The sequence below is a fragment of the Rhyacophila brunnea genome, unplaced genomic scaffold (genome assembly GCF_057557595.1).
Source record: "Rhyacophila brunnea isolate RB1 unplaced genomic scaffold, BYU_Rbru_1.0 scaffold_17, whole genome shotgun sequence".
NCBI classification, from domain to species: Eukaryota; Metazoa; Arthropoda; class Insecta; order Trichoptera; family Rhyacophilidae; genus Rhyacophila; species Rhyacophila brunnea.
Window position 1 is genome coordinate 76,733 of NW_028232827.1, and position 72,089 is coordinate 148,821.

At 35.3% G+C, this 72,089-nt stretch overlaps 3 protein-coding genes across 8 annotated transcripts in view; all 3 read left to right on the forward strand.

The window, feature by feature from the left end:
• The first annotated feature begins 517 nt into the window (after positions 1–517).
• LOC147073511 (uncharacterized) lies at positions 518–1,979 on the forward strand. 6 transcript variants are annotated; one of them, XM_085944991.1, is made up of 4 exons: positions 518–667; positions 1,127–1,238; positions 1,333–1,476; positions 1,712–1,979. In XM_085944991.1, the coding sequence occupies exons 1-4, from the start codon at positions 657–659 to the stop codon at positions 1,757–1,759; spliced, it is 315 nt and encodes a 104-aa protein (XP_085801117.1). In that variant the 5' UTR covers positions 518–656; the 3' UTR covers positions 1,760–1,979. The 6 variants fall into 6 exon arrangements, 1 of the variants encoding a protein (XP_085801117.1); XR_015070410.1 differs by having other exon boundaries at positions 524–746; positions 1,333–1,979; XR_015070409.1 differs by lacking the exon at positions 1,127–1,238 and having other exon boundaries at positions 524–667; positions 1,333–1,587.
• Positions 1,980–5,321: 3,342 nt separating this feature from the next.
• Positions 5,322–38,254, forward strand: LOC147073512 (uncharacterized). Its single transcript, XM_085944993.1, has 10 exons — positions 5,322–5,500; positions 9,119–9,556; positions 13,355–13,552; positions 13,710–13,933; positions 15,386–16,099; positions 18,147–18,416; positions 19,344–19,466; positions 32,057–32,140; positions 34,166–34,375; positions 35,621–38,254. Exons 2-10 carry the CDS (start codon positions 9,220–9,222, stop codon positions 35,660–35,662), a joined length of 2,202 nt encoding a protein of 733 aa, XP_085801119.1. The 5' UTR covers positions 5,322–5,500; positions 9,119–9,219; the 3' UTR covers positions 35,663–38,254.
• Positions 38,255–47,996: 9,742 nt separating this feature from the next.
• The window catches only part of Cdk12 (Cyclin-dependent kinase 12), a 26,845-nt gene continuing 2,752 nt past the window's right edge, over positions 47,997–72,089 (forward strand). The window contains exons 1-12 of the mRNA XM_085944349.1: positions 47,997–48,282; positions 48,810–49,296; positions 58,175–58,495; positions 59,799–59,962; positions 60,525–60,660; positions 61,114–61,257; positions 61,480–61,588; positions 63,128–63,502; positions 63,966–64,224; positions 69,561–69,766; positions 70,822–71,049; positions 71,397–71,593. Coding sequence (XP_085800475.1) covers positions 48,878–49,296; positions 58,175–58,495; positions 59,799–59,962; positions 60,525–60,660; positions 61,114–61,257; positions 61,480–61,588; positions 63,128–63,502; positions 63,966–64,224; positions 69,561–69,766; positions 70,822–71,049; positions 71,397–71,593 — 2,558 coding nt within the window. The 5' untranslated portion in view covers positions 47,997–48,282; positions 48,810–48,877. The remainder of the gene's footprint in view (positions 48,283–48,809; positions 49,297–58,174; positions 58,496–59,798; positions 59,963–60,524; positions 60,661–61,113; positions 61,258–61,479; positions 61,589–63,127; positions 63,503–63,965; positions 64,225–69,560; positions 69,767–70,821; positions 71,050–71,396; positions 71,594–72,089) is intronic.

A 72,089-nucleotide genomic window follows, 5' to 3' on the forward strand; every position in this document is an offset into this window, starting at 1 on the left:
TTAATGTGCGTGCACAAATGAAATAAACGCGTGCACAAACGTGCACTAACGATGCACAAACGAATGCACTCAAAAAAAGTTGAAATTTCAACATTGGGTGACCCAACGTTTAGCTGGAACACCCAATTTGAAATTGGAATTTTTCGGTTATTATAGGTGCACAAACGAAAAAAAATCGTGCACAAACGTGCACTAACGATGCACAAACAAATGCACACAAAAAAAGTTGGAGTTTTAACATTGGGTGATCCAGGTAAATGGACCTCCCACAAGCGTCAGCGACGCAGCCATAGACTAAATAATTTTATCTACGCGCCAGATTTAAAATTGTAAATATTATTAATATTTTACGCCAATTATTCTATAATTTTTATGAATTAAATATAAAAAATACACGTACACTATAGCGCTTTCAGAATTGCTACAACTTTTACCCACTTTGCGTAAAGTGTATTTTAATTATCTGAAACAAGGTGGCAGCATTGGATGCAGCCATAGACTAAATACATATACGAATGTCAAAGTGACAGTTGTGTGTTGACAAAATGTACACGTCTTCTGTATGCTTATTACACGCTGAAGATATAATGAGATGGCGTGCGACAAATTACATCGACATTTAATATAACCTTACTTTATGACAGGGCAAGATTGCCATGGCTCATAGGTAAGATAGATTTACTCAGTTTCATAACTGCACATATTATAAATAAGCATTTACCATGAAGAGTTAACAGGATTTGAAGGTAATATGCTATTGAAATAACATGTCTCCGTTATTTGAATTGTAGGTTTTGACTATTTTGCGTTTCTACGCAGAGGGAGCGTACCAAAAACGGGTAGGCCAAGTCTTCTGCGCAATGAGCCAGGCATCAGTAAGCAGATGCATAGGAAACGTGTCCGATGCTATAATAGCAGTGCTTAGTAATACTTACATACAGTCGCCATACAGCGCTGACAGTCTTTAGTGTTGTGTTGATACCCTCTGATCAATTTATACAATATTACAATGTACATGTCATGTAACTAGAGTAACTGCGCATAGACACAACAAGTAAATTACCTACTCAATAAGAATTTAACGGGAATATTATTTTGTGTCGGTGAAAATATTTTTTAATTTCAGACTTCAAGAAAGGGCAGGTTTCCCGAAAATCATTGGGTGCATTAACTGCACCCATGTGCGAATATACCCGTCATACTTGGAGACTTTCAAAAATGAGCGCAGAAAATTTTCTGTAAATGTGAAATTCGTAATAAAATCTATGTTGTTTCTGATACATTCATATTCATTACGTATAATATCATAACATGACATTTATTTTTATGCAGGTATCTGACATGGACATTCTGGCAGTGAGTGCCAGATTTCCTTTGAGTGTTTATGACCAATTCATATTTAGTGGATCGTTGGTAAAAACTGAAATGAAACATCTACAGAACGACAAGAATTGGGAATTTTGTTTTATTAGGGAAGTATGTTAAACTTTACTTTACTATGGCAGTACCAGTAACAAATATTTTTGTTTGGTTTATATTCATCCGTATTTTGTATAGGTACTTCAAAGGAATCAAAATTTTGCATAGGTATGAATATGATATTTAATGAAACAGTTTTTTAATTATTTAAATCCTGATTTCTAATATTTTTACAACTTTCAGTCGAAAACATATTCAAATTAACAGACTGTGTATATTGAAATCATTCTAGTGCCACCATAGGCCAGCCAGACTCACTACACGGCTGCCCGCTGTTTGACCAGGGATGTGATTGAGTGTTTTTGGATAATGGACCACACCAGATCGCATAGCTACAGCAACAAGTGCAAGACCAACCGTGGCTATACATACAGTATACATGTATATATTAAATATAATTTATGTATATTTATTTATGGCTTATACACCGAAACAAAATATGTCACTTAACTGTACTTGAATATTTTTGCAGGATCATTCAATAAAAAATACTTGGTTTAGGTTAAGAAAGTTTTAATAATCATTTTTGCACAGAATACAAGAAAAATATTTATATAATTATTAGAATTACAATGAGCTTTAAAAGTAACACGATATTGTAATAAAATGGACAAATATGAAAAAAAATAACAATAAATTGTATATAGATAGGTAGACAGGGTTCAGATGATTCTGGCAGTGCAGGCGACTCATTTAGGTGTCAGTATTGTTACTTTCAAATGACAATAACACCGTTCCAATGTGATTCGGTCGTGCCAGAAGACTCTGTCCTTCCTCTATTTAGTAACCGGGCGTTTTACAACTTTAAATGAAAATTAAGTGGGTATATAGATAGTATATTTTTTCTAGTATAATATTATTTAATTAGGTGACTTTTTATTTCTTTATTACTTGAAATGGTGTTTACATGGTAGATGGATTATAATGGTTTTGAAATATAGTTATTTTTGTTAATTCTACTTTAACTGAGTCATTTACCTTAACAGCTGTTTCGGCACATAAACTCATTTTCGGAACATTCAACAATAATTTGTGATTATAAAAGAGCTACAGGTCACGTAGCAAATTAAATACGCTTAGTTAAATAATAAATACGTACCAAATATTTTACAAAATACACCACATACATCCATCGAATATGGTATATAAAATACACATTCAAGTATCAAATAATTCTTGGATAAATAGATGTTTATGTAAGTATATGTTTTTTTATATACTTACATGATACTGTGTTGTATAACATTTAAATTTATATTTTTGATTTTGATTTACATACTTAAATGTACCTACATAAATTTGTAATGTACAGTAGGTACTTAATTACATTTTTAACATTAGGAAATTACCATTATTCGATTCTATCCACCCGCCATGTCTATAATCACCCCAACGCTGGATAGAAAGAGACATCACACAAAATTGGCTGTTTGATAATAAATGGTAGTTGAAAAATATTTTAGAGTATGATTATGTCCATAGAAACAGGTTTTAAGTCATTCATATTTGTCCGAATAATGTGTAGCAGAAAAATAGAAATTTTAAAAAGGGTCTATTCAGTATTCACCCCATTCTACGGCAAACATTTTTCTTAATAAAAATAGGTACATCAATAGAGGAATCATAAAATGGACCTTGGCCCTCGCCCACGCCTTATTAATCCTTGTATATTATATTATCACACTTAATGTTTTGGAAAATTCATTAACATTGTGCACAAATGCCACTTTTGTTGATTGACACTTCACTTAGTTGATCTCTTTGTTCACGTGAAGTACAATAAAAGTATGTAGCAGCGAAGAACTAGAGACCGAAAATAGTAGAAGGAGCTAGAAGAGGCTTTCATCTAGCAGTGGAATGACCCCGACTGATGTTTATGATGAAATATTATTTTATTCCTGTTAATGCCGGGGGTTTCATTTTTAATTTCTTCTGGTGCTTTGTACCTACATTGAAAGGTTGAAGATTTTTGCTAAAATTAAATTCATCACAAAGCATTAGTATATCTCCAACATCATTCAGGTAGGTATCCATGATGATAATATAATATTATGTACTTAGAGGAGGTACCTGACCTTTATATTTACATGCACATAAAATTATTAATCTTATTGCCTAATGCAGACCAAGATATACCTACCTACATAATATTACATGAACAGAAGTTTAAGAACATCTCAATTAAGTTTAAAATGTTTGTAGGTATACAAATTAATGTGAAACAGAAAACATTGGTTATGTTAGGTAGGTACATGGAACATGTAGATATTATCTTGGTTCGCGGTCGGCACTGGGCAAAACCAGTTTATTAGCTCAATATACCTATACATAATGAAGGAAATATATACCTAGTAGGTATATAGGTACATAATATCGTTTTTGTGATTGAGGTCTCTTGAGATCAAAAAACAAACACAACCTAGGTATGTCCTACTGTAAATAACCCGATAGTAAGTAGTATGTAAGGTTTTTGGTCTAAAACCTTACAAAATACCACAATGACGACATGGAGTACCTACTTATCTACCTGCCTATGTATATTATATCTTTAGCTACAATAGAAATGCTATGCTGCATAATGTTAGATGCAAAAAAATAATCTTAAAGACTACCTATCTAACCTAAAAAAATATTATCAACGAATATAAAATGGGTATTTACGTGACCGATACCGAATATGATTGAAGTAGATATTGTAAATGATACCTAATTATAACATTCGAAAGTCGAAACCAAAACGTCAAACGATCGCAATAAGTTAGAACTGTCAGTGCACTAACAATCAAAGTTATAAAGTTTCTGTTATTAAAGGCTGTGCATGACGCAAATTAATAATATGTATTTTTTAAATATCGGGACCTTAGATTAAAGTTATTTATTTATAATAGCGTATTCATCCTGTCAAAAAACTTTACATAGGTACTTTGGTTAGACAAAGATACCTACATAATATTATTATGACGACCTTCATACCATTTTCAACAATTTCATCCCATATCTTATCTTTCTTTCTTATGTTTTGTAGTCACTGTCAGAGAAATCATAAAGGATTGGATATTTCCGGACCAACTCGATCAGCTGCTCAATGTCTTCGCCATTTTGATTTTACTAATTCCCTTGGCGAAATCTGTCCGCCGCGAATAAATTCGCTGTCGACAGAGTTCCCGAAAATCGCAGCGAATATTCGCTGCAAATTCGCACTCAAGACGCAAGGCGGTCGCGCAAGCGTGCTCTGTCCCGTAAGCCAATACGAGCTTGATTGGCGAATAATTCGCTGCGAATATTCGCTTTGGTTTGGGGAGGCTTTAAAAGTGAAAGTAGGTACCTAATAATAATTATTTGGGGACGTTTTTTATGAAGGTGGTCCACGGACGAATCAGAAGTTGTGATGACATTTTCACGAGCCAAACGACCAAGGCATTTTTTATTGGTTTATTAATTAATAATCAAAGCAATGTCCAAGCTTTTTGAATCAAACGTATTTTCAAATCAACAACACTAGCTAGTGAAATTTTGAAGCTACTGTATCTTGACGTGGAAAATATTATGCAAGTTTATAGGTACCCTGCTTTTTCACTGGAAAAAATAGCATAGAGGCGAAAACCTCTTGGCAATCTGTAGAAAATATCTGGAGAATGACATGGGGGAGCTACTGTCGAAAATTACCCAATCACAACTCGTACCTGGCAAAATCCAATTTTTGAATGACGTTTTTCGATATGGCGTCTTATAGTATTTCGTAGTTCCATTTTTGTTCATTCTCCAGATAAGTTTGTAGGTCTGTAATTTTTTAATTAGGGAAGTCAATTTTTTAGTCACCAGTGTTGTCGTTTAAAAACAATATTGCGATTCCGTAAACTAAACAAACGCACGCGCAGCAAATATTGCGGTAAGCGGTTGCATGACCTAAAAAATGACAATTCGGGACGAGTGAACGAAGATCGGCCTATGTGCAAAATGTTTAATTTAAGAAGTTTCGATCTGAAAGAAGTTTTATTCGCAATCAACAAGTGGAGACAGGGTAAGTATCCGTACAGTCTTCCTGGTGCTGTTTTAAGCCGCATTTCCTGATGCCCCGCGGGAGATGTCGACCGTACATACTTTTTACGTCGCTACAATTTTACCGAATTACGGCAATAACAATAACAATCCGTCACCGTTCGGATTGAATACTGGTACGCGACAGTTTCGTAGATGGCAAATGAATAAATTTGATTTCATATTTTGTGCCAGTCCTTCGTCTGCGGACACCTTTGACAGATGAAAATTGTCCAAATGTAGCTTATTTTGTGACACGGAAATGACATTTGTACAAGTATTGCCGGCCAATTTATAGCCCTGCAGTAGCGTTGGAATCCGTCTTAAGGGCAGACTATATCTGTCATGTAATATCTGTCCTATTGTTACATTTGATTGAACTTTTTTTTATTAATCGTTCGCCTATGTATGAAAATATAACCCGCATGAGTCATGAAAGCCCCACGGACACTATTGAATGGAATGCCTGGTATACATAGACTATAAGATTTTCAATCCTTCAATTGGTATATTTTGAATAAGATTTTGCCTGTGTATCATCTCCACAAGACTAGATAGACTCCACAATATTATGAATATACACATTGAATAGGATCAGTGGTGGTTTTAGATACATTGAGACATGAGGTGCTGACAGATTTATAGGGACCCTTGTTTGATGTGTGTCAACGATACAGAAAGAGTATTGACTGTTTTTTACACTTTTACACAAAAATCCGTTTTTTTTTAAAAAATTTTGTGGAGTAACATGTAGTTCTGGCTTCCAGGAATTTTGGGGCGCATAAGCGAGAGGTGTTGGACTTAAACAAATCAGTTTGTCTCACCTGCCCGCACTTTAAAATTTATCTTAACACAATAATGATTTTGATGATAAATTCAACAGTGGCTTAAAACTCCCCTCTTGTTTCAATCACCTGAACATGACTAATCGGACAAACTCTACTTTCCGACACAACTACCACCTCTTTTGCTTCATAGAATAGATCAGAAAACATCTGACTAAAATCTGCAAAATACCGCTTACTTATTGCAATATCAAGGCCGACTATAGACAGGCCGGGGCACTGAATTGTGAGTTATGATGGTAGTGCTAGGTATTAATTATTTTCAAATGCAATGTGGTGACCTGCTTGCAGTAAATGAAAATATTCTTTTCTTATCAATTAAAGTTTTACCATGTCAATATGAAATTTTTTGTAAATAGTTAACCATATTGTACAAGCAATCACCAGTACTTTTACAACAAAATTTACAGTTTCGTGTCACGGCCTAACTATAGTAGGCCTTGTTGCAAATTAGGTAGTAAAAAGGTACTTAATTAATAACCATGTTCGATCCTAAACGGAGCATATGGGCCACCACAAAGTGGAGGTTGTATTAATTTGAATTCTTTACCGAGAAGTAGTTGTTAATTAATTTATTATTAATTTAACTGCCGTTTACAAATTGTTCTTAGCCATTCGTCCAACCCATTGCGTAAGTGAAGTTCATTTTAACCACATACCACATATCGTCACCTTACTATTTAAACCTCGTAATTCTGTTTGAGAAGAATATTGAGGGGAATGAAAAAACGTAATAAAACAATATTTTAAACACCTCTCTAATCGATGAATCTGCTAACACCGGTAGTGAAATACGAGGTTTTAATTCCATGTTTGAAACCGTGAGACTTACGAGTTTTTACAATTTGTCGATAGATGGACAGCATACTAGTTTAGAGAACCGAGGTTTTGATATGATTTAAAATGTTTTTTTGTTTAAATTCTGTCGAACAAACTTCATTTTTCCATAATATCGGACTTACGAGGTCTTAGCAGTAAGGTGACGATATATATTTTTACAAAAAACATTTGGTGGTCAGTCATAAATGGCGCTTAGTAGAATCGTAGTAGCAGATTAAATTGGAATAATGACATTACAATATAGGTAGAGTAAAATTTTTCCACTACGTGTTTTGCAAGCCCTTACTAGCTCGGTGGATAAGAAGGCTGCCAAAGAAGCCGTGACAGCAGCTTAGGTTCGAACCCGTCGTAGTTTGCTTTTTTGTTGTAAAATATCTATTTTAAATTAATAAAATATACTTTCATATTCAGTAAATAATTATTATACTACGTCCCTTAAGTATGACTGTCTGAGCACTATTTTTCGGCTACCTATAGCCTACCTTGCTCCAACAGGCACTCTTGACCACTCCCAATTACAAACTGACACAGAGTTGCATCAAAACAAAACAAGTGAACAACTTTCAAATATGAAATTTCAATCAATATAGATCAGCGCTGTGTGCGTGACATCAGTTATTGATCACTCTGTGATTTTAATGACAATATTATGGTCATCAGACTCGGCGTGACCATGTCCCTCTGAAGTGGACGAATATTAATTAAACAAGTGAAATTAGTACTAAATATTGTTTAATTAATAAATTAAAATAAATTTTAGTTTATTGATATTATATTGAATGAATTTGGGTTTTTTTTTTCGATTATCATTGTTCTTTAAAATCATTTAATAAAGGCAATTAAGTCAAAATAGCCGAAAATGCAATTCAGACCTTTTACGTAGGAGGTGTCGATATCATCTCCTTGGGAAGGCCTTCTGATATCAATAAATAGATGTAATGTATAGGACTTGTCAAAGAAAGCAATTTTTTTTCTTTACCAAAGATCATTATCATATTGGAGATATTGTAAAATCTCTCTTCATATCCTTTGGCTGATTACTAACAATGGTGATGACTGAAAACAAGTTTTTTGAATGGTTTTGGTAATTTGGCGATTTTTCCATATCTTGGTGAGAGGACTCATAGCGTTCTTGGACACTGTAATTCATTTCCTAATTTCATTCTCGCAGCTACGGGAGTCGGTTACATGTCAATTATACGTATAACATTTCGCCGTAGCACATATCTCTGTGAGCTGTCTTATAGGAAAAAGATGGTCAAGATAAAAAAATTACACATTTTTTGTGGAGCATTGCCGACAGTAATATTCCAATTTTATTAGATTCAATAAGAACTTAAATATTGATTAGTATCATGCACCTGATAAATAACGCTGTCATTATCAGATATTTCATATCAATCCATCGACTTGTGATTCTTTTATACAAATTATATGATAATATGATTGTGTTTCCCTTATATTCTGATGGTTTTTATTACATTTTACACATGAATTTGATTTCAATACCATACGGTCATCTATTTCCGATACTACATCTCACGGTGAAATGTGATATACCCAATTGCGTATAATATCCGGACACGGCTCGAGTCAGAGAGGCTTGAGTCGAGGTATATGAAATTGCTTATTCATTCCAAATGCTTTAGTCTACTGACGAGGACAAGCTCGTCAGATCGATTGACAATCGTTAACTTCGTTTTGGATTCGGTAATGCTAAGCCCAATACAGCGCTTACTTTTTTTAAACCGCCCAAGGAGATCACACTTGTTCTTTTCGCTAGTTGCGATTAAAGTTGTATCAGTATATCGGAGGTTACAGATTTTATTGCCTACAATCGAGAAGCCTTCTTCCCAGCCGTCTAGGGCTTAAGGGATGTTATATTCTTTATAAAATATTAATGATTAAATTTTCAGTGTCGACGTTATGTGTTGAGAACCATTGAGGCACGAACCACTCGACTGTGACCTACCGTGCCAGCGAATAAACCGCAGACGGTCAAGAAGAAACCTTCAAAATGACAGACGTGGAGGCGAAGGCGGGCCTCCGAGAGCCAGACCCCGGGCGGACGGAGCGTCTTCGCTTTGACCTGGACGAAAACGGTGACAGCCAGAACGGGACAGGGGATGTCGACCCCCTCGCTCTAGACAGTGAGAAAATACCAGTCACTCAACTTTCAATTGGCATTGACAGTGATGTCCAGCTAGTAACGGCGCCTACCCGTGCGGACGGACCCGATTCGAAGATTGAAACAAAAGATAAAGCGGAGAGTCCCCACGCTTTTCTGTTCGTCGATCATGTGTTGAATGAAAAAAGAGAACCGAGCGGAGAAGTCGTGGTCGCCGTTCGTATGGGTAAACTTTTCATTCTTCCCAAAAAAATATATTATATAGACGTAGCTATACAAAAATGGGCTCTATATTACGACCGCTCACCCTGAATAAACGTCAGATTTCTTATGTCAATACTTGAAAGCATCTAAGCGACATTTTTTGAGCATAGACAATCATGGAAAAACCGCTATTATATGGCAAAACCGCTATTATAAGCGTAGACAATAAGTACAAATATAAAATCATTTACAATGTATAAAATTCAAACATTTTAAATTAATAAAATTCGCCGTTTTCAAAAATCTGTATAGCATAATAGAGTTCGCCAATGCATTTCATAAAATTTAAATAATTATAAAGTAACCTTTGACACAAAGACATTCGTGCTTCATGCGATCCACACACCAAAGCGAATTATTCGCAGCGAATATTCGCCAATCAAGCTCGTATTGGCTTACGGGAAAGAGCACGCGACGCACAGATTTCGGAAGGGAATTAAGTTATTATCTTACAAAGTTCAATATGGAGCGCTGAGATTGTTTGACGTTTCGGTATCGAGCATTCAAATATATCAATAATCTTATATTATCATTGATACAATTTGTCTCCGACACTGCCATCCATTCTCATTTACCCCGTCAAAATATCCCGAAAAAAGCACCCGCATCGATATGGAAAGTCCGGTCAAAAGAGTCTCAAAAAATAGCCAAATATATGACAAATTGATGGCTTTCATTGTATCTTTAGATCTCCTGCGTGAATAAATGTTACGTTTGTTCATTAACAACAGGTAAGTAGGGAGCATTACAGCGGCGTTGGCTTTTTTTTGAGAATCTTTTGACCGGACCTTCCATACCGATGGCGGGTGCTTTTTTCGGGATATTTTGACGGGGTACTTGGTGAATATTCGCGTTGGTTTGTGCGAGCCTTAAACCTTCATATAAAAACGCTCTAAATAGTTATGCGAAAATAAGGAACATTTTTCAAAATAACGTTATAGATAACAATATTTTATATATAAAATTGAGCCGTGTTAACTAAACGACATTGTTATAATATCAGATAATTCCGACTCAAATTTGATCAATAAAATAAGAAATACGAGTGAAAATGGCTTGGATGGCTTTTATTTACTCTTTGATTAGTGATTGTTCTTATAAGATTATAATATATATCCATAGTCAGTATTCCGTATCCGTATTCATTTAATTAAACGTATAATAAATAAAACAGGCTCCAGTTTATGAGTCCCACGAAAACATTTCGCTTCCACAAACAAATGGCCCGGTTAATAAAACCTCGATAAAACGGCGCACACTTATTGAAATTAAACGTCACCGATTTTCATTAAAATGCCACTTTTCCTACTTAAAATTTACGTTTCGGCATAATATACCTATCATAAATATTCATGAAGCGTGTTATCTTTCATATTAAATATACCAAACCAAAAAAAAAACCCAAAATATAACCAACGCTCGAAAGAAATAGGAACTTGCATATTTTATTACATAGGTATTGTCGTCAACGTAATAATTGTATTGTTAATTATTAAGTTTATTAAAATATTTCACTGTTCTCTGTGACCATACTTATATTGTCTACGCTTATAATAGCGGTTTTGCCATGGTTGTATATGCTCAAAAAGTGGCGTTTAGATACTTTGAAGTATTGATTTTTAAAAATGTGACGTTTCTCTGCGGTGAGCTCTCGGTGAATTGAGCCCAAAAATGCTCTAACTCACACTAGACATACTACTGAATTCATAGTGACTTCCTCAAGGGGCCCTGGCACCCCCCAAACATAAAAATTATCAGAATGATTTTAAACATTGAAATTGAAAGCCAATAAACTATACCCTGGGATTAGACAAATAAAAACACGGCAAAAAAAATGATTTGTAATTCTCCAGTACCCTTTTTAGAAAAATTTCTAACAAAAATTTTGAAACACTAATCCCTAATGGAACTGTCAAAAAAAATCTCAGTGTCCACCTGAATTACGGAGTGGTATAGGTCATGGTTGGGGAGGGCTGACAGGGCTCTAGCCTGGGGGCCCGGGCTGTGGGGGGCCCGGTTTGTCGGTTTGACCAGATAAGTGAGATAAACACATCATCAATTAGCTTTAATAGTAAAACAAAGTTGCCTGCGGCGCTATTATACTTCATCACCATGAACATTTTAAATTATATAATTAGGCAATATATTTTCTGATTATTATGTGTCGATACTCGACAGCTCCATTATTAAAGTAGATAGATGTATTAAAAATCGCTAATAATTCACTGTATAAGTACCCTTAATTTGAACTAAAACACAATTTGAAAAACGTTAATGTAGTGTTTCACACTGCCTTTAATCTTAGCGGTAGGTAGGGGGCCCGCCAAATATCCTAGCCTGAGGGCCCGTTTCAGGAGTGGGGGCCATTGTGTAGGTACACTGAGTGCAATAGACAAAAGACCGATAAACGAGAAATTAGGCTGTGTTGTGTTGAGTAGGTTTGTGTAGGTATAAGTTAAATTCAATAATACTTTTTTTGTCCATTTTCAATTAATATTTTGGAACCTCAATATTAAAAAATCAAAAATCGACGATAAACATTCGGCGACAAGAACGACTAAATCCACTAGTCGGTGGTGGTGTAAATCAAACATTTTTTTTCAGTGGAATTCGGCATAACTCTTGTAGCTCTGTAGACCATGGTTTCCAAACTATTTTCTAATATAGGAAATTTTTGTTAGATGGGTCGGAGCCCAGTCAACTTTGGGAACCACTGCTCTAGACCAAGAGGGTAGCACAGCCGATATTATTTGAGTAATGTTTTAGCATACTAGGCGCTCATGTCCAGCATGGTCACTGTTAGTCACTTCCAATCCGCCAGTCGTTGATGACACGCTCAACGGTTACCGCCACTATGCCTCCAATTTGGAGAAACAAGGAGAAACTGTACAAATATGCCGCCGTGTATTGTGAGAATATGTAAAAATAATTATATGAAGAAGAAAAAGAGCCTAGGGACTAATTTACATTCTCCTCCTCGGGCTCCCCCCCAATATTAAATCCTGAGTGTGCCACTGGTCAGTCATACGTATTTGTTTTCATTGAACTAAGACCACAATTTACAGATGGTGTTGGTTAGTTTTTAAAATTCAATTAAAGTCTGCGAAACCAAACCATAATAGATAATAGTCAAAAAATACTCGTCTATCTGTAAAATATCTAAAATTATGCCATTAAATCATACATAATTTTGAATATTATATAGATAGAATAATATTTTTTATCTATTATAGTTATAGCTTAGGCAGGGCGTAAAGAATTTAAAAAAATTAACCAACAACATGTGTAGTATGTATTTCTAATTCAACGAAAACAAATAAGTAAGAATGAAAAAGTGTACACAATTTTGTCGGATCACCCAAAATATACTAAAACTATTATGGTTTGGTTTAGGCAGGGTTTGATTGATTTTCAAAAACTAACCAACACCATCTGTGAATTGTAGACTTAGTTCAATAAAAACAAATACGTATGACTGACAGAGTTTAGTGTGCACTATTTATGTCGGATCTTAACAGCCTACCTCCACCCTTCGCTACTGATTGACAGTATGTTCATTGTATAGATTTTTTTGAAGACACCCCATTCTGCTAGACAGAATGCACAGTATATAAAAATTAATTGCAAGAGCCGTGATTTTAATCTGAGACAACTTTATAAGCGACACATTAATGCTTGGCCATCACAGAGTGACACGGTTTTATGAGATAACGTTATTATACTACTATATGTACTGATTGAGCTTTATTGTTTCTTGTAGGAAAAGCGAGGAATGACAATTCAGAAAAATCGGTTGACCCCGCATTGCCAGGTCGACAAATCCATTTGGATGCTTCGCCACTAATCAATGAATCAGCAAAGGATGCCAATATTTCAAAATGTTCGCCAAAAATACAGACACCATTTTCACAACTATGTCAAAATCAAAAGACTGAAACAGAGACTGCTGTCGATGAGGGTGAGAAATAATCTCATAAATACATTATTGATATTTTTGACTTGTGTTTTTGAATACAGTTGATTTCGCTTAACACAATCTCTACTACAGGTCATGTCTCTACTACGCCTCGGGTCAAACAACTGAGGTCATGTTGTATTGAAGTTTTGTTTTGCAGTTTCAGAGAGAGAAAATGCGGTTATTAAAACAGAGGAAGGGAGACCGGGAGAGGAACGAAGTGAAGGGGCGGCGTCGGAGGTCAGCCATCGCAGACACGCCGACGCTCGAGAGGAGGACTATTTGCCGTCGGCAGAAGATCTGCAATTATACGAGCGCGGAGACGCTAGTTCGCCAGAGTCAGAGGAAGAAGAATCAAATATGGGTGATAGTGATACAGTCAAGGTATGTAGTATTTAATTTTGAAATGTGGTGAATCGTTGGGCTGGCAAGCGAGATTCGAGATAGACATTCTATTAATTACTCCCTTCTGTTTGTATCTTGCCCGATTCTTGCATAAGTTTCTCGACTAATGGAGTTTTTCCTGGAAGTGTTCTTTGTTGCGGGCCGTGTGGTATAGATCCTTTAACTCATTTCAGTCTAGTTACTGTGAAATGAAAATGACACACAAAAATAAATAAAATCATTTGAAAGACTTTATAATGAATATGTAATAGTTTTAAAATTTTTCGATCATCCAAGTTAAATCAATGAATTGACAAAAAAAAAACTCAGTTACAAACAGGTGTGTAAAGTTGAAAGACGAAAGGCTGTCGAGTGGATGAGTTTGAGCGTTTATTTGCTGGTTAAATAAGTACAATGATAGTTGAAACAGAACAAGGGAATACGCGGTGAGATATGCTCAGTCTGAGGCGTTGTGATAGACAATACATTTCCATCAATCGTGATTCGCTATTTATTGAAATGAATATTCAATAAATTGCAGTAAGATATTATCAATGTATGTCACAATTGAAGAATATGCTGACTGACGCATTGCTGCAATCCCGCAGCGTTTGTTGCCAAGGCTTGGGTTTTTGACCCTCACAGACGTATGTCACACTTACAGAATGTGGTGACTGTAGATGAAGTGCAATTGGATAACGTGCTGACTATTGTGTTGCCGCAATCTTGCAATGTTTGCTGGCAAGGCTTGGGGCTGTTGACCCCCACAGATATTTTGTCGATGTGCTAATTTGTCAGACCGCAAGAGCAAATGAAATGATGGTGTGGCACAAAAATTGAAAATCACTTTTGCTGTTTTGCTTTTCAACAGTTTATTTTATTTTTCATAAAATTGACAGAGCTAGCTAAAAGGTCATGAGAGACAATTTGCAACTTGACAGGGGAGCAATTTGAATGAAATAATTTTATGACTTTTGTCATTTGTTTATTTACTACATAACACCCTGTCAAAATAGTTGCAACTTCATCATGAAATAATTTCCTGATGCGCGCTTTTGAGATGGTAAAGATGACTTTCCACATAATCTAACCCCGTAAATAATTCATATATCGCTCATGAGAAAACAATACCTCGTATACCACAAAATACGAGATGAAAAGAATAATTCTCTATAGTCACTATTAATGCATAAAAATTCATTTTTTGTATATCACTATTAAGATGAATAGTCGAATACGAAAAATATGTGATAAATTTGATGGAATCATAGAGATCATATAGATTTTTTTCATCTCATGTATACTAATTATTAGTGTCATGTGGTATCTGAGGTATTGTTTTCTCATGAGCGATATGCTATAATGCCCTGATCCGTTGTTGGCTTATTACCTATATTAATGTGTTATTCTAAAATTATAACAATGTAATTATCATCGGAATTGTGGTTTCAGGGTAACGGGACTGGTAAGCGTCAGAGCGACAGTCCGAAAGGCGAGACGGGTCCATCGAAAAAGCTGCGCCGTGAATTGCATGAGTCATTCCAGCGGCACAATGCGATGCTAAGTGAATACGTGGCTGGCTGCGGAGTGGGAGACATCGGCGAGATGGACCGGCATGCCGCCAAACTGACATCGGAAATAGACACCCTACGAGATCTCGCCCGTGCTGCTGAACTCGAGTGGAATGGTCTACTACGCCTCAAGAAAGTTAAAGAAGAATTACTCCTGCGACTTCTCAGAAAGAAGGCTGTAGCGCTTATCGAGGGATCGGGAGAAAACCCTTCTTCGCCGCCGGAAGATCATTTTCCTGCCGAACTCCGAAACGCTATCCGCGGACTGCCCGCCGACTGTAAAAATAGCAATGCGATAACGGTCAACGGCGATTCCATGCGTCCTGAATTAATGCAATCAACTTTTCCGATGGGGAGGCCTATTTACCCCGGTCCTCCGCGGCCTCCGGGGAGGCAGGGCCCTACGAAAGACGTGCGCTCCATCATAGCCGACTACCGGCAGCGGCATCCCGGGGAGGTTCCGCGCAGAGGGAGGCGCGCCAGGTCTGTGCTGGCCCCTCGTATCCCGCAGGGGGGCGGGCCCAGATACCCCGGGCCCACTGGACCCTTGCTGCCCAATATCCGCCCGGGTATATTTACAGCCGGCCCACTTACAGTGAGTATTGTCTTCTGTCTCATGTCATCATAAAAAGCTATCCGTGTGATAAAACTAATAAATAATCGTAAAATTAATGTTCCCACAAATGTATACAATAGTCTTTTACAAGGTTTTATTACAAAGTAAACAGAATGTTAAATATTTAGTTAAATTATTTTATGTACAAAAAAGATTGATTAGGTACTGTATTTGGCAGTCGGTTGACCCAGATAAGTCACTGAGTGGATTCTAGGAATTTCCTTTCTACATACATAATACATATGTATGTAGGTGTCCTATTACCATAGTGATTCCCAACCGGGTTCCGCGAGATCTGTCAGGGGCTCCACGAGAATTCGGAAAAGTTCGCCCAGAATGTAGGTATATACTTCTTGAAACCTATTTGCTTACAGTGACATGTATGCAGGTCGTGAGTCGCTTAAGGCAATACATTTTATGAGGGCGATAGATTGAGGAAGGATTGTAAAGATTACAAAATTTTACTCTTGTCCTATCAATATTTGTAGAGATGTAATGTAGACATAATTTTAAAGTTTTTCTGTGCATATATCATCATCATCATCAGCCGGGGTCAATCCACTGCTGGATGAAGGCCTCCCCAAGCTTCTTCCAACTCTCTCGGTCCTGTGTCGTTCGCTGCCACGTATTTCCGCCGAACTTTACCAGTTCGTCAATCCAGCGGCTTTTAGGGCGACCCTGTGGCCGTTTTGTGCCCCTTGGGTACCACTGGATGACGGCATTTGTCCAGCGGCCGTCCTTTCGGCGAGCAATGTACCCCGCCCATCTCCATTTCAGCTGTTTGGCAACGTCTATTACATCGCGTACTCCTGTCTGCTTCCTAACCCATTCGTTTCTCTTACGGTCCTTTCGCGTGATGCCTAACATACACCTCTCCATGCCTCGCTGTGCGACTCTTAGCCTTTGGACATCTCTCGTGTTGAGGGTCCACGTCTCGCAGCCATACGTGAGCACGGGTAGCACACATTGGTCGAACACCCTACGCTTAAGACACAATGGTAGGTCACTCTTGAAGATACTATTCGGACGTCCGAAAGCACTCCATCCAGCTTTGTTCTTCGAGCAATTTCATCGTGCATGCTTCCGTCTATGGACACCTGCTGTCCGAGATAGACGTAGCTGCTAACTTGCTCGAGTTGGGTGCCATTAATACAGATAATTGCAGGGTCTGAAAAACAGTTCCTGATCACTTTTGTCTTTGAGACGTTTATCTTTAGGCCGACCGTTTGACTGACATCCGCGAGTTCTTGCATTCTACCTTGGAGGTCTTTCGGGTCTTGTGAAAGTATAACAATATCATCTGCAAAGCGCAGGTGACTGAGGTGCTCCCCATTAATTGGAACACCCTTTTCCTCCCAATCAAGTTTCCTAAATAAGTCCTCAAGAGTAACGGTGAATAGTTTAGGTGAAATGGTATCACCTTGCCGGACACCTTTGTTAATGGGGAATTTACATGACTGTTTGTGGAGTTCCACGCATGCTGTGGCATCACTGTATATACTGTTCAATATGTTTATGTAGCGTGGAAATTCTTTGGTTGCTAAGGGCGTCTATAATAGAAGATTTTTTTATTGAGTCAAATGCCTTTTCATAATCATGTGCATATATATAATATATTATATGTATATATGTTTATATGTTTAAAATATCAACACAAAAATTTTAGTAAATAGTAATGAATTTTAGTAACATATGAGACTAAAATAGTAAGGATCGGCATTTTGTTTCTGCTTATAATTATTGACTCTGCTTATTAGTGGCGAAGTTGGAGGTAGGCTGTGGAGATCCGACATAAACATTGTCAGTCGTACTTATTTGTTTTCATTGAATACAGATTGTAGATGATAGTTAGTTAGTTTTTAAAATTAAATTAACGCTGCCTGAACTAAACCATAATAGATATAAAATATTTTTCTATCTATCAAATATGTATCTAAAATTATTCCATTAAATCATACATACCAAACAGCCAAACCCCGAGTTGTAGTCGTCGGTCTCTATAACTTTTATCTAATGCCTGTTTCAGAATTGCCAGCCTGAGGGAAATGTTCCGATTGCGTCGTCGGGCGGTCTAACCAATGGCGGTATGAGCTTTAAAGATGTGCTGGTGCAGTTTGCCAGCATGGCGGGCCGTCAGCCACCGCCCGTTCGCCTGCCGCCTCCGCCCCCCTACCCCGAGGTCACCTTGCACCCCGTTTCCTCCTCCTCGTCCACTCTACTTGTGAACTCAGGCCCCGTGCCGCATAAGCCTGTCAACTCGCAGACCAATTCACTCTTACACGGGATACTCACCAAGGTATGCTATTGTGTATCTTTGCTTCGTATTTTTTTCATTTATTACTTTATTCAGAGTGGAAGTGTTGTGGAAAAACCATATTCTATGAATGTAGATGGAGCCTTTATATTCTTGCTGCCTTAGTGGTGAACTGACCTAATTCACATTTATTTAAAAAAAAAAGTTTATTTCACCTAATGACTTTAAGGGGCATATCATGCATATAAACACACCACATTTGCGTAAAGTTTGATAGTCAGAATGACGCCGAGCAAAAAAAAGCGATGCGATAGGGTTGATGTAAATTGCAGTCGAGAATAGGAACCGTAACAATAATCACATTCGCCCTGCCTAATTGGTGCTCAATAGAAGAAATTGCATCTGAACATTTTCAGAAATTAAATTGCTCTACTAATAGTAGTGCTTATTTAAATAAGTCAGCTTAACCACTAGTCAGTGGATATTTGGATAACTGGTGACTGATAACTAACCGATTGCTGACAGCTGAAAAATATGTACATTTTGTTAACAAGAATAATCAACATAACCGATTATCTACGCATACACTAATCAAGAAAGGATGAATAATTTGCAAGCACATTGGGTGAAATCCGATATATTATGTACATTTTTTCAAGGTCTTGTCTAATTGGTATGTTTCTAAATTATGTATGTTAGTAAAATATTAGTATATGAGATTTAGAAATTTAAGCATGAAATAGGTACAACTTATTGTGAACAATGGTTTTTATTTTGTCTTAGCGTTTCACGAAATATCTCCTATTTTCATCCGTTCACAGGTGTTAAAAGGTTGAAAACCAATGCTTTACTTTGTTATGGAATCGCAGCCATGACATGTTGGTCATATAATAGGTTTGAATTAAAAAATATATTCACATTTCTCTGCATTATTAGGAAGATGAAGATTATGGTGTGTTTTTATCTCAGGCGTGTCCGCGACAAGAGAGCAGATTCTCGGCGTTCTCTCCAACCTTGGCACGACTGCTCACCGCGCCTGAGAAAGCTGCCGTCGCCTCCACCGCCTCTGCCTCATCAGACCTCGCCAACGCAGTAATTGTCCACTATTTTTTTCACCTTCATTAAATTTTCACCATTAATCCATCTGAGAATATTAGTGTATATTAATGGCAATCTTATATTATCGTATACGTCACCAGTGTGTTAATTTTACAGTGACAAAATTATTATGTAAGTAATATATTTTCGTGAATACTCAAAATATTTTGAATATTCGCTTCAAAGACTAATATTGTTTATTTTCATTATGTACCTGTAAATTCCTACAGCTGACTAATAAATATTTATAGAGGCGTATGCATGAAATGTCAAACCGCACTGAATGCTTATCAAGAAAATTTTCTTAACCCGGCCGGCGCCGATGTCACACACCTTGTACAAATCGGGCAAATTTCGCAATGCGCATGTGTATAAATCGATGCCACCGCTTCCATATTTATCATACGAGACTGATTTTTTCACGTAAATTTGACCTGATTTGTCCTTCTCCTGCCACCTATGACATATTTTAAAAGCATTGGTTCTAAATATAAAATAATCACCAAAGTTTCGAACCAATTCGTACGGCCAAGTTTTGCCGGTCGACAGAAATCAGTTTGAATTGTGCGCCGCGACTGCGCAGTACACGACAGACTTTCAACCGAGCGGGCCATCACGCGGGATTGTATTTATCGCATATAAGTTGAATATTTACCGCAATCGTTGATAAATACTTTTTTTGCTGTCTGGTGTACTTATCACATTAAAACTGGCATGATTAAGGCGTATGGGTTCATTTGCAAGAATCAAATTTGACATAAGCGACAAGCATTGGAACAAAATAAACATGTTAGAGCGAAATCAGGGGTTTTGAAAGTATTATTTAATAAATAATAATTTTTTCCTAACAAATTATATAAATTTTTGTAGGTATTAGGTAGAATAAATTATAAGAATAAAAATAGTAGACCTCCAAATAAGAACGTCATATTATTGATATGCTGAATTTGTGAAGTGATACATTTTCTTGAACCTATCATATTGTACGATCAAATTCAGTGCAAATATTTTTCTAAAAAAAATCTAATACTTATGTAGGTTTCTGAGGTATTCGAAATATATATACTTATGTATTATATAATTTTCCCACGGCAAATTCGGTGTGTATGAATACAAAAAAAAAACGAAAGTGTGAACAAATATAATTTTAATAATTTTCATAAGCTTATTACAAATTATACGTTTAACCCTTTTTGCTTCGCTTTAGGTTCATCCGTACTGAGAGTAAAAGATAAGTCACACATATTACACTTAATAACAAATTCAGATACAGATCCTCTTCTAACTTCGAAAAATATAAATAAATTTGCCATAGTCATGAAAAAAAAATTGAATGACTTGATATTTCAATGAGGCGATTAAAAAAATAATTAAAATTTACAATGCGGCGTCCATCCAAATCTTGAAGCGGTTTCCCAATAGACGCACGAAAATTAATAAAACAATATATAACACTAGCTGAAGTACCCGGCTTCGCACAGGGTCGCTTCGTGGATACATTTATCTAAAATATCTGCTATACAATATGCCAATATGAAAATAATTCTAATAGGAGTAAAGGTCAAACAAAAAACACTAAATTAAAATCGAATCCACAATATGCAAACGTTATAAATAGTATTAATATGTAATTAATATGTATGTAACGAAGACGAAGAGGCGGGTTCAATCTGAAATTCGAGACCTCCACCACGCACTCCGGCTCGTCAGCCTCCGTCTACCCTCCAAATGTTGTCGAAATCCGACTGCGCCTGTGGATTTTTTATAAACAAAAACCGACACAACGGTACAAACATACAAACATCCAAATATATTTTCAAAATTATAGTAAGTATAGATAATAAATAAAAACGGGAAGTGAAATGTGTGTTATTTATATCATTGAAACAATACACGTATTAAAAATTAAATCAATCCAAAAATTGTTTATAGGGAATTAAGAAACTATTTAATGTGTATGATTATAATTATTGATAACACCTGGCCGGCCTATAATAATGAATATGGGCCGATAATAATAGAATTCATTATGTCAACATTGGACGAGGGTTGTCCACTGAATTTTTTTTAAATGTTTGATTTCTTACATTTAAATAATATAAAATAATAATGCGTTTGCGGTTAGATAACTAACTCATTGGCACCGGGGAAGTGGAATGCGCATTATGCGCAATTAATTTTTAAATGGCAAATATCACGTTAATTATTACATTATTTAAAATGCCCCAGTGGCAACAAACTATGTTACATTAAATACCATTATCTCCTCAGCGGAGCATATGGAGGCTTATACTATCAGACTTTTTATGAGGAACGGTAGTTAAGGTGATGTCTCTATGTAAAGTTGTTATCGAAAAATAGCTAGAAAAGTTTATTAATCGGTAAATATATATTCAAAAGTAATGAGAAAAATAAAATAAAAAATTTAAAGTCATCATGGAGTTCCATATTCCAAAAATACGTGTCAAATTCGGTACATTTGTATCGGGTGGCAAGAATGAATGACATAAGTTTAATTATCAAAATTATGATAAAAATATACGTAAATATATTACCTAGGAAAACGCTAAACGGAAATTGGAATTTATTATATCCTTATATCTTTTTTTTCAAATTTAAAAAACATCGATTTTGAGGTTAGAAAGCATGTAATTAAAATCAAAAAACTCGGTTTGTACGTAATAACTGAGAAAAAACGGTTAGCGTTTCTATTAAAAATATTATTTATTAATTTTTAGGGTAGTTATTTAAATTTAATCTTGTATTTTTGTATATTAACTAATCGATAGTAAATAAAATTAATATATGACAAGACTTTTATCGACATGTGCTGCTAAAGCGGAAATAAATCGTACCATTTTTGAAACAATACTCGCATAGATTAAAAAATACACACACACACATACATTGAAAATAAAGGGTCGCCAGGTATGAAGACAAGCACTCTGTTAATTTTGCTCTGTCCATAATAACATTTTCGGTTTGCGATATTGGAGCATATGTCACAATGGACGATCATATATCAACCTCCACTTTTTGAAATAGTGTTGTGAAATTATTTCAGATATTTATTACTGTTTTGACGTACCTACCTTTTATAAAGCGATTTTAAAATAAATATAGTTTCATAATAATATAAAGAAAGCATACTTATGACACACATCAAATTTAATCTTTGTCTAGTGACTGTACAATTTCTCCCTATTTATGTTAAGTGTTTAAAATGTTATAAGTAAATAAAATTCGTCTATTCACGTGGTAGTCGCGAAAATTATGAACAATATACAATGTTAAAAATAATAAGAATTGTTAAAATTTCTAGTCACAATATTAATCAAAGACAAATTAACCCGATCAAAACAGCCTCGACAAACTTCCACTTCTTTCTTTCACAACTTTTGTTCTATATGTTTATCCTGGATACAGCGGCAAACACATTTTGAAAATAGCCGATATACTGGATTATTTGTTAGTTTGGGTTAGTTTAAGTTAGATTAGGTAATCCTAACAAATAATCCAGTATATAGGCTATTTTCAAAATGTGTTTGCCGCTGTATCCAGGATAACCGACTTGTACCCTAACTTTAATTACATACATACTATTGTACTATATTTGGGCCATCAAACGTTCATTCCTGTCTACGGCCTTAAAATTATTATCTACGTGCCTATATAACTGTATGCCGTCCTGTCAAAAAGTGGAAGTTGATAATTTAGTATGTAGAAAATAGAAGTTATTATTAGTCTCCATAAAATATAGGGTAAACAATTCAGTGAATGAACACATAAGAGGTGAATTTGAAAATAAATTAAATTAAAAACGATTAAAAGAACTAAGAAAATTATAACAATAGGTAGGTACAATAAATTGTGTATAACCGTGGTATTAATAATTTTATGCCGTGATGCTTTGATAGTTGAACTTTTCATAATATTTGGATCACTATTTAGTTGCTCATTTATCTGCTACATCATAAAGTCCTAAATATTGTTTTTTTTATGAAGCAATCATAAATACAAAAAATTAAGATCTACTTTTCAATCATAGTAGATGCCTAGGAATATGGTATAGGTGTTGATAATTTTTAATTATTTATTCGAGATCTTCAGGGAATTACAAAAGTCCACACCTAGAAACCACTGGGCCAATAAGGTTTCTTTTTATATCTCCAAATCCATTTCACTTACACATTTATAGGTAAAATAAATAAAACTATCTTTTATTTTATCTTGCATTGTTCTTTAAAATCGACATTAGATTTTTTCAAAGAAATAACGTTCTGTCTTTTTCTTAGAATATTATGTAATCAGTGGTGCACTTACTTCAAATTCTAAATTTTTTTCTTACGTTTTACAATTTTTTTTTTAATTTGTCACTTATTTTGTCCTTGGGTTTGCTTATCAAGATTTGTTCGCATGTTTATTTACGTTTTTTCTTACCTCCAACTTCTTTTTTATTCAATTCGTTGCGTGTCTTACTTTATTCTTATCTCAGATATAGTTAGTTAATACAAACCGTCCACTCTGTGGAGGCCCATATGAACCCATTAGGATCGGACATGGTTGAAACGAAATGAATTGGGATGTCTATATAATATCGACTATATTGTCATAATTATAACTACAGTCGAACTCGGTTATTACAATCTCGGACATAGCGAGATCTCGGATGTAATGAGGAAACAATCGTTGACATTTGGTATATGATTTTCTCAAAACATTTTTATTCACTGTTATAACGAGATACTTATCAGATATACCGAGCTAAAATACTGGTAATGTGTTGATCGTAAACAATCGTTGACATTTGGTATATGATTTTCTCCATACATTTTTATTCACTGTTATAACGAGATACTTATCGGATATACCGAGCTAAAATACTGGTAATGTGTTGATCGTTTAAAGACATTTCGACCCTAAGCAATAAAATCCGATCGGACAGGATGCCGCCGGGGACAGATTACGTTTATGACACTAGTTAAGTGTCTAATTGTTGTTTTCGCCGACAATAAAAATACCTATTCTCTGATATAACGAGTACCGCTTATAACGAGCAAATTCAGCCGGTCCAACCTTCCTAGTAATAACCAAGTACAACTGTATATTCCTTATTTTGTTTAATAATAATTCGAATGGCATTTGTTTTGCTATTCATTTAATATCGTTCTTTTATTCCACCTCTAGTAGAAATTCGATGTAATTGTCAATTGTACAAGATTAAACTCAATCTTATAAACATTTGTACTTAAATGTTCATTTACTACTATAAATGAATTTTACTGTAGAAAAATATTTATATTAATTCGTATTGACAACGTAAAAAAATCTGGTTCATTAACTGGACAGGATACCCTTTTATTGCCACTGTAAAAAAAACTACGGTAAACAAAATGTAAAAATCATAAACACTTTAAATCAAATCAAATATACATGTTAGAATTGTAAATATTTTATGGGGTTAATATTAATTGTAAATATTTTTACATAGGTAAGTAAATATATAATAAATTAAAATGCATTTTTATCAAGCTTATGATTTTTAATATGTGGCGACACACAATATTTTATTTTATATTTTATTGCCATCTGGTTGCGATCGACGAAAGTTTATAGTAACACATTTTTAGAAATTCATGGTAGATGCCTGTATATGCCTTTAGATGGCGTTGAAGTCACATTTGATCGTAAATTGAGGCAAAGAATTCGCCTTAATCTGGATTAAACACACATTGCAAAAACATGTAATTTTGCCAGACGTGGGATTCGAACACACACCCACTGCGCTATGCCAACTACTCCACTGTAGGATAGTAAAAAATAATATTCTTTTCGACCGTATCCGATCCTAATAGGATCATATGGGCCTCCACAGAGTGGAGGTTTGTATTGACAGATTTTTGTTTTTACGAGAAATGTATGTCAGCCACTTGCTCAACCTATTAGATCCATACTGTGACTCATACACAAATTGAAAAACAATATGTGTACTTGTTAGACCCAGGATTCGAACCTGGGACCCACGACGCAACAAGCCAACGCTTACGCCGCGCGGCTATCGTGGGTGTGTTATAAAAATAATAATTATCATAAAATAAATTGCTAACGGAATGGCATGATTATCTGAGGATACAAAATAATATTGTACCGTTGGGCAATCATTTGAGATGTTTTTCCACTTCGACGGCGACCAGCGCATGGTTTGGCTAATGTACCGCTCATGATTTTCCCGTGTATAATACGAAGCCACCTTCAAAGAATGTTTAGTAAATTATCTTTTGAATTAACGTGCACAAAAATCTAATAAACATATTTTTGATTTCAAGAAATTCACGAAAGCTACCTTATAAAATATGTGGCAACCCTGTGACTGGCTTTATTAATATCGAAAGAATGAAAAAACTGTATGGATCAATCAATTAAATTGCCTTTTTTTAATAGTTTTGCAAAATAATTATATTTCTAAAACGTCTGAAAACAGGATAAATACATGAAAATGTACGACGTGTTTTAGTAATACAGCGTCACTAATTATACCAAATGTATGGGGTTTTATTTATTTTTTCATTGTTAATTATTATTTATAGTATTACGTGAATGTGATATTATCATAAAAAAATATTTTTATTGTGCAGTATATATTATTTTGTGAGAAAAAATCATTCAAAATTGGCTGATGTATACTCAAACTAAAATGGCTTTAAAATCTTTATTTTTCTAAAATTAAAAAAAGTACTGGGGTTAATCAATGAAATATATTGTTTTACCCATTTCTTTCATACAATATATACCTGCAAAACTATTATTAAGTTCAACATTCATTGTGGCGTGACAGTCGTTTTGACCAATTTCGAAAACAGGACTGACTATTTGTCACTTATTTTAAAAAGTAAAGCGATTCGAAAATTTTTAATGACACAGAAAGTTTTATTTGAATATTATTTATTATATTTTAAATAAATAAAGAGTTTATTGTGTATCAATTCGTTTTAAACGTGCTTACCATTTCCACAATTCCGAGAAGACAGGAAAAAACGGGTCCAATGGCCTTAACTATTGAACTTATGATTTTATTTTACCGCGATTTTTAAAATACTTTTTGTACTGTCTACCGTGTCCCAGTTTATTGAATGTGAAAATTAATACTGATATCAATAATTATTGTGTGTGAGTTTAATGGTTTCTGTGATTTGGCATTCCCTAATACTATAGTTAAACATTTTAAAAACATTTCATAGTTTTATAGTGCGTAAATATGGAGGAAGAAAATGTGCGTACTAATGAGGAATTGGACTCAGATTACGATATGTCGGAAGAGGAATTGGAACAGCATGAGACTGATCATGACGTCGACGATACGGACTCTTGACGAGCCAATTGAATTTTTGCGGTCGTGGAGAACTGGCCCGTATATTCCAATAGTTCACGAATTCAATGATTGTCGATCTGGCGTGACATCGAACGACTTGAACGAATCCTCTCCCGAATGTCTTTTCTTTGAACATTTTTTGAATAAAAATATAATGTCGGAAATAGTGAACCAAACGAATACATTTTTTAACCATTCGTACAGTGCGGGAGACCTCGGACCGAAATCGCAGTCAAACAATTGGACAGTCACGTCAGTGCCGGAGTTGTATACATTTTTTGCCGTATCAATGCTGATGACTCGAAATAAGCCAATGTCGATAGAGGAACATTGGAGTACCGATCCTTACCTGCATACAGACATTTTTGGGAAAATAATGGCTAGAAATCGATACCAACTTACTTTACAAATGCTACATTTTTCTGATCCTAGTGTGACCGCCTCAAATGATAGACTAGCTAAAATTAGATTACTGTTAGAACACACAAGAACAATTTTTAGGGAAACGATGATGCCGCATCAGAATCTTTGCATAGATGAGAGCATAATCGTGTTTAAGGGTAGATTAATTTTTAAACAATTCATTCCTTCCAAAAGACATCGATTTGGAATAAAAATGTTTGTGATGTGTGACATAATGACAGGATATATCGTCGGTATAGTGGCAAAAAGCGTTAAGTCAAAAAACCTCGTTTTGAGATAATCGCCTTTTTCTAAATTCAAGAAATTGAAACCTCTCTATTTAAATAGTTTAAACATTTTTACCTAAACTTGCTACTTTATGGTATTCGGTAATCATTTATGAATTCGATTTGAGTATTGTCAAGTCTTATTAGTTTCTTGAGTTTATTTACAAAAAGGTGAATTAAGGTTTTTTGCCACAACGATTTTTGAGTTAATAGAATAGTCAAACATAAAAATGTTGTAGTTGAGTAGTAATACATTGGACTCTAATAATAATAGAAACTGGCCAATTTAAAATAAAATTAAAATTAAAACAGAAATAATATTAGGTAGGTGGATACTATTAGGTAATAATATTAGGTAGGTATAGAAGTAATTTGATATTTTTGTATCTAAGATTAGTAATAATCTTGTTTCAAATTATGATACTTTTCATCTTTATTAAATTATTAAACATAAATTTGTGTAGCTAAGTATTAGGTAAAAATAATAAAAAGAATACATTTTTATTTAATTTATTTATCAGAACATTGGATTAGAGGTGGATAAACGGTATGGGGATGATGATTACACAAAAATAATTTATGAAAACAATTAAAATTAACAATCACCCTATAAAATTAATTAAGAAAACTTAAAATATAATTAAGAGATCATTTCCGCTTCATCATAGCCAACCTCGAAGGGTTCGAGAACAGTATTTAATTTATTTATTAGAAACATCGGATAACAGGTGGATAAACGGTATGGAGATTTAAGAAAGAAATTTGGCAAATACTTTCTTATAATTCATTTTGATAAAATTGGTATGATTTTGAGTCCTTGCGCAGTTTGCCGTCAGCAATTCGTACCCTTTGGGTTTTTGGAGCAGCACTGTCTGCATTCCTTAAAATAAAATCCCCTTTGCGCTCGAAGCTCTTCGTCTTCTTTGGCCATATCCGTCCCTTAATTGGAGCATATGGACACCACGCGGCGCCTCCAAGAATCCTTGTTGCTCGCCAGTCTTTTTGCTCCGTTCCAGGTCAAACCAGCATCCAGTAGCTCTGCCGTAAACACTTTATAGATAGTATTTAGCGGCCTTCCAGGACGCCAGAGTCAGGTCGGCTTGAAGAACAGGCAAGCCAAGTTGAGGTTCTCTTCTGGCATCCATACCATACCGAGCCAGGTCCAACGTCACCTCTTCACTTTCAGCGTAATGAGAAGCTGTTTGGTGCATTCTTTTATCTCCTCGATCCTAAAGTCATACCACCACCGCACACCCAGTATTCATCGCAAACATCTGTTTTCGAAGCTCAGTATACGGTTGCTTTGAGCCTTCATAAGGTGCCATGATTCGCTACCGTAAAGCAGCACCGTCAGAATGCAAGCGTCAAATAGGCGGCATTTGGTTTTGACCGAGTACAATCGTGAGTCCCAGACATTATTAATATTGTCTCCATCCACAACATCATTTTGGAGTGCATCATCTAAAATATAAATAAAACATATGCGTTAGTAAGGATGTCTTTCCGATTACATAAAAATACGCCATAAAAACGTTATATCAGTACACAAGTAATCAATAATTGTAGAGCAAATTTCATTTTGAGGTTATTTTGAATTAAGTTGCTTACCTTTTACATGCTCCCTTATTTTATTCTGTTGCCCATACAGAAACATAATATTTTCCAATCTTAAATTATACATGTCGATAAAAACGATTATACAATAGATTACAAGCACAATTGTAGAAAATATGAGATATATAAATACGCGCGAAACGTCAACATTCAGAACCAACTGTCAAATGGTTGCAAGCTGTGTGTGGCATAGACAATAAGTCAATATAAATAACAGACAAGTGACTAGAAGCTTGAAGCCAAATAACGTTAAGTCATCTTATTGTTATTTGCCACTATGAAGTATGAAAGAAAGTGACTTAATACGTATTGAATTCTTTAAATTATGTCACAACTACATGGACTTTGGCGGAGCTTGTTTTTTCAAACGATAGAGCGTGTTAAACTTTATCATTCTGCATTCATAACTCAAATCAGACTTGACAGAATTGACTTATCGTCTTCTGCCACTAAACCGACGATATTATTGACTTTATAATTTATTGTGGGGAGTGGACTGACATACAAGACAATGAAAATCTCGGTATTTCCGGTGCGATAGTGACAACGCTAATGAAAGACTATATCGGGAAAGGTCACACCTTATGGTGTGATAACTGGTATTCGAGTCCGGCGCTCTTTAAATACCTTCACTCTCACAAAACGAATGCTTGCGGTACAGTGAGAAAAAACCATAAGGATATGCCAGAGTTCGCAAACTGAAAAAGGGATATACCGAGGCTAAGTACAATAGTCCACTTTTGGCTCTGAAATGGCACGATAGGAGGGATATTCACATGCTATCCACCCTCCACGATGCATCATTTGGACCAACGGGAAAAGTGAACTATAGAACTGGCGAAAACATTGAAAAACCGAAATGTGTTATAGATTATAACAAAAATATGGGTACGGTAGATAAGTCCGACATGATGCTTAGCAACTTGTCGTGTATGAGAAAGTCGATCAAGCAGTAAAAAAAGGTCGCATTCCACATGATCGACTTATATTTATTAAATGCTTTTTATTTATATAAATTTATTAAATGTGACAAAAAAACATTGGGCGATTTTCAACTCTGTGTAATAAAACAACTAGTGGACAAATATTGTGTGAGAATTTCAAATGCACCCCTGCCCAAGCTGACAGCGGCAACTAGCGATAATCCCGTACGATTATTGCCCAAAAGTGCAACGGGACATTTGCCAGAATACATTTTACCGATAAGCCTAGAAGAAGATGTTTCGTATGCGGGAATTCTAAAAAAAATTCGAAAAAAACAAAACTCTCTCGCTATATGTGCCCAACGTGTGATGTTGCGTTATGTCTGTTACCTTGCTTTAAATTAAATTTTAAAATAGGTTTATTATTGTATTTGTTTTTTTAATATGTGAGTTTGTGTTAATTTATCAATAATATTCAATAAGTTAAGTGTTTGTGTAGTTTTAATATATTAAAAGGGTCCCCTTTATATTTGTTTACGACTCAACCCAAAGACATTAATATGTGATTTATCAATATGCACTTGAAAATTAGTAACGCTCCAATTCGTGGGAACGTATGCTCAAGTGTCGAAATAGTATACACCGCGCAGAGCTCTAACTATTGGCTACAAAATGGCGTCTTGCGGTAAGTTCTTTCAAATTTGGATAGCATTCGTTTGTTCTTTTATTGCTTTTTTTAGTATAGAACAAAGACGATAATGAAATTCATGTGTAGTTATGGTGCGTCATATGATTTTTGAGGCAGGTGCCGGGTTAATAAGCCCTTTCCCTTTGACTGCTATAAAAAATGTAAACAATGTGACATCACTGTGTAATTGCAAATGGCTGCCTCCTGTCAGTGTGACAGTAGTATCAGCAATAATGAATTCACTACAACAAATGTTTTCTGCGAGAGTTGAGACCCTCGTTTATTTTGTAGATTCCGTAGTGTTTGAAATAGAAAGAAGTAGACAATCGCGACTGCGAAATATATATAAAAGACATAGCAAATCCATACTCTGGGGTGTTGAATTTTGACAAAAGTTTCAGTTTTCAAAGGATGTAGTCACATGTGAATTCACCATTGACATCTCACCCTCAACACAGTTAACCAACAAAGACCTCTCATCTTCATTGGATTGTAGATGGATTCATAATTCTAAATTTAACAGTACGTCTGCAGATATCGAGAAACAGTCAATAATAATACCAAATGTCAATATAAGCCCGTGAAGACTATGTATAGCCATATGGAAATGTTTACTGGGAATACTTGATCCTTTCGTGCATTAGAATTATAAAATAAATGTGATAATGTGGGTCCCAGGTTCGAATCCTGGGTCTTACAAATACACATATTGTTTTTCAATTTGTGTTTGAGTCAGAGTATGGACCCTAATAGGTTGAGCAAGTGGCTGATCCATTTCTCGTAAAAACAAAATCTGTTAATACAAACCTCCACACCGTGGAGGCCCATATGATCTTATTAGGATCGGACATGGTCAGAAAAATTAATATGGTACCGTTCGCACACTTTCACACCTATTGACAATTTCAAAAATTTGAATTAATTATCGGGGAATCAAATTTGACAAGTTGGCCATAATGTGACGTCATGACGTGATATGACATCACTAACTGACAGCGATGTGACGTTACTAACTGACATTCGATTTACATTCATGCATGCAAATTGGCATTATTTAGATTGAAGGTAACTTGATGTTCTATGCATATACCTCTTAGTCGATAAGTATGCTGCTTGGAAAAATGGCTATTTTTAAAAGAAAATACCCAATTTTTATTTTGACATTACCGATTTCTTAAAAAAGTGAGGGTTCTGCCTACAGCTCTGGTTATAAACTCCTTGATTTAAATAAAAGTAATTTTTACATTTGATTATTATTTTTAAATGAAATATTTGATATTAATAATGTTTGTCTGTGACAGAGTTGTGGCGAGATTACCATCACCCCTGTGCAGTCGGGCCCTGACCGGCCTGTCGACAGATCCCGACCTGAAGTTCTTCAACTGGTGAGTCATTATCGCTCATCATTTTACAATACACTCCGGAACATAGTCTCCTCTACTCATTCCAGTCCTGAGAGAAATCGTTCTCTTTCCTATCGTGAGCGGGATAGAAATATTTCTATTTTAGTCCAATCTAACCTGACAATTGTGGTGACAGATTATCTCGAAGTAGTCAAGTTTGGTGTCCAGCCATGCACGCAGACACACACGATGGCATGTTGACGTTTGATATTTGCTGAACTACGTTCATTACTATTTTAACAGACAATAATAATCTTCCTTTGGCTATCTCTTCCCTGTTTGTCCCTGATCTAAGTAAAGATGGTTCTGAGCTGACAGAGGTTCTTTAGCTAAAACGTTCTTTTATAAGCCTAATATCTCTCGGGATGATGCATGGTATGGCCAAAGTATGCCAACTATCAAACTTTTTTTGTCTGATAATTCTTTTGATCTTTTTCATCCTCGGCATCACCTCAACATTCGTAACTTTGTCTTTCCAGCTGATAAGGGGCATGCATCTGTACACCCACATTCCGAAAGCTTAAAAAAATTTTAGTCAGTGTCCACGCCTTCACTACGTATAGAATGACCGTAAAGACTCACCATTCTCATTGTGTGTCACAGGTTTAGGTCATGGCTACATAGTATTTTCTTCGGTTGTGTAAAAGTTATCCTGGCCTCGGTTCTGCATTTCAATTCAATGGTATCGTTCCAGTTATCATCCAGAGTGTAACCTAAGTAAGTAATGGAATTCTCTCCGAGGGCACTCCATTCACTTCACAGGTTCTGTCATCTATAGGGGACATGCTTATACTAGTGTATTTTATCGTTTCAGTATGTATTTAGGTTCAGGCCGTATTTGTTACAGGCCGCGCTTACTCTACCATATCCATTACCATAATAATACAAAACAAAAAAAATATTCTAGTAAATACAATCAGTAATTTGTATCTTGTCCAACTACAATCTTCGATAGTTTGCGATGCTGTTTCCACAACCACGACACAACCAATGTTATGAACCAATCAAAACATGCGTCGAGTCAATCGAAATTGTAGCTGGACCGTTACGTCTTATTGATATTTAAGGATTGAACAGGACGATTGGCGTGAGTCGTCGAGTCTGTTCATGTAATTAGATTAAAGAGATTTTGCATATGTAACAGAATTAGTTTAACAGTTTCGCTGCCTAGTATATACTATAGAATTGACACCATGTGCCAATCCACCAAAACGTAAAAATTAGGTCAAGGTAGATGAAAACAAGTGATGATTATATTCATAATATTTTTTTAGTAGATAAACATGTCAATACGGCAGTAAAATACAATGTCACCGGTCGGAGCCGATGGCACTGCTCTTGAACTTGAACCGTATTTGTTATAAATAAGTTATGTTATTACAAGTCGTAAATTATAAAATTTTTCACAGTAATTAACATTGAAAACATTCAAGTGGGTTTTGTGAATGAAGGCCCTTGTAAAATGCTCGAAAATATTATTATGTTACGCAATTTATTTTATGGATTTTTTTATGGCCTGAGATACGAAATTTATAGTTCCCTAATTGATTTTATGAGATTTGGTGTTCACCATGTTATGAAAAGTATCATTTTTCAAAGCAATCCACTTGAGTAACACTAATATGAATACCAATTAATATTTTCTTTGAACAGTGGCATGCTTGACTAAAAAACTTTTTATCTTTATAAAATCATACTGAAAAATATTCTAAATAACCTAATGCTGCCACTGCCGAACATGTGATAAGTGATAATGATAAGTGGTATGTAGGTAGGACCTTATAAAACACAGTGCCGAAAAATGTCTTTAAAAAAAACAAATTAAAAACCAACTAGCGAAAAATATCGGTAACGTATTCATCTACTATGCCAGCTAAGAAATAAATCACTCAATGGTAGTGCCAGTGAAATAATGACAATTTCGTGATTACTATACAGGCGGTTCCGATCGGAGCCGGAGGCAGCGATGCTGTTAATTGCTTAATTGTATTGGCTGATATTTCTCAGGAGGACTTTGAGGAGATGGAAGCAGAAGAGGACAGTGCAGACCGGCCGCTTGTAATCGACGAGGGGCGACCTACGGCGAGAGACAGAGAAAGAGAGAGGGTGGAGCTCAATGAGAGTGAGGTGCCCGAGTGTCAAGGGTGCCATCGACGGGAGGCCCAATTCGTGTGTGCCGGATGCGCCAACCAGTGGTACTGCAGCCGAGACTGTCAGGTATATTTATCAATGTTATATGCGAATAGTGCAATGGACCCTCAATTTTTTTTTACTTTCAAGCTGAATTTATAAGACTACTGGAACCGAGTATTGCCTGTTCGGTGCTTCTGATTCCAATGATGCTTGTTTAGAATAGAAAGTCATGAGTTATAGGTTTGCATCCAATGGATCAGGTATCAATGGCATAATATGACATTACACTGCAATGATGTGCGAAAATACGACACAAGCTGTCCTGAAAAGATTGGTTAAGAAATAAATCGACAAATGGCTTCTCAATTTATGAAATTCAATCGTAATTTGTTACGTATTAGGTAAGTTCATGGAATCGGCAGAATATATGCGCATTTTGCACATGTATTTAGATCAGGGGGGGGCAAACTTTTTGGATGGGGGGCCAAATTCAAGAATTCAAAATGAGCGGTGGGCCGCAAGTAAAATACCATTTTTAGATATACACTATTTATTATCACGAAAAATAAACACTACAAAAAATTAATGAGAAAAATGAAATTGTTGCACATTTTTTTAAATTCAGGTGTTAATTTTGTAGATATTCTCAAAACTGCTTGTAAATGGGCATCGGAGATATTTGATCGTAAAGAATTTTTATTGAGGATCATGATCGAAAATGTTTGTTCACATATATAGGTTGATCCAAAAATAACGAACATTTTTCTTGCATAATCTTTAAGTTGGTCGAATTTGTCTGAATTAAGGGCATTGTAAAATTTGGAGATTTCTTCACGACTATGCAATTCTCTTAAATCAGTGTCACACTGCAGATCAATAATCTCAAGTTGTAGCTCTGTCGGTATATTACCAATATCTATTGAAAATAGATCGCGTACTATTGCTAAACAAATTTTAATCTGTGTCAATATTTTTTTTTTTAATTATAAAAAAGAGTATTCGTAATCAGAAGTACAATTAATGATGGCGGGCCGCAAAAAATACCCGGCGGGCCACATGCGGCCCGCGGGCCGCAGTTTGCCCCCCTCTGATTTAGATGAACTGACACGAGTATATTAAAAGCGAATGTCATTCATATCAAAAAGTAAAAACTGAAGGCTTGCTATATTTCAGTACCAATCTGTCAACTTACAAAATAGTAATTTTGCTTTGGCTACCAAATCGACCGCACTAAAATAGATTATAGAAGTGTTTTTTAACTAAAATATCACAATTGTTGTGGTCAAACACTGCGATTAGGTCATAGAATTGTATGGTGATTTTTTTCAGGTATCAGCGTGGGACGATCATTCTGAAATCTGCTCCGGATGAGAGGAATCGTCAGCCGCGTCTAGAACAATTGAAATTAGGTATTCTTTCCACCACCGACACATAGCCGGAGTAGCCCCAAAGGCGTCCCCATACGCTTTTATTCCCGAACCGTGATTATAATATTGAACTTGAAACAAAAAAAAAGTCTAGGAAAATTATTATAATATGAAAATAACCCATTGTAAATAACTAGTTATTTTGAGAGTTAGAATTCACGGGAAACCAAAGATTATCGCTAAGATTTTAAACTAAGTTTTCTAAGTCGCAGAATCTATAGTTACAGATTTACACTGTTATAGTGAAAGTAAAGCATTCTGCCTATGGAGATACTCAAAGATGACACGAACAGTTGGTGAAATGAACAGTAACTGATGTTTTCCTTTTATCTTTCAGTATCGATTTATGCATTAACTTACTGGTCTCAACTGGATAATAGTCTTCCAGCTGTCTGTTGACAATGACAGAATCTGAGACAACATTTACAATTTGATCCTGTGATTTCTAACTCGACCCTAATATAATTACCATCAATGCTGACACATACAGTCATGTCTCGAAATATGTATTTATATTTGTTTATAATCCTCTTGATTTGAAGTGTACAGTCTATATTCGCAAATGTGGGATTCGGGTTTCCGCTGTGAGTTGTTATTTGTGAGACGTCATGTCTCTTTGTCTATTAAAGCACTTTGTTTGATTTGTCTTCCGTAATGTCATTTTGTATATTAAGCTCAAAGCAGACATCCGATGAGGTAAATAAACACACCCAAACCTAATTTATTCAATTTCTAACATCATAATAATAATTAGAGCACGTAAAATTGGGGTTCCACTGTATTATAAATTCTTCCAATTGTTGGTTCCAAAGACATGGAAGAAAACCTTCTCTACTAGACGGAAGCCTAAATATACGAAAGTAAAGCTACTAGGAGTAATAATTGAATTCGTTATTTTATATTGCGGATTGATTTATAGCCTAACTTCCCACTAATATCGTTTCCACATCTGTAAAATACCGAACCGAAATATTCAAGTTATAATATAATGTGAAAAGTTTAACATACATAGGAAGGCAGCCCTATAGACCGAACTAACTGTAATTATTTAGAATATTTAGATGAACAATCATTTAATCGCATGTGTCATATGTATGTTACTCAAATATAAACAGCCAACTACTAAGTGGTTACTCTTCTTGGTCATTCCCTCATGACTGAGGATTGTGACCACCCTGAAATACAGTTACCTTTTTAGCGACCAATCTCTCAGGGTAGAGAGGTGACTGCCTCCAGTAACCTTCCCCTCGCTCTGCTTTTCCTTTCCTGGAGGCTACCCAAAACCACATGTCTCTCCATGATATCCGGTCCACGCCAATCAATATGTTCAAAAAAACTGCAGATTGTGTCCCAGTCATAAATTGTCGAGAGCCGTTCCTTTATTTGGAGTCTCTTGGTGATTGACTGGTTTGCCCTGTGCTTTGTCCTAAAAATACGAAGCATTTAATTGCTTTTACTCCCTTGCTCCATGATTCAACACTTCAAAAATATGGAGAATAATTATTGACAATTTTATTATTGGCACTTTTTCACTAATGGTCACAATTCTACCACACTAAAAATGCCTTAGAAATAAGTGCTGTAATACTAAAAGTATATTAGGCTCCCTCTAGTATAGACCATATGGTTAAGTGCACTTTTATGTTTGATACCAGCGAAATACATTATCTATAATATGGATATATTTTAATAATTCAATTATCAACCGTAGCTAAATTAATGTACCCAATGTAAATGGTTTTGAAATATTTTTACATATCGGACGGTGTTTTGCCTAGTGAGGGTTGTATTTATTTTAGTATAATTTATCATAACCTTAGCTGTTGAACGGATTCGTCTTTCGATAATAATTGAGGGGCTGAGGTTTAAAGGAGTATGTGACATATCAGTAAAAGTTAGGAACAGTTTCCACATCATCACATACCTATTTATGCATGAGAAACATTCAACCATGTAAATGCTTTGTATGCAAAGTTTCTTGACATATTACATATTGTAAATAAAATGTTGTTATTATTTTCATAATAACTTATTTAATTTGAATGTTTTTATCTGACTTGTGCCCCTTTATTTGAGAACACCATCATGTATAGAATGTTGAAAATATTTATATCTGACGGTGATTCCCAGCCTTTTTTGCTTGACAGAACCTTTGACATATGATTCATATTAAGGGTAAATTGTGAATATTATAATAGATGTATAATAGACGCAGTATTATAAATTAAATTATAACACTGTGATCTGACCTAATCTCAAAGTTTAAAGGATTCTAAGAAGATTTTTAGAAATATATTGTCTCAATATGTTGTGAATATATCTATTCTTGTAATGAATCCACGATGGCCTAGCCCAAATGCTGAGTCTGTCAAAATCATATATTTTATTAATGTGTATTTCACAATATGTAATAGGTTAGATGAGCAAGTGGCTAATATCCGTTTCTCGTAAAACTAAAATCTATTGATACAACCTTTATTCTGTGGATCCAAATTTCCTTGTGAGGCAGCTAAGATGCACATCGGATTGTAGAGCCAATTAAAAAAATTATGTAAAGCAGTAGGAAGTCACATACGTGAGCAAATTGCCACCCATATGCAGACTTTTCCTTACTTGAAATTGTATAGTATTGTATTACATATTATTATGTACATTATAATTTATGCGTGGGTATTTTGAATGCCCCTTTAAAATGTGGCGCTTGCAAGCAATGCATGATCTGCCTACAATTACAGTACGCCACCAGTCGAGTTCGTGAATACTAATTAATTACTGCAAGTAAAAGAAATCCTCTCATGACTAAGGCCACGTAAAACATTTTTAAACTCTATTTTTGCAAAACCCCTGACATGGCTCGCGGAACCTGGTTGGGAATCATTGAGTCATTGGATTTGCAATGGCATATCGGTTACTTATGCACTCGGTCTCTTTGATCATCAGCTCCTCAGTTATCATCTTTGACACTAAACTTAGTGGTGATACCACACAACTAAACACGTCATCACATTTTTCGAAAATTCTCTTTATTTTTTCCATAGTTACAATGGCAATTGTAGTGTCGTTTGTTGCCATTGAAATTTGATGATTCAGATTTTTTTTCGGTTAACATTGTCACACATCAACGAGACTGCGCGATATTCCAAAAGACAGTCGAAATTATCAAACAACTAATTGAATTTTGTATTTTATAAGTGTGTAAAATGTAAAATAATTTTATTAAATAATTCCTGAGATGTGGGCGGGTCGGACAGTATTGTTACCTTACAGCCGTAAAGGTAATCGAATGTGACTGTCGTAGTGTTTTTTTATTAGGGATTGATAGAAAAGGAGGATAGTAATTGTTACAATACATAATTCCGTGCATTAGGAGAAAGGAGATATGTCTAAAATCACTACTTTTCCTGCAAGCCAAATAAAGATAAGTTTTGGACAACTTTGTATGGGAACTCATATGTTTCTGTGTGGTTTAGAGGCATTGATTCGACTCGTACTTTTGCTCATTTACATAATATATAAGCATCAATTCAATTTAAAAAAATAAGTCGTATCTCTCTTTTCCTTTGGTAGATAGAATTGTCTCTCGATTTAATCATGATCAAAGAGGGAATGATTAAATTTGTGATACATATTTAATTTCGTGTTGCTAAGTGATCTACTATTATTATTGTATTTTTACGGATATTTCCCATTGGCTCGATTGTAATCTCTCTAAACCGTGGTAGCATTAGCATTAGTGTGATTCTTCTATTCCTTGATTGATATCATCCCGGCTACATGTATTCGTCGACTATTTCAGATCTATGTACATACTATTCTGTTTCAACACATTTCTTCAGTAGCTGTGTCCAGTATACATGTTTCTATCAGATCAACTTTAAAACTACAGTAAACTCCTGATTATCTACGATGTATACAACAATATAATAGCTCTTAAGAAAATTCAAACTGATATCAGAGAATCATTGAAAGATTCCTGCAAACACACTAAAATCACACGTTTTCTTAATAATGAGTATTAAACATATTAAAATAATTGTCTGCTTTAGAAATATATAATATGTAGTATTTTAAAAAGAAAAAAACCATAGTTAGTTGAGATTATCCGTGTTTTTGGTTTATCCGTGCCACCTCTCCCCACCATTATATTGGATAATCAGTAGTCTTCTATATTGTGTAAATTTCAGTTATAAAAATCACAATATCTATTGAATATGAGCGTACTAGTTCGTCGGTACAATACAGATAATGAAGTTATAGGTGTATAGAATTTTAAGATATGAATAAAAAAACCTTAATAATAAATGCCATTTCGCTGTAAGGTAGCATTGCATGTCAGCTGATAGTCATTTACGCGTGTGCCAGAGTTTGTGAACGGAGTGAAAGTTTTTTTTTTGTATTTAAGAATTTATGTTATAATAAATTGATTTAATATTATAGTTTTTTTTGTTATTTTATACAATAGTTTCTGTATTTTATTACTATGCATAGTTTAACGCAGATTTGTATTTATTTACACATGTATAACATATAATATCATTTGAAACCGATATAATTTTAGCTTTTGATCGTTACCTCCAATCTATTTTGTTTATGTAGGTACCATTTATTATAATTCAAGCAATAGTCGTTTATCAATATATAAATGATTGACGTCACAGAAGATTTACCATTTTTATTTCTGTATGTATGTATTTGAAGCAGTCCAGAGCAGTGTCTCCCAACTTTCTGTTTAAAGTATTGAACGGGTAAGAAATCGATGTAGACTATAAAATTCACCATAGAGTTAATGTCAGCTTGAGTTTCTTATGTGCGGAAACATGTCATAGTGTTTTAGGAGACAGATTTAAGCATTTAATCGGAAGAGAATTGAATGTTGTGATGAAAAAAAAAATTAACAATTTGTGTCATCCATAGGATTTGAACTGACGGTTGTGGAAGTGTTGTCACTACTCCACTGCAGATGTAATAAGTAAAATAAATACGTGTGTGGTGATTATTTTACAGTTGGGGTTTACAATTACAAAAGTCAAACATATTTCAGTTGCGTTTGTTTTATAAATCTTCCAAAAAGATTGTAATCAATTTTCAAGCAGTGACCAAGGGCCGAATGCTTAGTAATACTTAGCAGAAGTTCATTGAGTAGCGATAACACTAAACAGTTGCAAAATTGAGAAACGCAAGTGATCGTTTGACTTGTAGTACACAAATATGTAGAATCTGCTTCAGCTGTTAATAAAATGAAATATTAAATATTCCCGCCCCGGCCATAAGATTTTACCACTAATTTATTTTCTAATTACCATTTGAAGCTTGACTTGAGTTGTATTGAGTGACATAAAAGCTTAGAGTATTAGAGTAAAGGCTTTTTCAAACAGTTTTAAAACAAATTTTTATTTTATAAGTTGAAATGAGGCGTGTTATTTTCAAAAACCGATTTGTCCAAAATTCATTATTTGGAAGTAGTTGAGATTTTAAACATTTCTTTACAAATGCGTTTGTGCAGATTTTAGAAGTTATAGATCATTACAGATTGTGTGAAATTACATATAGAATATGTTCGTATTTTTTGTTAGATTTTGACAACATGTGGACTTATCGGTTTTTGAAAATGGACACCTCAAATATTATATTCTTATTTTGAATGTCACGTGACCAATATACTACAACTGTTTTCTAATGTGAATTTTTATTTGTTCTGTTTTTATTTATCCAGAGTTCATAGAAATCTTAATATTATTATCGTTGCATAGTTGAATTATAATTTATTATCTGTGCATGAAGTAGCATTAAGATTGTTTTGTATTGACAGCGAAGAAGATATTGTTGTCATCGGAGGCGACCATTTTATCTTAATTTTGTTACATCGTCCACACTATTCATATTTGATTTGTGCATAATATTGTAATGTGGGAAATAATTAATGTGTTGTATGAAGTAAGGTTTGAGTGAAGACAGAGAGTTGAGTGATGTTATTTTAGGTTAAGATCACAGTGAACTGACGCGGCAAAGTGACGAACACAAAGATGTTGAAGGAAACCTTCTTTAGAAGACAGAGTCTAAAAATCTGATAGTAAAGCGGGAAAAAATACTGCTGAGTAATGATTAAATTAGCTGCAAGTAATTTCGCATTGCGGATTCATTTGTAGCAAATTTCACACTAGTATTGTCTGCATCTGTCAAAAATTCCATAAATTATTAAATGTGCAGCTATTTGCCAAGATAAATCTCGAAATTTGGATTAGCTACGAATGGACGTTATTGTTTATTAATCACCGTTTGACTTATACCAGAATCAAAACATTTATATTATAATGTATGCAAATGTAGCCTGTTCAAAAGAGCAGACCACATCAATAATTATTGTGCATAGGAAGGCAGTCAAATATTTAGAACCATAATCACAGAAATCGCACAATATGTTATACATACAATATACATTACTGAAAGGTCAAAATACTATAGTTTATAACCGCCGTGTTTCAATGCCCCAATTTCAGCAGTGTAGTCCAAAAAGTCTCAGAGCGTTGGGTAATTATAACATTTAATTGACTATTATTATGTACCCACCCCTAAAGCTGCATTTCAACATTTCAATAATAAAATAATCTACTGAGAATTTTAACAAAGAGATGTCAAGTCGAAAAATTTGATTTTGTCGTCGTCGGCCATGTCATGTCCACCCTTTACTTGGAGCATATCGACACCACACAGTGCCTCCAAGAATTCCTGTTGCTCGCCAGTCTTCTTGGGTCATTGTTAATTTTAGAATGAATTCATTCATAAGTTAGCCGTGTGGTTGGTCTATCGACGCAACAGGCGTATGAATGATAAATTGGCTAAAGCACCCGTAAGGAAAAAGGCTTTAAAATTGCCCACAGTCGCTTCAGGTTTAATTTGTCGAATTGCTTGTATCGCTTTTTTACGCCCGGTCCGCTTTGTACCCACTACACCACTGGGCAACTTAGAGAATATAAATTTTTATGAAATTGCCATCAAGTGTTGTAAAACTAAAAATTCAAGACTCCTGGTTATAGTCTAAATGCTTTTACACATATTCCACTTAACAGTCGTATGTGACTGGTAATTTTTTTGCTAGGTTATATTATACATAGATGCTTTAAACATGCATCGATTTTTTACAATGCCATTGTCACAACAGTTTTCATCATCTAACTTCATGAAAGTTCAATGTTTATATAATCCTTGATGGCACGGCCTAAACCTAAACAAACTAACTTAACATTTTTATGTATTTGTTATTTCTAAATTATTGTCCGGTTCATTTTGACAACAATAAAACTACAAGGTAAAGGCCCCATTACAATAAAATTTGAAATTGGATCATAGTCATGAGTTTTTAAGACTCATTAATTATTTTTGGTTAACATGACACCCCCTGAGCTACCTACTCTTGTCGTAGTTATAGAGATTTAGAAGACTAACATCTTTAGGAACCAGAAGATGTTCACAGCTTTGTTCGCTTTCCTTTACCGTCTCACTTCACTGTATATAACCTTACACGGTACCGATTTTTCAGGCCTGTGTCGAGACCAAAAACTTGCAGAATTGTATTTAAAATATATGTTCCTTGTATTCTTATGTGTTTTGTGTTATATGAGACCTATGTAAGATTTTTTTTACTTCAATAATAAATTGATACTAGTCACCTAATTCGTTACCTACATTTTGTATTTTATATAATAAATGTGTCACTGATGGAAGCCGTTTTTTATTTACCCTATAAATGTTACCTTTTGCACTCTGTCCCGAGAGAAACAGAAAACCGGGAGTGGCTTGAGAGTCTTAGTCGCTCAGAAAACGTGGTCACGATCCACAGCCAAGAGGAAATGACTGAGAAGAAGAGAGAGAAATGTAACCAGAGGAAAATACAGAAACCCCCTTATTCACTTATTCTGATAACTTAGGAATTTGTACTGTTTTCTATGATACGAAAGCCGATACCCCATGCCACCTGTCCATTTTCATATGGCGGTAGTTACATTGTATATAATATCATTGTATATTGTATAATCATTATTTGTAGGATGTTTTATCTCATTTGAATGGTCAAAGACATCGCTTATAATCAGTATCTTTAGAATTATCTTCAAATCGTGCCCACTTTTTGAATAAAAAATGCCTAATTCTTGTCAAATTTGGGATCACAGAGATTATAAATATAGTTTTTTATCGTAAATATTTATATTATTTAAATAGTAAACAATTTTACTAATGGTTTTATAAATGCGTTTAAAAATTAATAAACCTAAAAAATCTTAACACCATTGCAAATGGATGTACTGAAAAATGACTATATTCTAAAACATTAGATTGAGAGGTTTTAAAGAATAGTATTTTATGTAATAAAAATACTTTATGCAGTCATCAAATGTTTAAAGTAAATATAAAGGATAATAAGGCTTCAAAATTATATAAATAGATTATCGACGACGTTTAAGGATTGTCCAGGCTTATGCTCTGAAAATACCATAAAACCTACATGGCGCATGTGGGCCCTTAAGTGGCATCGTTTCTGTCATGAAATGCAGAAGTTCACGATTAAATAGATTTCTGTTACCTGAAACAGCTGTGAAGATAATAATAAGAATATAAACTAATAGCGCCTGTACAAGTGCATGGATTTACTGACAACAATAGTACATATTTTTAAACTATCATGACAATAACTGTTTACATGTAAAAGTGCTGACTGCCTCCATCTCATTCTTCAAGAGTAGGGAATCCAATCCCGAGCCAAAATTCTGATCCCGGGATTTCGGAATTACAATTTGACAATCCCGGGATTGGCATTTTTTATATTTACAAATAACATTGATAAAATCGGCAAAAATAAATCTGGTATAGTTTATACCATTTAAGATATTTATTGTTAATATTGTATAAGGTGATTCGGGAAGTGTAGCTACTAAGATATCTCAGTATCTACTACAAATTGGATGATGCCATCTATGGAAAGGTGATAGCAAAGTCACTGATTTATAAAAATAATCAGAAATGGTGTCGATACCATGTTTTTTGAGGTAACTACATGTATTATTCTCCAGATGACATTTTGAAGTCGACGAGTGAGATGGTAGCTGTTACTAAACTATTTTTTAAAACACGGAAATCTGCACATTATGGTTGTAAAATTTTGTAAGTATATGTGTTTTGATACACTACTTCACGTGTTGTTATCGTTTTACTTATTGATAAGCATTTTAAAGCTTAAATCAAGTAGACACACTTTCCCCACGAAAGTAAACGTGTGGGATAAGTGCACCTTTGTTTTGTGTCACACTTCCCCCATATATTTTCTATGAATTCGCATAGTCATTATTTTAACTAGTGATGGGACACGACGCATTATTTATATTGATCGAAAAAATGTTCGTAATTGAAATAAAATGTTTATAATTTTATGTTAGCTAAGTAGATACTCGAAAGAGTGCATGTGTTTCAATTTAATACATAAGTGCCTATCTAACATGTGATAATAATTAATGTGCATTTTTTCCACATGTAAATATAAACGAAAGACAGATAAAGGAGCTTACGAAGGAAAATTACAAAAAACAGTTGAATGTGTAAAAAACAATCTATTCACAGGATATTATGTCATGATATGGATATGTATAATCATGTTTACGAAACAAGAGAAGACAGTTTTAGCAGAAGTACAATACTACCCAAAGTGATTGAAACATCTTTGGCAGAAAATTTGCATACGTTGGAAAAGCATGTCTCACAAAAAAGTAGTCCTCGAAATAATTGGACAGTAAGTATATTAAAGAAAATAATATTAACACACCGTTTAAAAACGAAGTACTCGGACACAATTGGCTTATAGGTTTTATTAAAAGAAATAAGTTATTATTTAAATATGATGGTTACTTAAACCCTGACGGCTGAAATTATTAAACATGGGACATGCTTTGCCCACTGATTCTCTGAACGCTGGTTGTCCAAATTTGAAGGAAAATAAATTGCGGGGCGCAGGTCACACGTCATTCCCGAAGCGCCGTTCGGGGCCGACTGAAGCCACTCCAGCCCGCGCCGCGCTACTTTAGTGACTTTATTTTTTGTTTTCGTTACCGCTACCTGTGCGATGTTTTCGTAACGAATCCGGCCGGGTGGTCAAGGCAAAAACATGTTCCATGCTAAAAACTGCAAGCCGTAGAATATGTTCGCAAAAAAGTTTCCGATCCTTTTGTAATCAATTGGTACTATAACTTGTCTTATTAAACAGTACAATCATCAACCTGAATTTAAAATATTGTCCACAAAGGATATATAATGTTGACTGTCAACTTGACATAGTAACAAGTTTTTTCCCATGATCCTTCAAAAAGTAAACTCGTTAGTGTCATCAGATTTCCGTCAACTACCTACCTACGTTAATTAATAAAAAATACGTCGTTTTTCTTTCGGGACATCACTAGTGCTTCATACATTAGTATGACACACTTACTTGTTTTAGTCCATTTTTGTTCAAATTCTAACTGTATATAACAAATATCCAATAAATGAAATATTACCTTTCTATGCATGTAATACATTATGGTTTTGAAAGTACTTTTGGAATAAAAATATGAATTTAGTTACACTTACCCCAATATTGGGGTAAGTCAGTCTTTTAATCTCTTTGGGGTAAGTGTAAGAAACTGAATGAAAAAAAAATATTAAAATGTATTATAGTAAGATATACTGTGGGTTCCTTCTGTACATATTAATTGTAATGCTTTTGTAGATCCTACGGTAAAGTTTTCAACTGTTTAAAACACACCTATGCATCATGAACCAGGTTGAAATTCATCTCATTGAATTATATGTCACACTTACCCCGACTCACCTTACGTTCAATTTTGGAAATACATAAGTTTAATGGAGTAAATAATAATGTGAATTTTATATGAGATTGCTGTTTCTGATAGTAAAGACTTAATGAATGGGTTAGCGAGATTTAAAATAGTAAAGCAAATCATGGTGTACTTGTGGCCTTTCCGCTTCATCAATCTAATTAGTCAGCCAAATATGAAACTGCAGTAAAAAAATGAATCGGCAACTTACAGATGGGTATAAATCAAACTTCATTCAAACTCAGTTTATTTCTAATGTAGTTATTTGTTATTAAAAGTATTTTTCTGTTATATTTTCGTTTTTATTTTATTTTCCATAAAAATTGATAAAAAAATCGATCCCGAAAGTTTCGGGATTATGTTTATCAATCCCGGGATTCATAGGTTCGAAAATAGCTCGGGATCCCGGGATTGGAATTCCTATTCAAGAGTGAGCGACACGCGATGTCATTTTATGGTACTATTTGACAGGTCGTAACAATCATCGTCATCTGTGGAATTCGTTTTTTTGCCGGCAGGTTCGCCACTATCGTTCTACTGCGCAGACGCAGATCGAAAAAATCTCAACTGTCACGAAAATTCAGAAGCTTCCGAAATTTTTGATTCATGCATGCAATCTTGTAACTGCATGATAATACATGTTTACACGTATATTTTCTTGTTATGGCCGCGATAATACTTAACTAGTCAATCCATGCACATGTAAAGGGGGTATAATGAGAAGTAATGGCAGAGTTGAATAATTCTGAGTAGAAAGGATTGATAAAATATTACAACAATGCCTATTGAAAAGAGATCACAAAATATATACTGACGGCAATCTGAGAAAGTAATTATTTTAGCCTGTGAGTTGGAATCGCTTCCAATTAAAAAGTGTATATTTATTACACAAAATGTACCCAGGGTTATTGTTTTTTCATCCTATTACACGAAAAACGTTGCCTAATATGCTGTCGGTTTTTAGATTCAGTATTTTCCCCACAATATTACAAATACGACTTTGGGAAAAGAGTGGTAAAATTTTAAATTCACTGGACATTACCAGCATTAAAAAAGATATTGTATTTATTATTTATCGGAGCTTACTACCCAGTGGCCAGTACCTAGCCGGTGCCAGCAGTGTTGCCATATCTACTGAAATTTCAGTAGATCTACTGAAATTTTGGTCATGAAAAGAAGAAATTATGATATTTGTGATGAATTAAAGACACTTTTTACATGATTTTTTAAAAGACACTTATGAGATTATGTCAATATGCATGCGTTCAACAAACACAATCGTTGAATTTCATACATTTTTGTCAATCTACTCTTCTACAAAGTCTACTGAATTATGAAATTTTTAGTTGGCAGCACTGGGTGCCGGACATATTCGACAATCGACTTCGACTAGCGCCACGCTGAAATTGCGGCACGTTTGCGCATTAATGAAAATCGAAAAGCAAATGGCTGACTAAAATGACAACTAAAAACGAAAGATCAAATTTAATCTAAAAATATCTCACTCTAATTGAATCATCAATGCTTATTAATCTGATAAATATATTCCAACAAGTCGAATGATCATAATATATAAGAATTAAGGCTATGAGAGCCTGTAGTAAATAGATTTGGCGACCGATATAAGGCGCTCCGATAGGCTAAAATTTGATCAATTATTTTGGCCTGCGTCACGTTGGTTTTATATTTTACGTCAAGATTTCAGGTGAGTGTTATTTTTTGTTTATTTAGTGCAGTAAACAACGTCCGTTGGTCTATTTTTTTGCTATTAAATCGACGAGTCGGCGACGATTCGATTATTTTGCAGACGGTATCTCGGATGTTTTTGTTGAAGATAACAATTTTGTCGTATCGATCAATTGAACACGGTTGGAAGTGATATTATTCAATATTATAATGACTGCCTCGCATGTCGACTACGAAGAGTTTGCATCCGCCAATCTGACGCGTAATCCTTTAAAATCTGACTTGGACTTTGACCAAAATACGATTTCGTTCACCTGACGATTCAACATGATACATTTTGAAAGAAATACTTACGAGGTATAGATCCCTACGTCTTGTTCGCAAGCCATTATATATGTTTTGGACGCAATGTTATTATTTGATCAAAACAAATCGGGGATCCGCCCATCATCGTGGGAAAAGGCGACTCAAATTGACAGGTCCGAACTGATGCTAATTTTTCAAGAGTTTTTCCTTTTGATTCGGTGTGTCCGTGTTTTATTACAGGTGTAGCAACAATGTGAAAAGGGCGAGAAAAAGTGACGACAGGTACCTAACCGAATACTCATTGCGAGATGGAGCGCGCCAAAGAAAAGAAGCGGAGGCAGCACGCGAGTCACAAATGGAAAAAGGCGCACAGGAAACGCGACCGGAATAATCTGGACGGGTCACAGAGATCCTCGTCGCCGCATCGAATCAAACCGCTGGTAGAGTATTCGGATGTCAGCTCTGAGGCTCTCTCCGCCCCGGAAGCGGGCGAGATCCAGAGCGAGGGAAGCACCACGGGAACCTATGCCGGGCGGAAGGCGTTGAGCAGGCGGCACGGAGATTCCATTTCGTCGGATGTGTCGCAGCGTAAACGGAGGCCCGCCCTCGAATCACCGGCTCTGATCGACCTCCACGAATACCACACAGAGTTACACATCAAGAAAGCAAAGAAAGAAAAGAAGAAGCGAGACAAAAAAAGCAAGCACAAGAAGAAATCTAAACGCAGGTATATTTTTTTTCCACTTCACTTACTAATTCTATGTTTGAAGGTTGATTTTTTCTTTTTAAATTGATAAAAGACAGTTTAACGTTTCTTTTCCTAGAGAAATAATTAAATTTACTGATAAACCGTAGGTTTTAAGTTGATTTAACTTATGTGCCCTCCTCATACCTCATGTCTTCATTTTCGGTTCTCGTATAGTTGCAAATAAATCAATGTACCTATCTAAGAGCCAGGCCACACCGGGCGACTCTGGTCTCTGGTAATTTACTCGGGCGACTTGCAAGCGACCAGAGAGGCAGCCATTAAATAATGAATGTACACGCAAGTATGCAAAAAATAAGTTCTCTCCACGGCGTGGCAACCGGGAGGCAGCCAATAATCCGCTCACTCTCAAGGTAGACGTCGAAGTGGTTGCACTCGTGCTGTATTTGCAGCATAAAAGATTCTTAGAATTTCTCTTTCTTTCCTTTCTTCCCTTTCTTCCCTTTCCTCCTCTTTCATCTTTCCTCCCAACTCTTCATTTTTACATCGCGATTTGAATATGCACTTGATGAAGAGTCCCATATTGAAGGTCGGTTTTGTATCTATATAATGAACATAATATCCGTATCGAACGCCATGGCTGATAATGAATGTACACGCAAGTTATGCAAAAAATACGTTCTCTCCGCGGCGTGGCTGCCCGCGACTGATCGCCCAGTGTGGCAGCGCAAACTGCATACATCGGTCTGGTCTAGGCGACTGGTCTCGAGACCAGAGTCGCCCGGTGTGGCCCGGTTCTAAGAGTCAACAATGTAAAATGTATTCCAATAGATTTTTTTACTAGTCTCAGTTATCATTGACGTCTTAATAGATTAAAATGTGGACATCTGTAGCTATGTCTACATTCATGCATTTTTCGTTTGCTTGAGGAACACATCTCAAGGCATGTGTAGTGTTCGCATTTGCCTGCCTCAAACCAGTATTAAGATGGCCGTTTTTCGTGATGAAAGTGCTAGCGTCTGTAGTTCCACTAGAATTGGATTTCTGTTCAACATCACATCAGTGTTGCCAACTGAATCCGTGAAAAATGTATAATGGTAAATTATAGCATAATTTTACGTGAAATAAGCCAAAAATACTTTAATTTTGAAGGATTCAAAATGCAAAATGTTGTTTACTGGTTTTTACATTTTTGTACTATAGTCGGTATATAAAAAAATGGTAACAATGCTTTCTGTGAAAATTATTTGATGTACGAATGTAAACAGTTCTCGGAGTAGTGCCGTCAATACATTCAGACATTCGGACTACAAACAGAAGTCACGCCTTGATTGTGTGAATTAATTAAAAATCGGTCTTTTTGCCTCATTCTATTAAAAATATTACGACACATTAATTGGTGTGAAAATTTCTAAATCGACGAATAGTTGTCTTATTATTAATACAAGTCAAATATGCGTATGAGTTCTCCCCTATTGTCATAAAATTTTGTCACATTTTAGATATCGCAGATGTCTCCTGAAGATTTTCGTAATTGGCTCATAATGTTTTTGATTATGTAAATAGTGATGCAATCCTAATTAGTATGTATTCAATTTATAGTATTCTTAAATGAACATAAAAATGTTCTGTCTAACAAGATCTTCTTGGCTACGTGTTAAAACTGTGAACTAACAAGCTCCTCCCATTTTTAACCGCACTTTGATTGAAGCGCCTTCCGGTTAGCGATGAGTTGTCCACGTGTTAAAACTGTGAACTAACAAGCTCCTCCTACTTTTAACCGCACTAGCGACTTCCGGTTATTGCGTAGATCTTCTTGTCGGACGATATATCCCATATTTGGGGAAGGCATAAATCTATTTTTGCCAATGGAAAATTTGAAAGAGTAGCAACTGTGTTTAAAAATAACACCGCATTTTGTGACAAAGAATGGACAATGAGTCATCATAATATAACAATGTTTATCAGCATTATTATCATTAAGTGGCAATTAATAAAATAATAACATTGAATAACAACTATTAATTTTTTTTTCATGATAGTGTACTGTAAAGTAAAGAGGACATAAATGTCACGAATAATATGACTTGAGACTCCCTTTACTCACAAGAAATGATAACTTATCAAATAATCAATAATATGTACTGTTTATTAAGGCTATATCTCAGTTGAGGCACGGTCTAAAAAGATCGTGGCTAGGCGATGCCGGATTGCGGGTCGCGGGTGCAAATGACGCATGCCAAACGAAATATAATTTGTCATACAAATCCAACATGCGTCCATTTAATGCTCTGTTTATTGTTCTATTAGTAACAATAATAATATATTCATTGACATATTTTGTTTTTTAAGAAAATGGGTAACGTTTTTAGTCATCTTTACACGATTTAAGAATTAATACCCCCGTCGCCATCACGAAACAAATTGACGTGTTCCCAGCTTGACGTTCTCTCTCCGAATGGCAGCGAGTCCAAAATTTCGTCGCGCCTATAGTTGAAAATTATTTGCCGTTTCACTGATGTATCGCCTTAATATAATTTAATGGAATGGTGTAGGTTCGATTTCCGCATCTGGCAAAAAGCACATGGTTTTCAATGCTAGATTAATCCAGAGCGAGGACATAAAGGGTTGAGTGCACAGCTAACAATCGGTCCTATTATAACACTATCCGGTGACCTAAATGTTTTTTTTCTTAATGAAGAAGAATGCTTCTTGCATGACTTGGTCTTTTGATGCATTTAAATAATGGTATTATTCTCTAATGCAGTCGTATTAATTCAACAAGTTGTCAATTCTTGACTGGAAGCCGTGGCTTCGCTGGCAGGCTCTATGAGTTTGGTCTCGTTACTCGTTTAACATGTCCAAGTAGTGAAGAAGTATAGGTTGTAAACCACATCCTCTGGGAATGTTCTGAAATGTGTACAGAAAAAGAAGAGCTGCTCAAGTCAGTTCAATCAACTCTTCGGCATATAGAAAATTTGCGGTGTCATAATGCCAGTGTGAAGAACTCTTCACTTCGAACTATAGGCAGTTTTGTAGAGTTTTTGTTACTTCTTCAACCCATAGCCGACCAAGCACGAGGATTTCACGTGCGGCATTTTTTTGTCTTTTGTACCAAGCACGAGAAATTCACACTCCTGAGAAGGCACATTTTCGTTAATTTTTTGAGACGTCCATAGGCATCTATCGATAATGAATTAAATAAGTTTAAGAAGAAGATTTCTGCACCAAATAAAACTTTGGTTAGCAAAGTTTCTTACCAAATAAATATATTATAGATTTTTTAAATGCATCACCATGAGAAAGTGGCGCTGCGTGAATTCGTACTGAATATATTTGTGAATTTTTTTGTGACTATGTGACATCTATTGTTTAAATTGTTGATCTAATATGTTTTAAAACAGCTTCCTATACTCTACAAATCAATGATTAGTGAAGTTTTCAACCAAGTAATAATTTTAATAAACACTTTAAAACATTGTGGGAAGTTTGAAAAAAAAATCAACAAAAGTTCTTATTTATTGAACTTTGAACCTCCCTATCTCTATCACTACTTCACTATTTTTATAACTCTGAAATTATAATAGGCCATCCTTTTTTTATATATGTTCCAAAAATCAATTGATTTCAAGTTATATATTTTGAGTTATTGATATTTGATTATTGGAAGTCATTTTACTGTTTTATATACAAAAATAAACTTGGATTGAATGACCAATTTGTGTTTCGGAAAGTCAGACGCCAATGGGTTAATCCGTGATTTTCCCCCAATTGCTGGCCATACATGGCAAATTTGAGCTGCAGGTTGAGCCTGCACGTCAACAGGTAATGGTGGTCATACAGATATAAATCTGCTTTGCTCATAGACGAGCAGTATTGGCCTACAGTTCGACCGCCAGGAGCGACCCCCCACTACCATATTTTTCTAAAACTGTTGTTCAGTTTTCGGGTGACATTGGATTTCAGGTGACGTTGGATGTGGGTGTCGTAAAGTAGGAGTTCTTGTGGCGCGACTTACATGTTATAAAATTGAAATATTTCTGTATTATACAAATTGATTTTTTTATATATAATATCTACGCTGAGATTGCAAATATATTTTATTTATTATTTATTACGAGGGTAAAAACAAGGTTATAATTATTTATGTTAACATAATATTATATTATGCAAATGTGTTTAAAATTAGAACATTATAAATATTAAGGGGGGACATGCTCGTCGAAGGTCAAGATTGAGTTTTTATTGTATTTTCAAACCATGATCCTGGACACTCCTTAAACGTTGTAGATAATCTATTTATATAATTTTGAAGCCTTATTATCCTTTATAGTTATTTTAAACATTTGATGACTGCATAAAGAATTTTTTTTACATAAAATAGTATTCTTTTAAACCTCTCGCTCTAATGTTTTAGAATATAGTCATATTTCGGTACATAACTGTGCAGTGGTGTTAAGATTTTTTACATTTATTAATTTTTAAACGCATTTATAAAACCATTAGTATAATTTATTACGAGATAATTTTTGTAAAATATTCACGATAAAAAATTATATTGATAATCTCTGTGATCCCAAACTTGACAAGAATTAGGCATTTTATTATTCAAAAAATCGGCAAGATTAACACATTTGAAGATGATTCTAAAGATACTTATTATAAGCTATGTCTTTGACCATTCAAGTGTGATAAACATCTTATGAATAATGATTGCTTTATAATAATTATTGACCTAAGAACAAGGTAGTGTTTTTTTGAAATACGCCATTTCTTTTGGCATTCCCCAGTGGTTAAGCTACAACATACGGCCGTAGCCATAAATTGACAAACTATAATTAAAGTAGGGAGTAAAATTATGTTAACGCGCGTGTTTGAACATGTACCTAACCGATTTTTTTTTAATTTTTTTTTAAACGGTACATGTTCAAACACGCGTGTCAATATCATTTTACTCCCTACTTCAATTATAGTTTGTCAATTTATGGCTACGGCCGTATGTTGTAGCTTAACCACTGGGGAATGACAAAAGAAATGGCGTATTTCAAAAAAACACTACCTTATTCTTAGGTCAATAATTATTATAAAGCAATCATTATTCATAAGATGTTTATCACACTTGAATGGTCAAAGACATAGCTTATAATAAGTATCTTTAGAATCATCTTCAAATGTGTTAATCTTGCCGATTTTTTGAATAATAAAATGCCTAATTTTTGTCAAATTTGGGATCACAGAGATTATCAATATAATTTTTTATCGTGAATATTTTACAAAAATTATCTCGTAATAAATTATACTAATGGTTTTATAAATGCGTTTAAAAATTAATAAATGTAAAAAATCTTAACACCACTGCACAGTCATGTACTGAAATATGACTATATTCTAAAACATTAGAGCGAGAGGTTTAAAAGAATACTATTTTATGTAAAAAAAATTCTTTATGCAGTCATCAAATGTTTAAAATAACTATAAAGGATAATAAGGCTTCAAAATTATATAAATAGATTATCTACAACGCTTAAGGAGTGTCCAGGATCATGGTTTGAAAATACGATAAAAACTCAATTTTGACCTACGACGAGCACGTGGGCCGTTAAGCTAATATTAAAATATAGACTTTGTACCAAATAAGTAATAACTCGAGTTAGTGATAAATTAATATATTATCTAATGAAAATAAATAATAAATTAATTAAAATTTATGTATAATATATTTAATATAACATAGTTAAGTATCCATATAATGATGTAAATATAATTTTCCATGACATGTTTAAAAATTGTCTATAAAATCTATATATAAATATTAACCTATTATGTCGGGTACAGATAAATAATATTTATTTTATAAAAGGAATAATTGATTCAAAATAAAAGTATCTACGTAATAATATATCTTACATAATATATTTATACTACGATGGCCGCGCGGCTTAAGCTTCGGTCTATAATGTTGTGGGTCCCAGGTTCGAATCCTGGGTCTGGTAAGTACACATACTGTTTTTCAATTTATGTATGAGTCAGAGTATGGACCTAATAGGTTGAGCAAGTGGCTGACATCCATTTCTCGTAAAAACAAAATCTGTTAACACATTTTGCGCGGGCTTCCGTACAAAGGCGCAGGTACACGCAGCGGGCGAAAACCAGCGGAAATTGAAATAAAATCGAATTTTACAAAAATCGCTCTATCTTCCAAACTATCGGTTATTTTTTAATGAAATTTCGAATTTACACTCACCATATATTGCTCCCCAGTGCTGTGTTTCTTTTTAGAACAAATTGTTTAAAATAACATAAGTACATGGTGCTAATCACATATTTACAGGAAGGTTTCGTAAAAAATATTCCATTCCACTATAAAGAAATTCACGCACAAAAATTATTATTCTAACATTTGGATAAAGTATGATACTTATGAAAACACTAACCCCTGTGTAGGGGGACGTCACAAAATATACACATATAACTAGTCAAACTTTTCTTTTTGTGCACCGAACACACTCGACACTGTCTTTGAGGGTATTTTTTTTTTACCACCGGTAACAATTTTTATCATTCGATGCTTCTTCATATCGAGTGATAACCTCCCAGGATGATCACTTTTAACCACTCTTCTCGGTAATAGTGATGTAGATGGCCCCGCTTCTTCCAAAATTGCGTCGGTTTCGACGATATGGTCGGCTATCCAAAATTTGCTTATACTACGCAAAAACTGTTTGTCAGTTAGTCTTATGGTCGGATTTAATACCTTATAAACTTTAAAAGAATTAAAAAATGAACAATTTAACAAATACATGACAACTCTCTCTGTCCATTTTTTTGTTCTTCGTATGATCGGGTAGTATGAGAGATACTGATTCTCACGGTGAACTCCTTTCATATATTTATTATATTCTATAACACACAGCGGTTTCTAAATGTGTAGTCACTATCGCTGTCGCTATCACTGTCGCTGCCTAATTCAGGTAAATCTTCGCCAGAATAGGCAGACAAATTATCGTCGAATATTTCATCATCGCTTTCATAATTGTCTGAAGCCATTTTTGAAAGATTAAATAAAATATCGATTACTTAGATATATTTCACTTGTAAATACATACCCGTTCTATAGCGCCTTATTTCAAAACTAAAAATTCAATACTGATATTCAATATAGATCGTAGTAGATTACAGACATCTAAATAACATTGGTTTCCACTCATGTAATAATTTATTGCTCCGCTCACATACCAGCGTTATCTTACCGCACAATATTACAACAAGTGCGAAGAATGCATTCTGTCGATCACGAATTGTCGTCTCTTCACTCGCTCACAAAGGATATTATTATAGTTGAAAAAGAGACATATGTATTTATCACACATCATAAAAATATTCAAATAATCGCATTCACAGTACAGCGAACAAACCATGTTTAAAAAATACATCGATATTTCACAAAATGTTGTCTTCCTGCTCACCCATCAAAAAATCAACAATTGTGAAAAGAAGACAGATATAGTTTTAGCATTCTTATCGTCTACAGAAATATAGTTCGCCGATTTATTGACTCTAAACAAATTTCTTTATTACGCACAAGCTCTCATATGGGCTGCGCAAGAGTATGTGTGTAAGTAAATGAAACGGCGGTATATTATTTTTTTTGTAGATGTGTGTGTAGTTTAAAAACATTTTCAAGCCGTTGACATAAAATATTCTTATGCAATAATCGGGTAGAAATACCTTTCCCGCACTTCAAGTGGAGCCGGCGTAAAAGGTATTTCTACCCGTCCCGCCGACAAGCACCGGTACGGCGCGTGGGTAGAAATACCCTTCCCGCTCAAAATGTGTTAATACAAACCTCCACCCTGTGGAGGCCCATAATATGATCTTATTAGGATCGGACATGGTCGGAAAAAAAAATATCTACACTCGGTAAATAAATACAACACGCAAAAGTCATTGGTGTGTATTTTATATCAATTTTTTTTCTAATAAAAAAATAACTATTATATCATAATAAGTAACAAAGGAATATTATTCGTGTATCAATATCATTCATGTATAGGTACCATACTTAAAACCAATTTAAACACTACCTCCGTGTGCTATCTCCGCGAACCCAACCATCATGGTTTCTAATGCTTGGCACAAACTTTACATATATGGACACATCAGTACGAAAGGGTTTAATGAGGTAGTATGAACTGATCTGTGGTGTGAATAGTTATTGCCCGTGGTATGCCCCACCTGGAAGTGAAACTCGCTGTGTATGTATGGCCAGCTAATGTGCTCCTCTCTCTCATGGGCACTCTTAAAAGTAATGTAAATTCAGTCAAAGTCCACTTTGAGTGCATAGCGACCTAAATCTTTGGTAAGTGCTCCTGAGACATTCCTAGTCATAAAAAAAATGATACTTCATATCCTTATAATATATAAGTGTAAGGTCTCGTGATATGACCGATTAGGACCAAGTGCGGTGCGGGGCTGGTGTGGTTTGGTGAGGCCATTAACTCCAATATCCTTTAACAAGGTCTGAGACTTCATTGTTATGTTCTCACAATTTATTGTTTTCCATGGCATGGATGAATGGATGCTAAATCAGGAGATGTCTCGGAGACTTGTGGCTTTTGAGATGTGACTGTCCATTATGGCTTGGTTTACGCAGTATTCAATTGAATTTTAAAAACTAATCAACGCTTTCTGCAATTTGTAGTCTTAGTTCAATGAAAACAAATATGTATGTCTGACAAAGTTAAGTGTGCATTATCTATGTCAGATCTTAACAGCCTACCTCTACCCTTCGCAACAAATAATAGACTAGGCATTCCTTGCTGAATGACACAATCTTTCCCTACATACTTTCCCATGGGAGGGAATTCTTATATTAACGATTATTGTGATTTTGTTGCAGGTCCCGGACCGCAAGTCTGGATAGCGTGTCTGCGGATGAAATCGACATGGTTGCTTCCAATCCTGCTTCTCCCGCCACTCCCCCGACCGATTATCATCGCCTGACCCACCCTCATCTCCGACCTCCCACCCTAGAATGGGAAAAGCCCCTCTCCCCGCCGCCGATTCACCACGACCGTAACGGATCCTGCTCACCGGTGTCTTCATCCACCCCGCCTCGGATCAGTGACGCGCCGGCGCCTCTCCGGAGGCTCACCAATGCTAGCGACATCAGCCACAATAGCTACTCGCCCGTCAGAACGCCCCCCTTGAATTCGCCCAGGTTTGTATTGTGTTTTCACTGATCTTACCCAGTTAAGGATTGCATTGGTATAATAGTGTAATCCATTACAATATTGATGTCATTTATTTATTTATAAAGCCGCGTTGACACGGTCCAAGTACGATCCAAGTAGACTTGGATAGGAATAATTAGTATGAAGATGTCTCATCCAAGTGACAGCTTCATACTATTTACTCCTATCCAAGTGACAGCTCCATACTATTTATTCCTATCCAAGTTAACTTGGATGAGTAGGACGCGGTCCAAGTAGCTTGGATAGGAATAATTAGTATGAAGATGTCACATACGAGTGCACTTGGATAGGAATAAATAGTATGAAGCTGTCACTTGGATGAGACATCTTCATACTAATTATTCCTATCCAAGCTACTTGGACCGTGTCAACGCGGCTTAAATGGCGCATGCATCTATAAAACAAAATATATAAAATACAACAGTAAAACACAGAATAATAATAATAAATATTACAATCAGGTAAGTACAATTCGAGTGCTTAAAGTCAGACAACGTTATCTACAAAAAGTGTTTTTTTTTTTTTTTTGAGATAACGTTATTTTACATTTACGGCTACATGATAGTCAAACAACGTTATGTCAATTTTTTCTAATTTCTTATTAAATCGTCAGTAAAGTTTAACGCTAACTACATAAGTAACCCTTGTTTTCATATTTTTTAAAAGCTATCCCTATAAATTTTAACATCATCATAAGCAAGATAAATGTACAATACACAATAAATTATAAAATATTAACATTAGGTTTTAAATAAACATTTCCCTTGTTGAGTAACAAGAATCTAAAATAACGATTTTTGGCTCTCCTGTAAAGTTGCACTTTTGTAGATAGTGTTGTTTGACACTAAGCCCTCGAATTGATGCAACAATAACCAAATACAATTTGTCGTAAAATTTTAAATAAAAAAAAAAGTACCATAAAAGACCATTAGTTGAGTGCCTGAATGCTATTGAACATGTCGATAGAATAAGTATTAGTAAGAGAATGAATCCTTGGTATTAAAGAATAAACAGATGTTGGTTTTACAAAAATCAACATGAAAAGGTTCACAATTTTTTGTCTGACCGGTTGTGAACGAAACCGAATCATGCTGAACAGTTCGTGGCAATCGATATTTGAATCCCATAGCATATGACTGAGCCAGGTCCGACGTCTCAGTGTGATGAGAGGCTGATCGGTTCGCTCTATTATCTCCTCGTTATTCCTAAAGTAAAAAGCGGACGATTTATGTTGGTACATATATCTATAATCAAGGTGTATCATTGTAGACGGCGGCAGACTCCAGCCTCCCCTCATACCCCGCAGCTTCCGCCGACTCATTATGAAACGGTGGCCATCGATTCCGACCCCGAGGTGGTATACACAGGTCGCCAAGAATCCGGTCACACCCCCCGAGAATATTACAGGGATGCCTCCCCAATGGTCATATCGGGTGAGACTCTCTTCTATTTCGACAGTAATGTAGTGCGTCATACTACAATCTGAGTTGTGTGCATGTAGCAGATTATTTCTATCTTTCATGAAAACCTTCTTCGTGGATGAAATCGGACCTGTTACATAAGCTACCTACAACTATCATTGCGGGCTCGTTTGAAAAGAGCTGCACACTTCTACTATGACGTTTCACAATATTTTAAGATTTTCCCAATTAGTTAATTACATACATGATACATCATTCTATGTGCAGTGCAGGCATTAAAATATGTCTTCAAAACTTATATTTACTTGATTGGATTGGATTGGATTGGATAATGCATAATTAAATTAGACTTCAATTTGACATTTCATGCATCTCACATATTGCAAATGTCCCAAAGATACATTGAGAATCCATTGTATATTGTAATGTGGTTTTATGTCAATTGTAGACTATTAGTAATTTTGACATGGATATGTGTATAAGTTTTGTAAGTTCTTTTGTTTGGTAGTTCGATAGACTACTTCTCCCTCTGTTAATGTATACTGAATTGTAATATGCAAGTGTAATTTTTTAGATTCCCCGATGCAGACCGGTAGCCCTAGAAGGAGACGCGGTGACCGAGAGAGAGAACACCGCAACGAGAGGGAGAGGGAGCATCGACGGCACCGATCCAACCGAGACAGGGAGAGGCTCCGACAGCCAATCAGGAGGTAATGTTATTATGCTGACCTGAAAAAATGGTTTGTGACAGCAATTAAATTGGTTACAATGTGGCACACTTCTCGCTTTCTGTTGGGAATTATCTCTGATTGCCATTTCTGTATGTCGAACACACAATCTAATAATGGCGGACGGGTTTTTTCATACAGGAGGTTGAGAAATACCTTCAAATAAAAGATACACTGCATTACTTGTAAGATACGCCAAATATTTCTGCCTACATTCAATTTGACAAAATCACGTCTGGTCCTTTGAAGACATCTTGTCTGTTAATGTTTAGTCGGTTAAAGACGGTCGTGTCTACATTTTGATTACGAAAATAATCCCATCTGTTCTTAGGTCAGATTAAGTGAGCGATATCTACATGCATACTTTGATTAGAAATGGTTTATATGTTTTTTTGAAATGTACAAAGTGGACGTTTAAATGATAACTTGTTTAAGATCAAGGAGTCGCAGCGGAGGGCTGAAGAGAAGGCGATCTCCACCACCGAGATGTCGGTCGCATCGCCGGTCGTCGCCCGCCAGCCCGCCTCGTCACCGCCCCCGATACAGAACACCCTCTCCGCCCCCGCACCAACCCAACAGGTTAGATTTACATCTTTTGTTACAACAATTTACAGCAAAGAGAACTACACGTAATAATTCATATTTCACAATATACTAGTAGAAAACGCCTTACCTGAGCTTGAAAAAATGATAACATAATGAATTAAAGTATGGGAAAATAAATACAGTAGAACCTCGATTATCTACGATATTCTACCGTGTTGCTGGAATGAACTAATGGTCTTTTCATGGTTGTTTCAGAACGTCAGGAAGCTCGTCGTCCTCTCACAGGAAGATAGACCTGCGGGAAAAGATTAGCGATACCAGCCTCTTTGCTGAACTCGTCAAGGACAAACACAAAAGGGCAAAGGTGAACTTGCATTTATGTACATACATTCAGATCCACATTTCATTGATTATTCCAAACTCTGTTAAGAGCATATGAACACCATTTAGCGCCTCCAAGAATCCCGCATTTCCCAGGTCATGCCAGCATTCCGTAGTGCTGTTGAATACACCTTATGCATGGTATTTAGCTTTCTACAAGGACGCTGGAATCTGGCTGGCTTGAAGAACAGGCAGGCCAGATTGAAACTTTGGAGTCATATCTCACTGCACCTAAAGTTATGCCATCCGTATCCAGCGCAAGCATCTATTCTCGGAGCTTTGTATGGTCGGTCTGAACCTTCGTAAGGTGCCATCACTCAGTAATGTAAAGCAACATGATCAGAATGCAAAAGTTAAATGGGTGCCATTTGATTTTAATTGACTACAGTCATGTGTCCTAGACATTTGCTTTGAATTGAATGTTTTGCTCTAGCTCTTCCCATTCGGATAGCGAGATGTCTTTGCAAAGTGAAGTTATCTCCCGTGATGTGCGCCCTCAGGTATTTAAAGTTTTTGACACTCGATGGTGCTGCTGTACAAAATGTTAGTTTCAAACTGACACGAGATAAATAATTGTTAACCATTGACTCTTTGATAGTAATTAACTGTATTTACATAAAGTTGAAAAGATGTTTTTCCATCCTTTAGACATGAACGTAAACATTTGAGTCTTTTTTAATAAGTGGTTTAGATTTAGTAATAATACACTGATACCAGATGGAAGTCTCCCACAGGAGACTACCTCAAAGGGCGGACCGAACCATCAACTTTCCCATTACACCACAGCTTACGTCCACTCTTCGCGGTTATCGCAACCCTCGGCCGAGCGGAGCCCGTCTCCTAGAAATTCGAATTCGTCTACGCTCCCGCCAAAACACAGACGCGGTCTACCAAAAACGGCCACTCGAAACAGCGCCGTCGGTAAAACAGGGAGGTTCGCGACCGACACGACAAACAGGACGCCGCGAATCTGTCAGTTGGATTTGGATGGGCGCGAAAAGCTCTCACTTATATCGGACACCGAACGAGAAGCATCAAGCATCTCCAGATTCTCCAGCCAAGCCGCAAGCCCCGATTCTCTCTTCGATTGGCCGCCGGACAGCCAGCATCGTCTCTGCTCGCCTCGGACGCGAAGCCAAGTCAGCATCTTCAAGTCTCGAGCAACAACCAGCCAAGCGTCGGCGCCAAGCAAACATCAAGCTAACCGCCAGCAAAAACCGCCTATGCCCTGCAACTAACTAACTGCAAATGCGATATAATAAACTGCCAGTAACAACCTCAACGTGCGTTTCTCTCAATTCCACCCCACTTCTGGCCTGCTAGTGAAACGGCCTTCACCATTCTCCTCGACGGAGAAAGGCCGGTATCAACACACTAGATACTTCCACAATATGTGCCATTGCACTTTTCAGTTATTCTTTATTTTCTATTCAATGATTTTCCATTGTATGTAGTCTTACTGTTAGCAACTGTACACTTCAAAAGTCTTATTGTATTGTTTATATGTTTTGCCCACAATTAGAAACTGAAAGAAATCCTGGAGAAAAAATCAGAAGAAGAACAAAAGCATCCAGGCCAGATGGACATGGATATGGATGCCGACGACCAACCGAATGAAGGCAACGGAATGTCTTCAGAGAATGGTGTGTCGCACCCCGATATTGTAGACATCCCTATGCCGCTGCAAGCGGGTGCGGGAGATGCCTTCTCAAACCCCATGCCCTTGGAGCCCCCGCCTGATTTTGACTCCATCAAGTTCGCCATGGATCGAACGGATTCCTCTTTCATGAAGGAGACGAATGGGACGCCGTACGCAGAGGGCACTTCCTCTCACATCTCCTTCACCCCCGGCTCGGAGACGCAACTCGGAGGCACACCCATCCCGCCCATCGTAAAGGTAATTTTTATTCGAGATCTTATCATTCATAACTATACTATTTGTACTATACTGTTCGACCCGATGATAGGGTAGTGCAAATGTCCAGATCAAGGTTCGATTCCCACATCTGGCAAAAATGCAAGAACCTAATGTGTTTATGGATTACCAACAACCATTCCGAGTAAAAAATCTTTTAACTGAAACCTTCACTCTGTAGCAGAGGTTGTAACCGAATCCATAATCTTTTTGAACCAATACCGGAACTCTCATTTCATAATTATTTTGAAAGCACCGAACCCTATATTTCATATAACCCCATGTTATGGTTTCAATGGTTCCATTGCATCTATTATATACACAAGGCTGCTATCGAGGGTAGTTTATCATATTTATGTATTGAGGCGGTTAATTGTTACAGTAAGTAGTTAACCATCTGAACTGTGATTAAAATAAAAATAAAAATAATTGCGATTGGTTTCAGGTCGGCGGGAGCGTAGTAGAAGGCGTATACCGTAGCCGGACGGCAGTGGCGGCCAAGAGCGGCAACGCAGCACAAGGCGGTGGTGGGGGACGTGCTCTCACCTCCTTGCCCATGCCTCCGGGTGGCGATTCCCTCTCCCTGCCTGGGGCCAGTCCCCTCAGTGCCAGCCCCTCTCCGCCTCACCGCCGGACACCCGCCAAAGCCAAAGCACCCCTGCCGCCTAAGAAGTCCGGCATCATGACTCTTCCCATGCCTCCTGGTAAGAACACATTACTGATTCTTTACTAATATTGCACTTCCCTATTAAATTGATCATTAATGTTTTGTCCCCATCCATTACAACCCATTGCAGCCTTGCGCACACAATTTTTGTATGACTTTTGTTGATATTCACAAAACATATGTAACTTAATATATTGATGTTGTTGATGACACAGTGTTGATAGAAAGGTGTTGACACAACATTTGTTCATTAAACCAGAGCGTTGGAGCGGAGTTAGGAGCAGGAACAAGTAACACTGGAATTATTTGAAATACGGCAACACTGTCGAGTGATAAATAACCTCACTTCTCACTTTGCTTAACTCTTTTACTCCCATTTGGCCGATATTTTGGCCCACCATACCTATGCGAAAACTCCATCTGGGCCGATCCATCGGCCGATAGTTTGGATCCAAATTTACGATTTATTCCAATTTTTTTCCCGTCATATTTCTTCTCATGTAGACAAAACACTATATTCGGTATGTGTTAGGTGTGACTAATAGTTTTTTTAGTGTCACACTTGATTATTATTGTGGCATACCCTAATAACTAAAGGCCGGATCTTTAAAGTTTTTAACCGTCAACCCATAAAAAAACACATTAAAATGGTGGACGAATCCAATATCCTAAGGAGACTTTTGCCCAAATGATTCTTAGTATGGATTTCTACAATTTGTCAGTTGTTTTTTCTGGCAGCTCAGGTGCGATGGTAATTATTGTAATTAAAATAATCGTCTTGCTAATATTATAACGCGACTTGCGGCCACGACAAACGAATTCAAATTCGCAAAATGCAATTAAAAAGGTCGCATTACAAAATTGATGGTTTGTTTTATTGCAGGTAAGTAATGGTAAACCATTTTTATAAAATGCGTGTAGAATATGTTTTTTCATAATTAAATATCGAATAGCTTTTGCGTACCTACCACTAATATAAATACAAATATTGGAAGATTTTGTCCGCTGACCCGTTTTATGTTCTAAATGTATCATATTAATACCTATTAGTATTACCAAGCAACAATACCGTACCTACATATCGATAAAAAAGTCACATACCTACTTGTTTATTTCTTTAGATATTTAAGTATTTTGAGGATGCTCTGCCCAAACTGGTCTATTTGATTATAAACTATTGACATTGAAGAATTTCATCAAATCGATCGTAATAAATTTCATCTTCAAAATACCAGTGGCGTACATCTGTAGATGCGAGACATCCCTGAAAATATTCGTTTGAACCTACTATTATAATATTATGTATTGCGTAAGCCGTAATTGCATTCTTCTAAAGGTTTTGCAATATAATATTGCTTCAGATTTTCACTTAGTCATTGTATTACGTTAATATTTATTGTTGTTTAATTTAATAAAACGCATTTTTTTGTAGTACTTATTCCACTTTTAATCAATAAATTAGGACCGGTTTCGTTCGCATCAGAGGGACATTTTCAACTGAACAAGGGAAGATTCAGTTGAAAATGTCCCTCTGAGGCGGACGAAACCGGTCCTAATTTATTGATTAAAAGTGAAATAAGTACTACAAAAAAAATGGAGCCATTGTCGAAAACTACCCAATCAAGACTCGTAACTGGACAAAATCTGACATTCGAATGAAATTTTCAAAATGGCGTCCTATGGTAGTTCGTAGTTCCATTTTTGGCCATTCTACAGGTAAGTTTGTAGGTGTGTAACGTTAAAAAAAGTCCCGCCGTCCCATTTAATACATTGTACGCTAAAGGCGCGCCGATTAGGTGGCCATTCGACATAATTAGCATTATATTTAAATGTTGTTATTAAAAAGTAATTATCTGATATATGATTATATTATGTATTTGATTTAAATACTTACATATTATAAAGTGTAAAGAACTATTCATCACATAAAACGACTGGTACCTAGATACATATTTCATTAAAACACTTTATAATATGTACTTTCGTACTTTTTCCACATTTATTCCATAATGTTGATATTCAACCGATTTTATCCTAATGGACATTTTCAATTGTACAAACAGTACAAAATATAGGTAGGTACATATTATTGCATAAAAAGTCAATTAAGTATAGAGGACGTGGGAGTCGATTGTTTACTTGAACTAACTTGTTGGTGATATTTGTCCTTATTTATTAAATGACTGATTTATATACATTAAGAAATAGCGTAACTTCAAAACTGTGAAAAATTTGCTGTGTTTAAAATTCACCTGCCGTAGGTGTATGTATCAAAAAAGGTTCCCGACCAATGACAAAAACTTGAAGACGATTTTATTGCTTTCGTCGCATGATACGTACAAGAAGTCCACAACTTAAAAATGAATTATTTTCCATACGATAGTATGTATCATCATCAGCTGTAGTATATACCAATATTGTATATAAATTTATGTTTACATTTTAGATATAATAGTGCAACCATCTATAATACCGTGGATTTACAAGAATAAAATTACAAAGCAAAGGATAATCTTAAAAAAATAACAATGCAATGTGCTTTTAAAACAATATGAACGGCAGGTTTACATAGGTCGTAAGTGCATTTGCTATTCACGCAGCCTTCGCTATCGAGGCTTGATAATTATATATTATATACTTACACAATATTATATATGTGACATATTATAATATTTAGGAATATTATATTTCATCCATTGTTGTTATTTTTAAGTTAATAAGTCAAAAGAATAATATCAACTAAGATTTAATAACAATAAACAAAAATGCAAAATGTACAAAGTGTTTAAAAGTACCTTATATTCTAGAGGAAAGTGGTATAATGGTCCCTATATCTAACGGGTACGAGTGGCAAAAATATTAATCAATAAATTCTAATTGATTTATGTTTTGTACTAGGTATTCTATTAGTCATTATTTACGACCCGGCTTATGCCTTCTGGCTTCTTCATGCACTATGCGCACTCACCGATCGTAAATGCACATTGACATAATAAAAGATTGTTAAAACCTTCTTACCTATTAGTAAAGGATCAAGTAAAAAACAAATTTTGATTATCTGAAGTGTTTGTGAAAACCCGTAATGAATATATTACATGCTATTAATACATTCAATAGGTAAGCCCGTTAAATCGTCATTTCCCGTAAACAATGGAACCAGCTAATGTGAAATATCACGAAATATATCTACTCACTAAATAAAAACAAATAAACAATTTTAAGCTATAATCCATAATCGTCAAAACTGAAGTGATCTCGGATTTTAAGAAAATACGTAGATCAGTTAACAAACGCGCAGGTTAAGTTTTTTTTGTTTTTTCTACCATATTACTATAACATCAAATTATAGTTTCATGTGTCAACTCCCAGATTGGATAAAGCAATGAACTATTAGAACCAAGGTCAACTTGTTAAGGCAAATTAATGGTAGGCACTGCAACTGTGTTATACCTATTTATATCTAATATTTTCTTGATAAAATAATTTATTATCAATGGTATTAGGTACTATATATACACAATGTATCAATGTCGACTAATTATGATTGTATCATTTTGATAACTTCCGAAATAAATAATTATATCGGGTTTATATATTTCATTGAAATAATACTATGATATATAATTTATAGTATTAGGGAGTAGCAATTAACAGAAAACGCATGTACTTACATATTTTGCATGATGAATATAAAGTGTTTGAAAATGGCCTATAAAAATGTCAAAAAAAAACATTACAACATCAGTACCTATATATTAAAATTGAATATCTCAATATGTCCAACCACTTGCTTGAAACACAAAAGTACGATTTGAAGTATCTTTCGTACGAAACTTTTTCTAAAGGGTTTCATTAACCACGTAGGTCCAATATTCCCCATTTTACCTATCCATAAATCCATATAATATAATAATATGTTTTCATATTATATATTTTCGTAGTATCAACATAATATACGAAATCATTCAGATTTGGTACGATTTTAATAATACACTAGCTGTCAGGTCCTTCTCATTATGGGAGCAAATGTGATTTGTTATTTGATAGTGAAAATAAAGTAGTTTAGTAGAAATTTTAAACTTTGATTTCAATAATAGGTATATAAAAAGTGGAATATTATTAAATATTATAGATATTACTATTAACAACGAATTCTTCCACTCTATACGTAAGCGCTTCATTAATTTCTCTAAATAGTATAGTGTATCTACTAATAGCAGCGTTTCTATATAATTAAGTATCGATAAAGTCTCTTGCACATATTATCAATATCATTTATTTCATATTTAATTGTACCTACTACATCGTACAACTTATTTTTCTGAAAAACATAGGTTCCATAAATTATTCGGTGTCTACTAATAACTCACAAGTCATAATTGCTCTTGTTGTCAAATGCGAAGCCAAAGAGGGTCATAAAAATAATAAAACATTATTTTTATGACACATTTTAAGTTCTGAGGTTTCTTTTAGTTGTTTTATGATTCATATATCACATAATTATGAATTTTGTAATTTTAATGAACTCTGACTGAATGAACAATGAATGCATTCTGTTCTGTTGGTAGAATGGTGAAAAAATACATGAATAAATATTATTATAATAGTTTTAGTGCTTTGAAACTTATTTTTTGAAATTACTTCATTCCCATATCAGTTGGTCCTCAATACTGTATCGAATTCTCGTGCGATTTCGTGAATTGAATAATTATTCTTGAATACCTTGACACTATACGATTTTTTTTGATTACTTTATAAAAATTCTATTTCATAGAGAAATAATAATATGTTTATTTTTTTTTCTCTAACTAGATAAGAATAGATTATACTATACAATTTGATATATCAATTATAAATAAAAAAATGTCGTCACACTTGTTTCGTAGTTCAAACATAGTTTTATCCGTTCATTTCTAAATAAATATTGATACATTATTTTTTTCTTTTATTTTATTGATGTAAACTATCAATATTATTACTTATTATTGCTTTATACATATCATACATCATACACCATTGAGAACACACAAAAAAAGTTTCAAATTTTTAAAACGTGTAAAATTATTTATTCAAAAAAAACTAAATCAATGATTTTTTGGCAAAAAACGCTTGGGAGTAGAAGGGTTAATAGAATTAATAATGAAAAGGACGAATAATAAACCTTATTTCAAAACTACTTATTTTTTTAACATTTGTGTATATATACCTATTACAACTTTTTACCTGGAGCGGAGCTGGAGCAAGTATTAGGTGCCGGAACGGAGCAACTCAAAAAAGGGTCCGCTCCAAACCTCTGCATTAAACTATTTTTCACAAAAGTTAAAACAATTATTCATAGTTCTTGATGCTACTTATTATATATTGGTGTTGCAGTGATTCCGGGGTGCGATGAGCCAAGCGGGGATGAAGATTCTGTTTGTACGCCCCCTGGGGGAGCAGTGTCCGCCAACACCTCCACCCTCCCCCCTGCCCGCAAGTGCCGTCTCAAGCGACCACGCATTCTCAAAAAACGGGCCACAAGGAACTCATCTGCTTCTCTCGGGAAGGACTGGGGAGAACGTTGCGTTGATGTCTTTGAGGTATATTTCCTCTCTCTGTATAGGGAACAATTTGTAAGAGTCTTTTTCATCATTTAGCGAGCTTTTCTATACACTTGACATGGGTTGACACTCTAACAGTGAATAGTAAGTTTTTTTTTATTATATACTAATTCATTTATTCAGTCTTCTGTGGTTCTCTATTCACTTCCAATTAATGCATTAATTATTGTATTATTCTGGAACGATTATGTGTTGCGGAGAATTCCGATTAGGTCAAAGCAATGATATTATTAATGGACGACGCACTCAATACAGTAGCTTGCAAGTAAATTCGCATGTATAGGTAGACATCACGCAATTTCCATTATGCGATATCACGCATAGGGAATTTATAGCAATATGACATTTATTGTAATGGCGTTAGAGCAGTGTTTCTAATGTCAATGTTCATTTGAGCGAACCCGTTCGAACCGAACCATTCGGCAGACCCAACAAAACGCATCAGGAATTTATAGCAATATCACCTTTATTGTAATGGCGTTAGAACAGATTATGCCATTCGGCAGACCTGACGATAAAGTGAGTGTCATTTTCTATTCCAGATGATTCGTCCATATTAATGTCATTGGGTCAAAGACACACGACACTGCAAATTGACCCAAACCGTGGTGGTTCTAGCTTGATTCCAGTTGGATCCATTTAGAATCAACCTGTATTGTGCATCGCAGACTATGTCGATTTGTATCGCTGTGTGTTTTTGCCTTTAGTTCCAACTGGTTATAAAATAATGACTAGATAATAATAATATATAATCCGGTTTACGACTAAAACAAAAGGTGAAGTAAGACATGCATGCTTCAGTTACAATTTTAAATAGGTATGTAGAAGCCCAGAAAATTGTGATAAAAGCAACCATAACATTAACATTAGAAACGGTATTATATACCTAATGCATTTGACTACTTTATATTTCGATCGCCAATTTGTGTACTAGCGTAAAAAATTAAAAACATTTCAAATCGCTCATGCAAATTGACGACAGAAGATGTTTACAATTCACAGTCGTGCATTATTTGTATTGGTATTGTTTGCAGATGATAACGCAGATTGGGGAAGGCACATACGGGCAGGTGTACAAGGCGCGGGACCGGCGGGCGGGGCAGCTGGTGGCGCTGAAGAAGGTGCGGCTGGAGCACGAGAAGGAGGGCTTCCCCATCACGGCCGTGCGCGAGATCAAGATCCTTCGCCAGCTCAATCACAAGAATATCGTCAACCTAAGGGAGATCGTCACTGACAAACAGGATGCCCTTGATTTCCGGAAGGTAAAATTTCACTTACCTCTTGTTCATTCCCTCTCAGAGGTCGGCTGCCATCCGATCTTTACTTCATCGTGTGCTATCTGGAACAGTTTAGTGGAGCTCCACTTGTCACGGACGGCCATGAAATACTGCATCTTTTTCTGCTACGTATACCATTGATCTTATCTTGGACAATGAGGTGGGGACATCAGAAATATTTGTCTTGTCTATCAATCCAAGCAATTTTAAGGATATTTATTGGTGATTGTTTTGCCCAAAATAAATTTAATCACGAAGGAGAGATTTGGTCATATACTAGGTCACGGTTGAAATTGAGTAATACATAATATAGTATGAATTGTTTGGTGCAGGACAAAGGCTCATTCTACCTGGTGTTTGAGTACATGGACCACGATCTAATGGGGCTGCTAGAGTCCAAGTTTGTCGACTTCAATGAGGCGCACAACGCCAGCATCATGAGACAGCTGCTCGACGGTCTCAACTACTGCCACAAAAAGAACTTCCTCCACCGGGACATTAAATGCAGTAACATCCTCATGAATAACAAGTGAGGCACTTCTTTTTCATTATAATTGAGGCGTTTGTGAAAGAATTAACTGTTTTTACTATTCTCATAAAATGCATTGTCACTGCATTTGCACTTGTGTACCAAATTTCAAGGATATATATACATACAGTAGACGAAAACTCATTGTAAAAATGCGATATAAAAATTTAACACAAAAACCTAAGAGAAAAATGTTACAGATTTTAGCTTACCATTTTATAGTACAGGGGGTCCTCATTATCCAAGTAATCGTTATCTGAGTCCCCACAGTTACGAATTTGCAGGGAAATGCAAAAAAACTATGAAAACACATAAAAACACAAACACAATAGCTCACAGTCATCAACTGTCACTTTCAATCCCACACTTCTACGCCATTTCTGTCGTGCTCATATGTCTTTTTCTTTTCTACACCTGTCCCAATTAAACCCATTTACTAAGTATTTTTGGTCTCCGTTTTAAGCGAATTTGCTAAGAGGTATTTTTTCAGTCCCAA

Coding starts and splice junctions, on each gene's coding strand:
- LOC147073511 (XM_085944991.1), top strand. Junction 1,239..1,332: donor ATGAGCGCAGAAAATTTTCT/GTAAATGTGAAA, acceptor ATTTTTATGCAG/GTATCTGACATGGACATTCT. Junction 1,477..1,711: donor AATTTTGTTTTATTAGGGAA/GTATGTTAAACT, acceptor AAATCATTCTAG/TGCCACCATAGGCCAGCCAG.
- LOC147073512 (XM_085944993.1), top strand. CDS start 9,220: ATGACAGACGTGGAGGCGAAGGCGGGCCTCCGAGAGCCAGACCCCGGG. Junction 13,934..15,385: donor GTGATAGTGATACAGTCAAG/GTATGTAGTATT, acceptor TTGTGGTTTCAG/GGTAACGGGACTGGTAAGCG. Junction 18,417..19,343: donor TACACGGGATACTCACCAAG/GTATGCTATTGT, acceptor TTTTTATCTCAG/GCGTGTCCGCGACAAGAGAG.